The sequence below is a fragment of the Melanerpes formicivorus genome, unplaced genomic scaffold (genome assembly GCF_026170545.1).
Source record: "Melanerpes formicivorus ecotype bairdi unplaced genomic scaffold, bMelFor1.0.p_v2 SCAF_2, whole genome shotgun sequence".
In the NCBI taxonomy this organism is placed as follows: Eukaryota; Metazoa; Chordata; class Aves; order Piciformes; family Picidae; genus Melanerpes; species Melanerpes formicivorus.
The window spans coordinates 59,076,368-59,147,569 of record NW_027142354.1 but is presented as its reverse complement, the minus strand read 5'-3'; positions in this window follow the sequence as shown (position 1 = coordinate 59,147,569).

The window sequence follows — 71,202 nt, the reverse complement described above, 5'->3', positions numbered from 1 at the left end:
AATCGTGCCTCGTCCTCGGGTCACAGCTGCGCCTTGCAGGAACAGCTTTCATCACCCAGTCTCAGTGTTTCCCCAAGAGTTAAAACCATCGACCTGCTGGGACGTGTCCACAGCCTCCAGAGGTGAAGGAGAGACCAGGGCTGGGGTGGAGCCACCTGCACCCCTGCCACCACAGTGTTTCGCAGGGCATGGCACCAGCGAGGGCTGCTTGTCCCCATGCTGTTTGCTTCTGCTGCTGGAGCAGGGTGCAGAGCCTGCACCGAGTCGTTGTGAGCCTGCACGGAGTGGTTGTATCCCTGCACCCGTGCCAGCTCCTGTGGGACCTGCCCAGCCTTCCCCAGTGTCACCAGCCTCCAGCAACGAGACATTGTGATTGGTGATGGTGGTGATGATGGTCCAGAGCAGGGGGTCCTCTGCGTTCAGAGGAGGGAGTCTCTCTCCACAGCTCCTAGCCTTCAGCTAGATCTGGGGCTGGAGCTCAGTGTGCTCCTCTCCCACATGAGGGTGGCTGCCAGGCTGGTCACCACGGGGAGGATGAGTGGAGAAACCTCCTCTGCAGATGCCGACACAATTTACGTGTGAGAGAAGCCCTGAGCTGCACTGCAGAGAGAGGAGCAGGGAGTGTCTGGGAATTCTGGACGTCTGGAGATCTTTAATGTAGGAAACACAGATGTTAGAGATGCTTGCTGCAAGGGCAGGGAGGTTGGAAGATCCCAATTTTGTGCTTGGGCATCTAAGCCTTGCTGCAGATTCCTTGGCTCCACTCTTCACTTTCGCACTGGCAGAGGAATGATTTGAGTTAGAGGAGCATGGAAGCTGCTCAGATAAATGGACTTGTTACATCAGCATGGAACACAGCTCTCTGTGTCTCACTTTCCTCTTAATTAAAATGAAGATATTACTAATTACAGAGGTGTTGGGAGGATCATTAACGTGTGGCCCCAGTCTGAGACTCGGGTAGGAAGTTGCGTAGGAATTCAAAGTGCTGTGGCTGTCAGTTTCTCACTCATTACAGCAATCCAATTAATTAGTGCCATTTTTAATGCTGGCTGGCAGGTATTTTGTGCCTAGCACTAATGGAGCACATGGTGCTTCTCTTCTTGGTGCTTTCCTTGAGGGCAGCTCTCAACGTTTGGCCTCCAGGAGGGCCAATAACAGGATGGGGATGTTCCAGCAAGAGGCAAGGAGTTGTGACTTCTTTGACCTGGGGAACAAAAACAACCCCTCCAGCAGCTCCAGTGAGTACTGGGGGGGACTGGGGTGGGGACAGACATAGACTGGTTCTAAATGGGAGCTTGAGGTTGATGCTATCCTTTGCCATTTATCTACAATTTAGAATAGAATAGAATAGAATAGAATAAACCAAACCAGGTTGGAAGAGAACTTCAAGATCATCGTGTCCAACCCATCAACCAATCCAACCCACTCAAACAGCTAACCCATGGCACCAAGAACCCCATCAAGTCTCCTCCTGAACACCTCCAGTGACGGTGACTCCACCACCTCCCCAGGCAGCTCATTCCAATGGGCAATCACTCTCTCTGTGTAGAACTTCTTCCTAACATCCAACCTGAACCTCCCCTGGCACAGCCTGAGGCTGTGTGCTCTTGTTCTGCTACTGGCTGCCCGGGAGAAGAGACCATCAGATGATGGCCTGTCTACAAGCTCCCTTCAGGGAGTTGGAGAGAGCAAGAAGGTCTCCCCTGAGCCTCCTCTTCTCCAGGCTAAGCAGCCCCAGCTCCCTCAGCCTCTCCTCACAGGGCTGTGTTCCAAACCCCTCACCAACTTTGTTGCCCTTCTCTGGACTCGTTCCAGCAAGTCAACCTCCTTCCTAAACTGAGGGGCCCAGAACTGGACACAGGACTCGAGGTGCAGCCTAACCAGTGCAGTGTCCAGGGGCAGAATGACCTCCCTGCTCCTGCTGGCCACACTGTTCCAGTGCCACCCTTTGCTTGAAAGTAAGACTTAGGTAGGATACACTCAAAATACTGCCCTCTAACTAGGTAAAAAAGCTAAGCTCTACTTTCCTCCCCAGGTCCAGGGCAGCTGAGGGCAGCGGCTTCCCTAGCACAGGGTGAGAGGTGACTTACTGAGCCCCAGCACCATGGGTATTTTCTGGGGCCACAGCACATAGACTCAGCATTGATAATTCTGCCTTTGTTTTGATTGCTTCCAACTGCAGAATGAGGGAGACTTAATTGGCAGAAATGACCTCATGCCTGGCTTGATTAAGGTCTCCATATGTGTTTTACAAATGAAGCAGTCTTTTCAACTGTTTTATCACTTGGAGGTTTCAGTAGACAAAATATGGGTTATGTTGTTTGGCCATTTTCCCCCAAATGGGGACCACATCCACCCTTCCTGCAGCCCAGGGTCCTGGCACATCAGAAGCTGACAGGAGCATTGTTTGTGCCATGCTGGAGGTGGTCAGGCATCATCCACCCCCTCCCTCCTGTCTGTGCCCAGCCTGGAGCATGTCTGAGTGAAGGGTTGCCATGGGCTTTGCATATGGCAGTTGGCACAGCAGCCCCATCCTTGTGGCATGACCAAACTTGGCTGTGTGCTGCTGTCTGCAACAGGCTGCTCCATGGCACGACCAGGGCTTGCCCCGACAGCGCTCACAGGTGATGGCTGCCTTGACTGCTGGCTGAATTCCCCTGCTCCCTTTCTTACTGAGCTAGAATAAAGGAATAAAGCAAATACAGGCTTCAGATCAGGCTCTGAGGAATTACTTGGGCTCATCCTGCAGCATTGGGAAAGGCTTTTAGAGGAGAGCCCCAAGGGGCACCTCCATCCCAGTGAGCTGCTGGATCATCCCCCTCTATGCCCTAGGGGCAGTGACTGGAGATGAACCTCAGCACAGGACCTGTCAGCTGTTTAGTCCACCCAGATCCCAGGATCACAGACCTGTTTGGGTTGGGAAAGATCTCTGAGATCATCAAGCCCAACCGTCAACCTAACACCACCATGGCCATCAGACCAGGCCCCCAGCTGCCATGGCCACAGGTTTCTTGAACACCTCCAGGGATGGGGACTCCACCACCTCCCTGGGCAGCTTGTTCCGATTCCTGACCACTCTTGCAGCAAAGAAATTCTTCCTGATATCAAACCTAAACCTCTGTTGCTGGAAGTTGAGGCCATTTCCTCTCATTCTATCACATGAGACTAGGCAGAAGAGCCCAAATCCCTCCTCACTGCAGCCTCCTCTCAAGGAGCTGTAGAGAGCAATGAAGTCTCCCCTCAGCCTCCTGTTCTCCAGACTAAACATCCCCAGCTCCCTCAGCTGCACCTCACCAGCCCTGTTCTCCAGACCCTTCCCCAGCTTTATTGCCCTTCTCTGGACCTGCTCCAGCCCCTCAATATCCTTCTCTCAGTGAGAGGCCTGAAACTGGACCCAGTATTCAAAATCCACCCAGTGTGATGTCAGAGTTGGAGGTGGAAAGATGAAGAGTGGTCAGATGATGCTTTCTAGGTGCCTAGCTGTGAATCCTGGACCTGGGCTTGCAAGAGGGGTTGTGAGACAAGCAGCAATGGAGAAAAGAGGCTGAATAGAAAAGAACCCAAGTCCCTGAGTGTCAAACCCATCTCTTATTCCACCCTAAATCGCTTCAAGCCTCTTTCCTTTTAAGCAACTGTATTGCTTAATCCAAGCTTTCAGAAATCATGAGGTTGGCTTAAAGCTAGAGCTGGGAAATGTTTCCTATCAGCTTCTTCTATTCACTCTGCAGGCTGAACACTGCACTCCTGTCACTTTCAGGAGGGCTGGAAATGAGTTGGAGGGGAAAAAAAAAGAGGCAAGTTTAAATTGTTAGGTTAAAACCTGATCCGAGCTCTAAATCACCAGGAAATAAGGACAGCTCAGGATAAAACGGAGAGACTTGGAAACACCATTGGACATTCCCAGAGATAAAGAGGAGAGGTTGATTTGGGGGATTGCTGTGCCTTAGTGTTTGGTATTGGGAAGTGTCTAGAGGGAAGCACGCTGATTTCCTCGGATTACTTGAGCATGGTTCACTGAGTTCAGGCTTTCTTGCCTGCCTTATTTTGCTGCTAATTCAGGAGCAGCAAACATTCCTGTGAATGAATTCAAGCAGCTGAGCACCTTTTTTTTTGAGAGAAAGAATATCTCCTCTGACAAAGATAATTTCCTAGCCCAAGCACAGGCAAGAATAAAAAGAGAGAGAAAAGGTTGGGGTTTGTGTATTTGTTAGCTCTGAATGTTTAAAGGCCAAGCAAAAGGAGGAAGGCAGCCTGAGATAGCTGGAGGTGAAATTCCTAACGACAAAATGGGACAGTTCCTGCCCGCCTGGATGCAGCTTGATGGCAAAGTTGGTGTGGGAGGCAGTCAGGGAGGGAGGATTCAGATGGTGTTCAGGATGGGTTGATTCTCCTTTGCACCCTCAGGCTGCCCCAAATAATTCTCCTGAGCAACGAGGTCCCCAGCTTGTAATCAGGTCTGTCATGGCAGAAGCAGCTCCCACTGCACCTCAGCCCAGATTCCTTTGGGAAATGAAGGTTCCACAGAAAGGATTAGTGGCATTGTGAGGACATTTCACCCAGTTGTAACACAGGGAAGGACAGTTCAGGTGGTTTAACACCATTCCTCCTTGGGGAAACCAACTGGGGCAGGACAACCTGACAGACAGGCTCCTGCTCAGGTTCATCTGGAGAAGTGCTGAGGTGACACAGCCAAAAAGGAGACAATTACTGCAGTGCAAGGTCCATGTGGTGTTTGCCTTGATGGAAGAAAGGCAGAGGCACCACAGTCAGGTTTTCCACGTGCTCCTCGCCACAAGGCATGCAGGAGGGAGGCTGCTGACGTTGAATGAAATCCTTCCTTTGTGGCTGGCAGGGAAAGGAGCCCTGTGTTATTTCTGTGCTGACGGCATATCTCCAGGAAGGTTATTTTGGTTTTGGCTCCCCTTCCCTTAAAGGAATGGCTGTGTGTGAAAGCTCCAGGGCCATTCGTGAGCAGAAGGCTTTTGGTTAGAGATGAAATGAAGCACGCTCCTGCCCTGCTGAGGTGGGAAGAGAAAGCATCCAGAGAGACCTCTGCTTTTGCCTCTTTTGGAAGCTAACTCCGGTAGCTTCCCAGCGAGCAGGGAACGTTTCAAGGCAGCACTCGAGCTGTGTGCTCGCCCGGAGCAGAATACCAGACACCACCAGAGAGTCCCAGCCGGGTGTTTGTCTCTGCATAGCAGGAGCTGGTGCCAGGCTGAGCGAGGGAGCTCTTCTCCTGAAAACCACCAAGGACACAGCTCTTCACAGATGTTCTTTCACCAAGGGCTGACTCAGTCTGCTGCTGTTTCCAAGCAGGCTTTGCAGTGCTCTCCTGGATGCTCAGCCCAGCAAAGCACAGGTCCTCCTGGGTGAGGGCAGGAGGCTGTATGCCACACTTACTGGGGGACATATCCTTTGGGTCAGAGATGATGTGAGCAAGTGAAAAACTCCCTAACAGTGCCAGCCTTTAGCAGTGCACGGAGGTGAGGGAGACTGGCATGCACAAGCACTCATCTCTGGTTGCCCCAGGAGCTCCTGTACCCTCTGCCCCTCACCAGTCTGCCAAAACAGTGACTGTCCTCCTTCACTGGGCAAAGGTGACCTGCTGGGGAAATGTAAGGAGTATTGATTAAGGATTGCTGGACAATTCACATGCCAGTGCCATGGGGATAGGAGAAACATTCTTCCTCTCTCCTGCCCTTCGTGTCGGAGCTGCTCTTAATTCAGCCAATTTCTCAGGAGAAAACTGGGGAGAGGGAGCCTGCCTGCCAGTGATGTGAGTGGAATAACAATCCTGAAATCCCTGCTTTGCATCAACTTCTACTCCTGCTCCTGCTGTTCCATATTCTCTGTGGCAACAACATTTGAAACAGATTTTTTGGGTGCAGAAAAAAAAGAGAGAGAAACTGCAGAGCCGCAGCGATGCCAAGCGCCGGGGCCGATAGCAGCTCCGATTCCCGACACGAACACCCAGCCTCTAACCACGGCCCAGCTCCTCTGGCAGTGTTTGCATTAGGCTTCTGCTGGGCTCAGGCTTTTGGAATTACAGTTGAGCTTCCTTAGCTTTCAGCACCATTAAGCATAGTTTCAAAACACATTAAAAGGGATATGTCAGCTGGGTTCAGGCTGAAAGTTACACTGGGGAAGGAGAAGTGGCTGCAAGAAAGAACTTTATGAGACACCAATGAAGCAGGAGAGTTTGCACTGCAGGGGAAAGGAAAGGAAAGATCTTCTTCCAACAGAACTTCCTTCTCAACCTGGATTTCCCCAACCCCCACCTGGAGCTGCTGGGCAACTGAGATGCACTAACTGTGTGTTGTGAAGGAGGGAACAATAAAATGACCAGATCCCAAAGCGCTCCAGGTGATGTGAAACAAACCTCCTCCTTTCTGGGAAACAAAACAAACAGGAAGATCAAATGCAAAAATATGATAAGTATCAGCAGAAGCACCTGCAAGTTTAAACAGAAACATTTAACTTGAACACAGTTTATTTCCTTGGCAAAGAGTGTAGGAAATGTTCATTTCATCTGAGCATTTCCATCAATTAAAAGCCCCAGATGCTTCCCAAACTCCAGCCTGCAGCCTTCAGCCTCCAGGGACTGCTCCTGAGGAGCCCAACTTCTCAATCCTTGCTCTGCAGAAATGTTACTAAAACAAATCTCTGCTCCTCTTGCTGCCTGCATTGTTTAAGAGCAAAGTGGGAAAGGAGCACTGGATGGAGCACTGTACCAGTGGAGAGGGAAGCCCAGGAGCCACATGCAGGATCAGCATCCTGCACCACAGCCCTGGTTCCCATCCCCAGCTCCGGTCCAAGCCCAAGCTGGCCACCGTGACCTGGTGGAACAGCTGATGTGTTACAGCTCTGTGTGGAAATGAAGGCAGTAGATGAGGAATAGGAGATTCTGGGAGCCTCCCAGGCTGTCATCCTGGGGGGCTGTGTTTGGGGTTGTCCTCTGCCAGGTGCTGACTCACGAGTCTGACCACTGAGATCTCCCCTCTGTTGTGAAGAAGTTGTGTGTGTTTCCACAGGACCACAGACGGCACTGGGCTGGAAAGGACCTTGAAGGCCATCTTGTCCAACGCCCCTGCAGTCAGCAGGGACATCTTTAACTTGATTGTGCTGCTCAGGGGTCCATCAAGTCTGACCTTGGACATCTTCATGGCTCCTAGTCCTAATGTGTAGTCGTGACAGAAGAAGAGAGAGCATTAATGACATTCACAGGAGCACAAGGACTCCAAGAAGGCATCTAGAAGCTGCCTAATGAGCCCATGGTCTCCAGAATGCAAAGCCTCCTTGAAAAGCGTGATGCACCTTTGTGTGGCTGCCTTTACATCAGCTCCTCTTTAAACCTAGCAACAACTAACCCAGGGGTTGATAAAAGCCACGTGCAGTGCTCCCTCTTCTCCGTTTTGCTGTTGGTTCCACACCAGGCAGGCCTTCCTTCTGGGCTGCTGTAGAAAGAGGAAAGGCAAGATGCAACCATCCAGCCCTGCCACGACTTTTCATCTACCTCTGCTCTCTGCACAGGGCACAGTCAGCAGCTGCCTGTTTGCTGCCCTGGTGTGTGGCTTAATATGGAAAACACAGCAGGGTCTGCCGAGGTCGGTGTGCTACCGTGTATGGAGAACAGGAGTGACCTCCCCAAAGCAGGGGCATAAATTCTGCTCCCCACAGAGAGAAAGAAGAAAAAAGATAAGATGAAGCTCCAGCCCTCTGCTTGTTTGGCTCAGCAGAGTAGGAATGCCCAGTTACAAAGAGGAGAAAATGAGCTGGGTGGCAGATAAGGGAAGCAGCAGCTTACACTGATGGAGGGGAACAGCAGCTTTTTCCAGGCAGAAAAGCCTGCAGCTGCAAAATCACTTTGCAAGCGTTGGAAAGGCCAGGGAAAAATCAACAGCAAAGGTGGTGATCTTTTAGAAGTGCTTAAATGTGAGTTTGTCTACTCAGAGAAATGCAAGTTAAGGGCTGGGGTTGGGTTTTTTTGCATTTTATTATTGTCAATATAATGCTATTAAAAGAGAGTCAATATGTAAGGACCCAATATAACCTACCACTGCTACACTTTCTGTCAGACAGCAGCCATCAGCTCAGCAGTCTTGGGTTTTGCAGCCTGTGTGGGTGCAAAGTCTAAGGCCGGGGATGAATTCAGCCCTTTGCCCACACTGGGACAAGGAGGCTCCTTGTTTGTCTTCATGGTACCCTGGAGTGGAAGGGGATGGGCAGCACCTGAGTCACTGGGGCAGATGCTGCCTGAGCTGAGGTGACAAAGTTTGCTGAAGTGACAGCACAAACACTCTGTCACATTAAAGCATTGCACACATGGCACTAGAGAATTGTTGTGGTTAGAGGAGACCTTTAAGATCATCAGGTCCAACCATTTACACAGTGCTGCCAGGTCACCACTAAACCATCTCTATGGCTTTGAAACCCCTCCAGGGATGGGAACCCAACCACTGCCCTGGGCAGCCTGTTCCAGGGTTTGACAGCCCTTCTGGGGAAGGAAATTGCTCCTCATGTCCAACCTAAGCCTTGTGTAGTACAACCTGAGGCCATTTCTTGTTGTCTTCCTGTACCCACATGATAAAGAAGTTGTGTTGCAGCTTTGGTCCAGACTTGTTCTATGCAGCTCAAATCCAAAGCACACGGCAGGATCTCTAAGATTCTCTCTGGTATGACCTTTGCTGAGGGCACTGTTGGCCAGGCAGAAATGTGTTCAGCAAGCAAGTGGTTAAATCAAAATAACAAGGGGGATTTATCTAGGAGCTTGCCCTGGCTATACTCAGGGGGGGCACAGCTACCTATTTGTCAAGTCATTGACAACAGCCCATTTCCTCCTGCCTGCCCATATGCTTTATTAAAGAAACACTTGACCTACCTGTCATATCAAACTGCTGCCTTTATCCAAAACAGAATAATATAGACATTTCCCTGAAGGGAATCCTGATGCAAATACAGCAGGACAGGTTGCCAATTTGTTGAGCGTATTAGGGTACAGCAAAGTGTCAAGGGAAGCAGCTGTAACACAGGCTGTTCTAACAAGCTCATTTCTCTTGCTTCTCCAGTGGTACTTTTGCTCTCTCTTTAGTTTACATTATCCCATTTGTACCTTCCAGCCTTTATGGACAGCTGTCAGCTGCAGCTCGTCTCTTTCACTCGCAGTTAAGAAACAAAAGGGAAAGCTTCATATTCCCAGCAGTGCCTCTGATCCATTGTTTAGTCTTTGACAACCTCTGTCACTGTGAGGGAAGTTGTGGGATAGAGGAAGAAGAAGGCAGCAAATCTTGCAATGGAGAAGGCACCAGCTGTGATTTAAGTGGTGTGTGTTTTCACACGAAGCCACTTCCATGCGTGGTGGCATTTCCCATTCCCACCTGGCTGCTTCTGTGCTGCAGAAGGCTCCTGCTGGCTCCCCTGGAAGAAGGGTTTGGGCAATAGGGCCAGTTTGAAATGAGGCAGAAAGGTCCAAACGTGGCTCTTTGCACCAGCTTTGCTGCGGCTGAGGGACGTAAGTGGGAGCCCAGCTGCAGTTCAGGTTTCCCAGCAGCGTGCTGCTTAACCCTGAGCCGCTCAGTCCCCAGCCCTGGCCCTGGTGCACAGGTCCAAAGCATCACTGGCTTTCCAGAGAGGCATTTTGGTGATGTTGTACAGACCCTCATCAGTTGCCAACTGAAATCCATAATTTTCAGCAAGTGCAATCTCCTGAGGCCAGAAAAGATTAAGAGCCAAATCCACATAATTAGAGGTCTACCCTGCCTCGTGGACAAGGCAAAGGCTGTGCTGCAGGAACAAAGGCTAGATTAAAGATGTTAGTCCTGTTCCACCTTGGCTGAAATCAGTGGGCTTACCCCAGAGATTAATTAGTCAATTTAGGCTTGTTTGCATAAAGGATGACATGGATCATCAGCTGGATGAAGAAAAGTACAGGCAGTGCAAGCCAGGGCAAGAGGGGGGAAAATTAACCATGTCTGGCCCAAGGTCACGGCTCAGACTGTGCTGCCGGAGACTGCTCTGTGCCTTTGACCTGTGACGTGCCAGGAGAGGTGACCACGGGCTCTGCATCTTGACTGAGAGTCAGATCACCCCAGGAAAATGTCTTTAAAGGGTCATACAAACAGTGGGGTAGAGAGGTAAAGGAGCACAGGGATCACCATGTGAAAGGATGCCCAGAAATGGCCTGGTGCTCCCCCTTGGTATGAACTTCTGCCCTGCTCCTGCTTTGCACTCAGCAAGCTGGCCTCATACCCAGCCTTGGGGTCCTCTTCTCAAAGGTGTAAAAAAGTGATCCCTAGTCCTGGTTTCCAGTGAGGGAGCATCCAAAATGAAGACAAAGAGCAGTAGGTGGCATCCTGGTCCTGCTGAAGTCCTGGGGAATTTTCCCATGCCCCTTCTCAGGGCCAGGAGCTCACCTGTGTGCTAAATACTGGCACTGTGGAAGGAGGGAGCTTGGGTAGGCTGGTGTCTGTGCCATGGGCCAGGCTGGGACTGGTGTCTGTGCCATGGGCCTGGCTGGGGCTGGTGTCTGTGCCATGGGCCAGGCTGCCAGTGGCACAGGGAGTATGAAGGAAAGCAGTGAGAGAAGGCACTGTGTGACTGCAGGGCACTGCCAGGGCTGAGGAGATCCTGGGGGCATATTTGTAGCACTGACTCTGCCTTTAGAAAAGGACTTGGATAGCTGGAAGGCATTAACAGACTTTCTATAGCAGACAGGATATGAGAGAGAAAGGAGACATTACCACCAAAGTTTAATAGAGTGGAGCTGGCAAGAAACAGCTGCCTGCTCCCTTGGGACAGGGCAGAGAGCAGGGCAGAGAGGCTGTCAGGCACCACCTTTCCATTGTGGCTCTGTGAATGTGCTTCCCCAGGACATGCTCAGCAGCTGAGGAGGGTTTGCTGACAGGAGTGAAAACACCACTTTGTTTTGGTACATGTTTTGAATCTGCTGTACGTTTTCTGGGGCCAAACTGTAGCTCAGACATGGTGAGGAATGTGGATATCTCTGGGGCTGGAGCAGAGCCAAGAGCTTCTCCTCTTTTAGCCTGCCACTGACATACATGATGACACTTAATGAGCTCTTGTCTAAACAGCGATGCGCTGCAAAACAGACTCCAGTACCCAGGGGGTGACGTGGAGCAAATAATGGTCACGGTGTGTTTGGTAAATCCAACCCCCTGGGTGCAGGCTGCTGGCTGCAGGCTGGCTGCAGGATGTCCTCAACCTGCAGAACGTTTCAAAAGCTGGGGGCAGAAGGACAGGTTGGAGCAACCCTAGCGAAGGATGGGATGGGGGTGCCGCAGTGCAGCCTCCCTGGGGACCAGCACCAGCAGCAGCAGTTCAGTGTTGATCAAATATTGTCCTAGGAGCTGCTTGTCCAAGTCATACGAGACGGCGGGTGGGCCAGATCCCCTGGCACAAGCCCAGTGCGCTCCGGCGAGGCTCTGAGTCACGGGGCCCGGGGACTGGCTGCTAATTAGCATTAGACAACTGTTTCCTGGGGGAGCTTTGGAAAACAAGTATGTCTCAATCTGGCTTTTGAAAAGCCCCAGCTTGCCAGTGGAGGGGATTTGAAACACTTCTTTTTTTCACCAAGGGCTTCCAGGTACGAGTCCTGAAGTGTTCAGGCAGCACTGGTGCAAAGAGATTGATTTGGGGGTTTTGGCTTGTGGAGAGGAGGAGCTCCTGTGCTGCTGCATCCTCAGCAGAGCAGACGCTGCCTGCATCACCAAGGCTCATCTGGCTTCGATCCATCCTGTACCAGGAGGTTACAGCCTGCTTCAGCTCCTGCTTAGCTTTTAGCTGCTCTCTCTTACTTCTTCTTCTATTTTGTTTTTCTTTCCGTTCTATTTTTTTCTGGACCTTGTGGACTGCAAGGCCAAGCTAAAGTCAGACTTCATTGCAGTGATCAAATGCAAGCAGATGTGGCTCTTTCATGTGATGTTGTGCTGGGGTCTGTGGGTGTGCCTGCCACATCCAGTTCCTCACAGCTCAGCATTGCCTCTTCTGTCTGGATTCCAAAGCTGGTTGCTGTTCATCCCAGGAAGGTGATCAGAGAAACTGCTTTAAACTTCAGCACCTGGCCCTAGCATGGTGCCCACAGCTGCAGCTTGTTTGGCCTGGGGATGGAGAGTGGCAGGTGACTGATGGTTTGTGGTGGCTTATTCCTCCTTAGCATTTATTGAGACATGGAATTGTAAACTGGCTCGGGTAGGAAGGGACCTAAAAAGCCCATCCAGACCAACCCCCCTGCAGTCAGCAGGGACATCCCCAACTAGATCAGGATGCTCAGAGCCACAATCTGACCTGGAATACTTCCAGGGATGGGGCATCTCCCACCTCTCTGGGCACCCTGGGCCAGGCTCTCACTACCCTCAGTGCAAAGAGTTTCTTCCCTCTCTTTAGTCTAAATCTTCCTCATTTAGTTTCAATCTATCACCCCTTGTCCTGTCACAACAGGCCCTGCTAACAAAGTCTGTCCCCAGCTTTCTGCTTGGCCTCTTTAAGTACTGAAAGGCCACCAGAAGGTCTTCCTGCAGCCTTCTCTTCTCCAGGCTGCACACCCCCAAGTCTATCAGCCTGGCTGAGCAGAGGGCTTCCACCCTGCCAGCATTGCTGTGGCCTCCTCTGGCCCTGCTCCAGCAGGTCCCTGTCTGTGCTGTGCTGAGATGACTCCAGAGTCGGACACAAGACTCCATTTAGTCCCTGGGGACACCAGGCTCTGCTTGCTGGCAGGGAGCTACATCCTACCAAACTGTCATTTGTTTAGAGATTGCTCTGCCTTCATCACTTTCTCCAGACCCTATTAATTCACTCTCTGCATCTCCTCTATGGTTTGCAAGTGACAATCACTCAACATTGAGCAGGATGGAGTCTTCTACCTGAAATAAAATGAAATGAACTCCCTCAGGCTGCTGCTGAAGCCAATGACATGTTCCCATGGAGGTGATCACGCTGCTCATCGCTCACAACCCTTCACCTGTCCTTGCCCATGAAATGAGACATGGATTCCCAGGAGGTTAGGCACATGGCCCAGAGCATCGTGCCCAGGCACACTGGAAATGGCATCAGCCCTTTCTCCTGGGACCCCTGCCCTCCCCTCATCCCATGCCCAGGGCCTTACCCTGCATTTGAAAGCCACTGATGGATTTCACCACCCTGGTGCAGTGCTTGCTCCCCTATTTGCCTGTAGGTACAGGCATTAAATCTCACCCTGCAGAGAGAGAGCAGGAAGGGTTTGGCAGAGAGGATTCCCCTCGCTCAGCACATCCTGCACCGTGGGCTGGGGACACTTGGTGCTTTTAATTTCATTTGGAAACCTTCTTAAATTATTCTGTATGAGGCTGGCACAGAGCTGACTCTTACTGGGTCATGTTCCTGACCCCATGGTGTGCAGTGAAGCCACAGTCATCTGAAATGCTGCTGCTGGTTGCCTGGCTGAGGTTGTTCACCATCTCAGCAGAAAACTTGCACAGGGTTGCTCTCTTTTGTGGGGATGGTGAGGAATCCACTGCTGAGAACTGAGGAATTTCTTCAGAAATTTGAGGATGAGCCCTGGAAGTTTTTCCTCCCTCGGTTAGTGCACACAGGGCTCTGTGATTCTGTGATGATTCTGTTGCCTGTTTGCAGAATGGGAGCTAAAACTTCACATCAATGAAAGCTCTCCAAGTAACACAAAGCAGTGTACTCCTAGGACCCTTGCAGAAATCACTACCAGACATGATTTTCCTACCTGCTTTTTTTCCCTACAAGCTCTCACAATGGCTTGAATTGGAAGGGACCTTAAAGATCACCTAGTTGCAAGCCCCCTGCCATGGGCAGGGACCCCAGTCTTACATTCTAGGTCTGGGGTGAAACTCTTTTCTGTGTTAGCTACAAGGTAAGTCTAGTTTATCATGTCTCATTTTTCTAATTCCTAGGAAAATGCCAAACTCCCAAAGCCCTCTGCAAATTTAAAGCAATCACCAAACAGACTAAAAAGAAGGGGGATGGGAGCTGGAGTGCTCTGCCTGGGGCAGCAGGGGTGCCCGAAGCCAGCCTGCTCTCCCCGCCGCAGCGCCCTGCCCCACGTTCCTCTCCAAAGCCTTCACTTGCTGCTGGTTTGTTCCTGTTGGGATTAGCCTGACCCACTCCCTGGTCTCAGGGGAGACACTGGTGAGGTCGGAGGGATGGTTGTGTGCAGAGGGCAGGGAAGGTGGTGCCCAGGTTTGGGGAACCTGGCGGTTCTCTCGCCGGGACGCGTGGAGCTGGAGCAGCTTCCAGACATGTGTTTGCAATTTCTTGTTTGGTTCTGAGCAAAAGGGCATTTTGTGATCTGCCTGCTGAAAGGCTTTCCCACTTTTGGACCCCAGCATTTGATTAGTGTTGATGATAAACACGGTAGAGCAATGCTGACATCCCGGCTGCTTTGCAGCGTGACACTAAGCAGCCGCCCAGCGCCGAGGCTGAAGGACTTCACACATGCAGCTGATTAATTAATTGATTTCCATAAAGGTGCAAAAAAGTGCAAAATTCTTACCACCAAACCAGACAAACACCACCCCCACCACCCCCCCCAGTTAAAAAACTCACAACCAGCCAAAAGATCACCTTTCTCATCCCTGCACTCAGGGTGATGCTTGTGTGAGCCTGGTGTTTAAGGCCAGGCTGGATGAGGCTCTGGCCAGCCTGATCTAGTGTGGGGTGTCCCTGCCCATGGCAGGGGGGTTGGAACTGGATGATCCTTGTGGTCCCTTCCAACCCTGACTGATACTGTGATACTATGATCGATCCAGAGTGGAGGACCTCCAGTTCCTTCTTACTTTCCCATCCCCATACACTTGTGCTGTGCATGAGCACTGTCTGCAGCCTGTGCTCCATGAGCTGCTGCATTTGCCAAGTGTGTGTGATTTAAAAGAGAGTTACCTCACCTCAGAAGGAAAATTACTGTGAATTCTTGCCCAGAGATAACATAATATGCAGCTGACAGCAAAGAGCAGGCTAGCATTTCTATCACCCTTGCTCCCTGCCTACTAATGGTTTTGATTCTCATTATTTCTCAAATGCCAGGAGTAAAAACCCTCTGGGGGTACCAATTAGCTGTGCCCAGTCTGGGTCTGGCTGCTCTCATCCAGGACCTATTTCAAGCTGCTGAAGCTCTCTTTGGGAAAAGGCAATTTGTGTGCAGCTATGTTTGGTGGTTTTCAAGGATTCCACCTTGTCAGGAAGCAGAGATGGACTTGTACTTAATGCACTTAAACCCAAAGCTTTTTGGTAATTGACTTTAAATGAACCACTTGCCATTAATGGGAACCTGGGCTCTGTGTTTGCAGATCACATTTATCTGCCTCATTTCTATTTTATTAGGGGTTGTGCTTCCTTCAGCTAAGAAGCAGTGGCACTGTGAATGGTTATGCTTCCATCAGATACCAGCAAGTGGCACTTTGAATTTACTTTTGCATGAGCTTCTCACCTTCTCTGCTGCCTCTCCCACCTGCTTCTGCACCCCTTTGCATTTGAACAGTTGAACAACCACAGCCTTGGTGAGGGTGTGCACTTCTATTGCACATTTCTGTTGCTTAAGGATGTTTAAGGCACATTGTCTCGTTTCAGGCAGCAGATACCTGAAGGGTCAGAGTAAGACCATTCTGGCTCCCAGCTCGTGGCTGCCTCTGCTCAGGCTCGCTGCGGTCTCGGTGACTTTGTGCATGGTTAATAGATGCTGATTGAGGTGGGTTGGCAGTGCTGGGGCTCAGCCTCTCCCCTGCATTAATCACCACCAGCAGCCCTCTCCTGAGGTAGTGCTCTTCCTGCTTTGGAGATTAGGAAGCAGCTCTGCTAAGGCTGCCGCTTTACTCCCATGAATAGCTCCATTGAGCCCAACGTGCCTATTAAGTGAGTTAAGTTCAATAATATAGTAAATCTTTGCAGGGCCTAAGGCAACGTGGAGGAGTTGGTTAAGAACTCTGCCCTAACCTTTTGCTGGAGTCACAAAACCATCCTTGTCAGAGCCCTCAGCTTTCCCACCCTGCATTGCAGGGACTGTCCAGCATTTTGCCCCATTCCTCCTGCAGATGCAGCTTCCCTTGCTTGCCATAATGCAGCCTCCCTGCCACAGCTCTTTGCTCCCCCCAATCCACCTGCCTTCCCCTGAATTTTATATTCCAGGACTTTAGTAGGAGCAAACAAATAGAAACCCAGAGGAGCAGCATCCACTGCACCTCCACAGCCAAAAGAGCTCCAGCTGTATAGTTCTGCAACATTGGCAAAAGCATCAGAGGGAGCTGCTGCTGCTGGCTGGGCTCTAGCAAAGCTCTGTGGGCTGTGCTCCTCTCATCCCTGGCAGCCATCTACCCCACAGCTCTGTCCTCTAGGATTCCTTGAGTTGGAGGGAAGGGAAGGGGAGGGGAAGGCAGGGGAGAGAAGGGGAGGGGAAGGCAGGGGAGAGGAGGGGAGGGGAAGGCAGGGGAGAGGAGGGGAGGGGAAGGCAGGGGAGAGGAGGGGAGGGGAGGGGAGGGGAGGGGAGGGGAGGGGAGGGGAGGGGAGGGAAGGGAAGGGAAGGGAAGGGAAGGGAAGGGAAGGGAAGGGAAGGGAAGGGAAGGGAAGGGAAGGGAAGGGAAGGGAAGGGAAGGGAAGGGAAGGGAAGGGAAGGGAAGGGAAGGGAAGGGAAGGGAAGGGAAGGGAAGGGAAGGGAAGGGAAGGGAAGGGAAGGGAAGGGAAGGGAAGGGAAGGGAAGGGAAGGGGGCAAAAAGCAGCAGTCTCAATAAGATTTTGTTGGATCAATATTTAAAGGGTTGGAAAATTAAGAGAGAAAGATATTTGTAAAGTCCCAAAATATTTCCTTAGCCTTAGTGTAAATATTTGTAGAGAAAGCAATTATTGTGAGCAAGAATCCTCTGTTGTGCCTGTGCTGCTTCTTCCAGCGAAGTGATTGCTTTTTTGGCCTGCCCCTCAGTAACTAAGTAGAGGTGATTAAAAACCTTCAAGCCCTTCAAATTGATTGTAATGTAACTATTTTTGAAAGCAGATTTAATATCAGCAGCCTATTTATATTGCCCAAGAGCCAACATTGCAGAGGCTGTGCCGATCCATCAATGCCTGAGGCAGAGCAGCTTGTGCTGGAGATGTGCAAATGTATACAGGAAGAAAACTGCTTATATTTAATACAGAACTGAGACAGAAATGTATTTTAATACAATGGCAGAAATGGTTTGGAAATCGCTGGGCTCCTACTGGATTACTCCATCGACCTCCCTGATGATTCTCTCCTGCACTGCAGCTGCAGCGTGGAGGATGCTGACCCCAAGCTCAGTGGCACCTAATTGGGGTGGGCAACGGCAGGGCTGATGTTTCCCTGAGCTGTCAGTTCAGTTTCTTCTGAGCACATCAGGCTTATTTTTATCCCCAAATGCATTTTCACTCTCACACTCTTTCTGCCCAGCCCAGGGCTGCCCACTGTCCACACTTCCCTCACTCTGGTCACCCCCTCCCTGTCCTGGGGTTTCTCAAGGTGGATCCCATAAGCTCCCAGAAATGCTCTCCTTGTCCACAGACACCTGCCAGGTCACTTGCTGGAGCATCAGTTGTGGATGAAGGTCTGGCCACCCTGTGCAGTGCCAGGCTCTGGCAGTGGGATGGGAAGGGGTGGCCGTGGGCAGTCCTGGTCCCAGCACCTAAAAGCTGCTCTGAGGCTGAAGGTAAGAGCAAAGACACGGCAGAAAAGCAGAGGGGTCAGTTCAGGCTGCTGTCAGCTGGCCAGCACTGGGGGGTTCCTACCTCCAGGCTCATTTCTGCTCTCTGAAGGGACTGGATACCTCTATGGTAGAGAACAGAAAGTGTTCTCTTTCTATACAAGTATCTAATTCCCCAGGCAGCTGTGGCTGTGGCAGTTTAAAGCAAACAGGTCCAGCCTGCTCCTGCTCTTCATGGATGCCACTGGTGCTGCTGTGCACCCCTGTGCCACAGGAGAAGGCTGGCACCAGGCTAAAACCTCCCTGCTGCTCTTCTGTCTGTTTTGCCTCCCGCTGCTGCATTCCTGCTGCCTCTCTGCTGTGGTTTCATCTCCTACCCGAGACAACCAAAGATGCAGAAACCTCCTGCTCTGCTTGCTAAAACCTTCCACACTCAGCTGAGGGCCAGAGGCTGCAGAGATGAGCCCAGCTGAGCTTAACTGAACCAAGCCAGGGCTGGGCAGCACAGCAGCTGGCTGCAGCTGGCTTCCCATTCTGCAGTCCCCATGGCTGAGCTTGGGACATGGATGTTTTCACAGGCTCCTCACCCCTCTTTCCAGGGAAGTCCTCCCACTCATCCCCTCTCTGCTTCATCTGCTTTTTGCTACCAGCAGCCTCCTGCTCTTCCCAGGAACCTTCTCCCCTCTGTCAGCTGTCCCCTCTAGCTGTGTTTACCCACGTTAGTGTCCTGTGGCTCCAGGAAGATTTCACAATTCTCTTCTGGCCACCGACACCCTGCTTGTGTCACTTCCCTCCTCATTTCTCACACCACTCCATCTCTGTGTGGCCAAGCAGTAAATCACCTGTTGCTGCTCCCCATCCCTGTACCCCATCAGTGTCCCCATCTCTGCATCCCATCACTGACCCCTGTTTCTCCATGCCCTCTTCCAAGGGTGACCTGTCACAAGCATCCCGTCCTTGCCTCCAACACCCTGAACAGCAGTGAAGACCTTCATGTCCCCCACCCAAGCAAACCTCTTCTACAAGCACTGCTCAGCCAGCACCTGGAAGGCACAGGTAGGAATGTCCCAGACCCACCTGACTTGTGTCACTTCTCCCAGAACAGGGGGTTTTCACCCAGGGAATGGAGTGAGTGCTGGTGGGGCCCTCCATCCTCCCCCATCTCCTGCAGCAGGGATGTTATGGAGGGTGTCAGTATTCCAGTCGGCTTCCAGCAGGGATTCTCTTCGCGCCACCTGGTGGCCAAAGGAGGCATTGCCCTCTCTTTATTTCGCAGCAGATGAAGGAGCACCTGGGAAAGTTCAATTTCGGAGGGGAATCTGGCCGAGCGTCACTCGAGCTAAATCCCATAGGACAAGAAATGTGATCCCGAGATATACCACACCCCGGGGTGAGCCCAAACCCATTGAGCATTGAGCAAATATCTGTTTATTACCCACTGCTGATATTTATGCCTAATAATGCTTGGTGATCTGAAGTAAAAGCTGCTTATGAACACTCAGTTCCTACAGGCATCTGAACAACGCAATCACGTTTGTATTTGTGCACAGAGAAATGCTTCCATTCAGCTGCTCTCTGCTGTTCTGTTTCGGTTTTTGTTTTTCAAAGCACTCTGCAGTTTGAATCCCTCCTGTGGCCAGGCACAGGCAGGCTGCGAGGGATGGAAAGGCTGCTAAAAACTCTGTAGAAATAGGGGGGGAAAAATGAAGTAAACCATCGAAGATGTCCCTGGCATCGTGGGGTGCTGGCTTTCTGGGTTTGCTTCCAGTTTCTGCAGACAAACGCTGCAGGAGAAACTCGGTTCCGAGAGCTATCTTCGTCCCAGGATTAGAAGCAAATCCCTGAATTGAGGTGCTTGATGAAATGAACCAAAATGGCTTTTGCTCTCAAATCCCTGCCAGAAGAAGTTGCCCAAAGTGAGCTGTGAAATAACTTGGAGTCACGAATCAGCAGCCAGGGAGCTGCAGCGGGCTGGGAGCACAGCTCAGAGCGGCACAAGACGTTCAGAGCCCGTCAGCAAATCCATCCTCAGGAGTTTTTCTCCCACTGCGAATAGTTTCACATCCCTCTGCTTTAATCCTCTGGGAGAAATCCTGCCTTTAGTGAAGTCCGTGGAACTTTTAGCAGTGATTTGGCTTAGGTCAGGGTTTTGCCCCAAATCTTTGCATAAACTCAACGAAATATCTGCCCGAGGATGTGTATCAGGGCTAACAATCAGGGAGGGCAGCTGTCAGGAGCCAGCGCCGGGGATAACACCACGGAAAATGAAGCACTTCTTTGTGCAGGGAGCCTGGAATCCCTGCGGGCAGAACCAAGCTGAAATTCAGCTACAAGCCCCTAACTGCTGCCCCGGCTGCTGCAAAAAGGCTGCCACAAAATCCCTCTGCCTCCACTGAGCCTGCCCGGTGATTCTCGCTCTCCCTCGGAAGGCTCCAGCGTGAGTGCCCAGCGTGAGCCTCGGGCACTCACACTGCTTCCCCAAAGCTCCGGCTCTGCTTTCTAAAAAGAAGGGGGGGAAGGAGCACAAATGAGAAATGTTTGGCCTTCAGAAGGAGGAAAATCAGAGGTTTGATCTGGAAAAGAAACCAATTGCTTTTATTTCCTCCCTTCGAGTGACAAAGCCGATGGAGCTGAGACTGCCCAGAGGAGGAAAGCTTTCAATTCTCTAAGGCAGCAACTGCCTTCCCTCTCAGAGATTCGCTTTTCACTGGCTCAGAATAACTTGCCCTGCCTGAGGTTAAATGAAATGTTTTTGTTCATCTCAGACTTTTTAAAGCCAGCTTCAGTCACTGCTTGGTTTTGCTTTGTTTTGTTTGAAACTGGCTAACAGAAATAGCAAGAGAATGAGGCACAACCAATTTTCACCTAAAAAAACGCAGGAGGGAAGCCTGCAGCTTTGCCTCATCCTCGTTCATTTATTTCCCCCTCCTTGCAATTCTGGGGCTTTGTTTCACAAAATATCCACACACACAATTCCAGAGGGCTTAGCTGCAGGACAAGAACTGATCTGTGGGGAAGCAGCCTGGCTGCAGAGGTGACTGCACTCACTCTGGGGACAGGGGACACCTTCATCCTCGGACCTCAACAGCTTGGTGTGCCCAGCCAGGAGCACTGGTGTCAGGGGAGCCAGGATGGAGGGGATACAGGCAGTGAGCTGGGATGGGATGTGGGAGGCAGTGGAGGGAGGGGGTGGAGAATGGCAGAGGGGACATTTTTGGGGTGGGAGAGCAGAAGTGGCTTAAGCCAGCTTTATCAGTGTGCTGTAAAACAGCAATCAGCAGGGCTGGGGTTTGGCAATTGGTCAATACCAGCTCAAAAACAACCTGGAGACATGAACCTGGGACCCGCTTCAGGTGACCTTTGGAAGGAAGAAAAACAAGTTTAAAAGAAAACAAACGCTCTGCAGTGGGGTTTCAAACATCTCCCTTTTACCAAGGGTGTGTGAGGACGTTTTGCCTCTGTGTATGGGAACTCTTTTGTGTGCCTGCAGCTCTGTGGTGACACGACACGTGGGTGCCCCACCAGCTCCTGGAAGCTCCCCAGTGCCTCCAGTCCAGCCCAGTAAAATCAGGCAAAGCTTCTTCCCCCTTCCCTGGGACAATCCAGGCCATGTGCTAAGCAGGAGATGAGGGGCACTCTCCCTTCTTTGATTCTCGTCCCAGACCAAAGCAGCAGTTCCAGGTAGCCCATAGCTCAGGCTGACATTCAGAGGTGGTTGGAATCCCAGCCAGGCTTAGTCCCAGGCTGGCATTCCAGTTGGAGTTTGCCTTGGTGTCTCCTGGGAGCGTGGCAATCACAGGAGGCCATTGCACAAGGCCGCTCAGAGGAGTGGCTGATTTTCACCCCAGGACCAGATTCCCCACCAAACCCCAGTCCCCCCTGGCTCTTAGCCAGCTGATGCTTGTTCCATTCCCCCAAACTGGCCTTCTAGCAACAATTCAACAGTCTGAAGCTAACTGCCCTTCAAACACCGGATATGAAGCCCTGCGTCTGCCCAGACTCTCCCTAAGAACCCAAGGAGGAAGATGTGAAGTGTTTGAAGGAGCTGCCATGGCGTGGAGCAGCCCCTCTGAGAGGTCTGGTTTCTGTTACATGTTTCTTTTCCTTGCATTATCTGTCTTAGAACTTATAAAATGGGTGATTTGTATCAGCTGGCCTGCTTTGTTGTCATTGCCATGTTCTGCTAAAATGATAATGAGCTGCTTGCCCCAAATCTTCCTCTCCCACAAAACATCCCAGCTATGTGGAAGGAAAGATGCCAGTTCATTACAGGGCTGAGCAAAACACTGCAAGAGGCAGAAGGGAGGGACCCAGAGGGGCATGGACTCAGGCAAAGGAGGAAAGGTTGCTGGAGATGATGGTCACAGGGAAGGCAAAAAGCAAAGGAGTTTGGGGTGCATGAAGAGGAGTGTCACCAGAAGGTCAAGGTGGGGTTCTCCTCCCCCTCTACTCTGCCCCAGTGAGGGCACATCTGAAGTACTGGTTCATGTCTAGTCTGCCCAGTTCAGGAGAGACAGGGAAGTACTGGAGAGGGCCATTGGAGGCTGTAAAGATGCTCAGGGGACTGGAGCATCTCCATGAGGGGGAAAGGCTAAGAGACCAAGACACCTGTTCATCCTAGAGGAGAGCAGCCTCAGAGGGGACCTGATCAATGCTCAGCAAGAGCTAAAGGGTGGGGTGCAAGAGGATGGGGCCAGACTCTTGTCAGTGGTGCCCGGATACAGGACAAGAGGCAATGACAAACTGGAACCCAGGAGGCTCCATCTGAAGGTGAGGGGAACCCATGCCCATGAGAACATTTATGTATCTTCCTCACTGTATTTCTTCTTTCTACCATTTGTGTGGTGCCATTGGTGCAAGCAAATATCACCTGGCTTTCACAGACTCCGGAAAAGGAGGCAGAGCTGAAGTGATTTGCTGTCAAAGGAACTGGGCTCAGACCTAGCCCTGCAGCCCTGGAGCTGGGAATACTTCTCCTTTGCCCAAACCACGCAGCCAGGCCCTTCTCAGCTCTGGGAGTCTCACTTTTGGAAAGCACTTATCTGAGGAGCTGCAAATGCTGTGACATTTCAGATGAAATCTCGTTGAGAAAGTTTGCTTTGCAGAGGAAATATTAAGGAACTTAACAACTTAGCACTTCAACAGTGATAAAAACATACTTGCCTTTTCTACAGGGAAGGCTGAGAGCCAATTCTGTAATTGAGAATACTGCCTTAAAAATCCAGTGCCGAATGAGCAGCAAGAGGGACAGCTCATATGTTCATGGGTGAAAAGAACAATGACCTGGAGATAATAAGAGGAAGGATTTGTCATCAGAAAAAGCGTGGGGGTCAGAACTTTCATTAGCACGTTAGCCAGGCTGCACCACATGGCATCAGTGGGAGAGAAGGGCTCAGCCTGAGTGGTTCTAAGCGGTTAGGCTGAAGAGCATCCCCTGGCCTGGCTCTGCAGGGGGTTATTAATTATCATTTACATGCCCAGGAAAGCTTTTGTTTCTCCACCTCTCTGCTCCCAGCAGAAAGGGACCTTACTAGGGAGCTGTTGAGGCCCTTCTGCAAACAGAAGGCAGCGAGTGTCCTGCTTGAAGCAGACATTTCCCTGTGCATCTGACTTTAAAGGATTAAAACTCCAAATTCTCATCCAGCAAGGACTTTTTCTTTTCTTTTGAATGATTAGAATGAGAACAAAAACTTTCTCTTTTGCCCCCCTCTGTCCCCATGTCTGTGTATTTTACCAAAGCCTTGCTTTGCAGATAATTTGGCAGGGCTTGCCGTGGGCTCATTAGCAGAGGCAAGTGCTAAATGTCCCAACAGAATAAAGCCCTAATAAAAGACATGTTTGGAACTATTAATTTTTGCAGCTGTTGGATAAAACCCATCCATCTGTTTGTGATGGCTCTTTCTTCGCTGATGACACCCATTTATCCCCTTGCCCCTAAAGCCAACGCTCCTGAGCACTGGTGTGCTCCTCCCAGGAAAGTGAAGACCAAAAGCTTCCATTGAAGAAAGTTAGGGATGGTTCCTTTGCAGCCCATCCAAAGCACCCCTGGTTTTCCTTGCTAGGCAGGGGAGCAGTGCAAGGAGTTGGTGCAATTTGAAGCGAAAACTGCTTGTAGGTCAGCTGGGAATTGCTCTGCAAATCTGTCTTCAGTTGTTGACAGACTCCCTGGAATACAAAGAGAGAGGCAGAGTGGAGAAACCCTGCTTAATCCCAAACACAGAGCACTGGTGGAAACTATCCAATAAAAGAGGCTTCTGGGGGGGGGGGCAGTGCTGGAAAATGTTGTTTCATCAAATGGCAATTGTTTTTGCATGAACATCTTCATTAAAAACCCCCAAATCAACAGCCTCTGCTAGGAAGTTTTACTTCCCCCCCCCAGACCAGGATGTAGGATCCTGCCAAGCAGAAAAAAGTGAGGACTGTCATTCTTCCTGTGCATCCAAACCACTGAGCAATGGACTATCCCAAAGACAAAGGGACTTGGGTTCCAGGCTTTTCCTCTACCCCTGTTTTACCCTTGAAGAGTACCAATCAAACTTGGCATCGCTTTGGGCCAAGGTCAAGCCCCAGGTCCCATCAAGCAAACAGGATCTTTGCAGCCAGCTCGATTTGGAGTAGGGCATTGAGCAACAGAGATTCAGCTTCCATGCCAGATCACATGCTTCAAAACAAAGGAGGTTCAGCTATTTCCCTTTGCTCTTCCCAGCAAGAATGCCTCCCAGCAAAGTGCCCTGCCTTGGAATTTTAGATCAAGGCAGTTGCTGTGCATCCGAAGCCTGCCTGCAGAGTGAAGGCTCAACCATGCTTGCAGAGAGGAAGCCAAAGGAGAAAAGTCCTTTAGATACAAGTCAGAGTGAAGAGGGAGCAGAATAAAAGCTACTGCTTGAAGATCCATTCCAGAGGATGAGATCTGACATCCCACAGCTGCTTGGCAGACTGCATGTGTGGCAGTGGGAGTTGTCTCCCAGGCTGTGCCACTGGCAGGGCAGAGCTCTCTGCAAAGAGGCCTCTGCAGTGACTTGTTCTCCAGTGGCTCCATTGCTTCCAAGCATGACAGCTGCTGCCTTGCAGAGAAGCTGCCCTGGAACTGAGAACCTGGTCAGCCCTTTAAACCACCCAGGATCTGTGCTTGAAAGCCTCTATCTGCAGGAAAAAGTGTGGGAAAGGCAGTTTTGGGGAGCAGCAGAAATGAGCTGCATGTTTCGAGGCAATGACAAGGAGGGGGAGAAGCAGCTGCTGCAGCTGAGGCTGGGCTGACCCTTCCTGGTCAGGCACTGATGGGGAAATAGCAGCATGAGGGAATTTATTTGGTCTTCTAAGTGACAACAGCAAAAGCAGTGGTGTTGCCCTGCATGTGGGCAGAGGTGGCTGCTCCTGAACTTGCTGGGTTTAATCACAGTCCAGATCTTCTTCCTGGACCCCCTCAAGCTGTCTTGTTCCTCTTTCTGCCTCCTCACAGAGGTTTCCTTCAGGTGCCACTCACTGTAAGCCTTTCCCTCACAAAGGCAGCATGGGTGATGGGCTAGATGATCTCCAGAGGTCCCTTCCAACCCCTACTATTCTGTGATATTTCAACTGGGTAATGAGCTGGGGAACAGTGTTTTCAGAAGGGACTTTTCCTTCTGGTGATTAAAGGGAGCCAAATGATCAGATGAAATTGTACCACTGTGTGAGAACTTTCCTCCGTGCTCAGAGCTGCTGCTGAACCCTTTGCTGTTGCTGTTCCCACATCCATGCCTCCCTCCTGAGGTGTGTGGGATTTCTAGACCTGCTAGAGGATGAAAGCAGAGCAAAAGCCAACTTGCTGTTGTGATGAGAATATCCTGCCAAAGAGTATCTGGTACCCAGATATTTGTAGAGGGAGTTGAACATTTCGTGGTGCCTTGAGCTTTATTCCAGGTTACAAACTGGTAGATGAAGATCTACCAATTTCCAAGCCCTTGGCTGCATGGCAAATCTCCACTTAGGGGCACAGGAGATCAAGCAGTAACTAGGAAACTGCAGGTACAATGTGCCCAGAGACACCTGGCTAACACTTGTCCCCAGCACCCAAACTTCTCAACAAGGTGCTGGCATCCAGTTGTCAGTCCTTGACCACTCTCAGCAGCCTTGTACTCTGTAATCCCCTCTGACCTCTTCTTCCTTGATTTCTCTAAAAAGCAGCATTTTCTGTGCTACCATTGCCACAGGGCATTGGTTTTCTCCTGACTTCTTTGGCTGCCTGCATTTTGTCCATCAAGCCTGCTGAGAGAAGCTTTACCCTGGCTCAGACGCAATGGCAGATGCAGCTTCTCTGCCCTCCAAAGCTCGCTGCAGCTTCCTGGATAGCAAACATACCTGACTTTGATTAGAACAGAAACAAAAAAAAGCCAACAAAATCCTTTGGGCTGCTGGGTGAGGAAAGGAGAGGTCACAACAGTGTTCAGAGTCCTGCTGGGAGGAGCATTAACCGCAGCCTACTGAGATCTCAAACCTGCGCTGAAATGCTGCCAGTCACCCTGCAGCTTCTCCTTGTCCGGGCAGCAGCATTATGGCCACATCCACTTTCCCTGCACCGTTTCCATTTCCCATCCCCTGCAGGCGAGCACCAAACCTTCTCAAAACAAAAAATCCCCCAGCACTTACCAAGGAAAAGATGTTTAACCAAGATTTGGTTCCAAGGAAGTGGGGACAGCAGCAGCACAGGCATGTCCCAGCCCAACCAGCCTCTCCAGGAATGCAGATTTCCTGCAGAGCTGCCCTGCCTGCCTCAGGGCAACACCCCCAGCACCTCTCCTGCCCTGTGTGCACAGATGAATGGCACAGCCCCGTGCACTGGGATGTTATTGCTGGATAAAGCTAATATAACATTTGACTCACCGCGAGGAAGCTTTCCCATCCCAAGGCTCCTCGGGGCTCCCCACGTTTGCCTCCTCACCTTTGCATTGTGCGATGTTATTCTAACCTCTTTCATCTTTGGCTTTTGGCAGCCTCTGCTGCTGTAAGTCTGTAGTTATCTTAAGTTGAGCAAGATGTTTCAGGCTACAATAACTGCCTGATGTTTTAAATGGAAATCTCCTAATATGCATTCAATTTACATGCACTGAGGCTTCATTCAATCCCAAATACCAAACAAGGATACAATAATAGTGACACTTGACATTTGTGCAGAGATTTGCAACTTCAAAGGGCTCTGCAAGACAAACAAACTCTCTCTGTACGTATGAGATGGGTAAGCAAACACTATTAAGATGGAAAATGGACGAGGAGTGACTGCAGAGCTTGCCCAAGGCCAGACAAGGAGTCGGTGTCAGGGCTCCTGGCTCGCTCTCATCTACCCAGCCCACAGCTGTTACCTTTAAAAGCTGCATAACCAACACCAACAAGTCATGCAGGTCTGCATCCCAAGCAGATGGAGGAGAAATTGAGGCACTGGAACTGAATGTTGACATCCAACCAAACACACCCAGGCTGTGCCTAGCCCTGGGAACTCCTGGGCGTTGTGGGTGCTGTGGTTCCTTGCTCCTGAGGTGCTTCTGCACAGGCGATGTGGCTTTGGCAGCCAGATTGGGGATGGGTGGGATGATGACCTTGGGGCACATCCTGCCTCTGGCTCAGTCATGATCCTACCTTGCAGACAAATGATAAAACTGGCTGGAAGTCCTATGAACCAATTGTCTTTAGTGACAACCTGTGCAGGAGTCAGCATCCCTGGAGGTGTTGAAGAAACCTGTGACCATGACGCTTCAGGGTATGGTTTAGCAGACTTGGTGGTGTTGGGTTGATGGTTGGGCTTGGTGACCTTAGAGGTCTTTCCCAACCCAAACAATTCCATGATTCTATGAACTGTCTGAGAGTGGCCTGAGCCTATTTTCTCATTTGCAGACGTGGGGTGGGTCCCTCTCTTGCAACACTCTTTTGTTTGGAGGGGAGGAGAAGGCTTTTGGGCAGCGCCTGCTCCAGTAGCCTGCATCAGAAGCCTGCAGGCTGGGCGATGGATGCTGCTGCTGTGCAGGCCAGCGAGCGGGTGGCTGCTTCATTAATCACAGCCCAGAAAGCATTTTGACTAACCAGGGAGATATTTCCCCTTTCTCATTTGTGTGATGCTGCCTCTGAGCCTCTCAGCCCATTTGTGCAGGCGAGAGAACGAGCTGCTGCCCGTTACACAGCACGGCCTGCCCGGCCCTCTCTCTGTCAACATCAGCAGCTCCAGCCCACGATGTGTTTTGATGAGCTGCCAAGAGCCAGCTAATGCACTGTTTGCTGTCAAGCACTTGTAATTAATCCCAAAGCACTGAGCTTGTGGGTTGGGAGGGCTGCTGGGTGGTTGGGTTTTAATTTAAAAAAAGAAATTATTTTTTTAAGAGAACTACAAAGCCCTAAACTAAACCAGGGTGTGGAGTCCCCGAGTGTGGCGACCCTTCCTCCCCTGATGCAGCTGCAGGTATGCAGCTCCTCCAATTCCAGGGAATTATTCAGGTCACTCTGCTCCTTTACCACCTTCATCTTCCAGCAGAAATCACAAAAGCTTAGCTAGGATTCCTCTTCTGATGACCATTTTGACTAACAAGTCAGAATGTTAAGCCAGAAGCAGGGACATGAGCCTGTGTAAGGATTTCCTTCTGTGTCTTGCTGCTCTGCGTGACTCCCTGCGGCCTGTTGGTGACAGTGTGGCAGCAGCTGCTCATCACCCCTTGGGAATCCCCAAACTCGATGTCCTTGGGACCCACCAGGAGTGTTGCACATCACCTGGAGAGTTTCTTTGGAGTATTTTTGACAGGACCCCACCTTTCAGCCTCTGTGAGCCTTTGGGGTGTGCTCAGGTCTCCAGCGTAGAGCCTGGGATGTTTTGCTGCCTGGATCATAGAATCATTGACTGGCTTGAGTAGAAAGGGACCTTAAAGATCACCTAGCTCCAACCCCCCTGCCATGGGCAAGAACACCTCCCAGTAGCCCAGATTCCTCAAAGCCCCATCCAGCCTGCTCTTAAATACTTCCAGGGATGAGGCATCCACAGCTTCTCTGGACAACCCCTTCCAGTGTCTCATCACCCTCACAGTAAAGAACTTGCTGATGTCTGGTTGAAATCTGCCCTGCTCCAGTCCTGTCACCACTGGCCTTGATGAACAGTGCCTCTCCAGCTTTCCTGTAGCCCCCCTTCAGTTACTGGAAGAATCCTTTGGCAGGGTGCAGCCTGTTAACCCCTCGCAGAAGGGACCTGCAGCACTGATCACGGCTGGGACCATCCAGAAATAGCTTATGGAGGGAAGTGTTTGGAAGGGCACAGGGGGAAGATGCTTTGACAGCATTCCCAAGCCAAGCATGCTGGAGGTGAGCAGCTCCACAACAGCCCATGCAGCACGGCAGGCTGCACCAACAGGTTTGTGCAAGGGGACCCCCCACAACGTGGGGCAGAAAGTGCCCCGAGGGCAGATCAGTTTGAAGCTGGATGTAAAAAGATGACAACTCCGTATGAGCTGAAAACACAGAGGCTTTCATTTCCATGTGCAGGGTCCCATTTGCCTTCCAAACTCAGCTGACAGCTTTTGAGGCAGTCCTTTCAGGTGACAAATGGTAATAAAGCTCCTATTTACCCTGGCTGTTGACTCATCTCAGGCGGAATTATGTACCCAAATCAGTAAATAGCTTCCTATTCAAGGTGATCCCCCGCAGCTCTGGGCCGCAGCACAATGCCAAGCTCCTGTAGAGACAAGACTCTGGTTTGTTGTGTGCTTTGCTAGGTCACTTAGCACTGTGCTTCATAAACCTGCTTTTGAGGAGCCAGGCTGCTGCTGCAAATGAGCTTTCCCTTGTAGGGAGCAATTCACCCTGAAAAGCTAGCAGAGCTATGATTGCTTTTTAATGTGCATTGTAAACACATTAAAGATGAGCTGAGCAAACCAGGACAGCTTGGGATGCCTTTCAACATACCTGCCTAGGAGGGCTTGTGTGGGCTATTTTGTTGCTCTCTCCATTTACCTCATGAGTTTTGGGAACCTTAGGAAAAAAAATAGCTCTTGGGAGAAGGTTCTCGAGGTAATTGGATTTCAGGTGGTGCAACTGTTGGAGCTTATGTGTGCACGCCACAGGTCCATTTGCTGCATCCATAGAAAAGCTTCTGCCTCTTAGGCCAGGATAGTTTACAACAAGCAACCACACCTACAAGTGTAAAAAGCACTGAGACAGGGCCCTTTTCCTGAGCACTCCCAGGGATGTCCAAGCAGTATGGTCCTTTGGGCTTGGGAGAGTGGCCACCATGGTGCTAGGCTGATGGTTGGACTCATCTTGCACTACTGGCATTCACGTGGAAGCCTTCAGGCTCTTCTTCAGAGCAATCCCAGTGGAGAAGCAGCTAATAATGAAACCCAATGTGACTTTCACTTCCCTCTCCACTGATTCCTTCCTCTGGTCCTTCTCTAGTTGATGCTGAAATGGCTGCTGTGCAAAATCCACTATGCAAGAAACCAGACAACTTCAGAGGTTGCTTGAGGGCCCTGAAGTGCCACTGCCAGCACATAGCTGAGCCTATATTTGAAGCAGAAGAGTCAAGGTCTTCCAGCACTGTTGCAGGAAAGTGTCCCACCATCACTGCTAGAAGGAATCACTCCCACCCCAGAAATGTCTGCTCCTCTGCAGGGAAGGTCACACCTACAAGTCTGACAGACCCCTGGATGCACACACACCCCTACTGGGAGACAGCCTGCATGGTCACCTGCTGCTGGTGAGCAGAAGAGAAGCAGGGAAAGGTATTGTGGTCCTCCAGAGTGCAAAGTGACCTGCAGTGCCTCAGTGGGAGGCATGAAGTTATGTAGCCCATTAAGCCTTAAAAAAGCAAAGGGAGAAGCTGCTTCCAATTATCAGGATGAAAATGAATGAAATCAAAACTACAGACAGGCTGCAGAGCTGTGCAGTAAGAAGGGCTTTGCTGGCATTAAGCAGGCACTGTGTAATACTTGTGTGGTTCTAGCTCAGCCTTGGCTGGAACTCGTGGTGGTTCTGCACATGAAATGTATCCAAATGAATGAATTAAACCCCCTTGATAATCCCACAGGATTTTCTGCTTGTGGTTCAGTGTGATTAGCTGGGAAGTCTCCTCAGGAAGGATCTGTCATCTGTGAAAAGAACCTCTGTGTTGGGATGGTTGGCTGGGCTCACGGCAAAGCCCAACTGCTGTCCCCTTCTTGTAGGGATGGGAGGTCGAGTGCAGCAGCAGCTGCACATAACATGGTCCAGACAAGAGCTGCCACTGAGGGAGATGGGACTGAAGCAAGGGCAGTTTGGCAGTGAATACACATGAGAAAAGGTGCCTTGGAGTTCAGGAATGGTCTTATCGAAAGGCTTCACATCAACCCTCAAAGAGCATCTTCTGCTGTGTTAGCTCAGCTTTGGGATCCAAAGAGAGTTGCTGTGTTAGAATCACAGAATGGTGGGGTTGGGAGGGACCTCCCTGCACCAGGGGAAGTTCAGGCTGGAGGTGAGGAGAAAGTTCTTCACCAAGAGAGTCATTGGTCACTGGGATGTGCTGCCCAGGGAGGTGGTGGAGTCACCATCCCTGGAGGTGTTCAAGAGGGGATTGGATGTGGCACTTGGTGCCATGGTCTGGTCATGCAGTCTGTGGTGACAGGTTGGATTCGATGATCTTTGAGGTCTCTTCCAACCTTGGTGATACTGTGATACCATGATACCCTCTGGCCCAACCCCCCTGCTAAAGCAGGGCACCCATAGCAGCTTGCCCAGAATCTCAGTGTCCTGGCAGGTTTGAAAACTCTCCAGAGAAGGAGATTCCAAAAGCTCTCTGGGCAGCCTGCTCCAGGGCTCTGAGGACCTCAGAGAAAAGAAGTTTTTCCTGGTGCTGTGCTGCAGCTTCCTGTGCTCCAGTTTTACCCACAGCATTGTACACATCCTATCACAGGGCACCACTGGAAAGAGCCTGGCCCCTTCTTGATACCCACCCTTCAGATATTGATAAATATTGGTAAGATCTGCTCTCAGGCTGCTCTTCTCCAGGTTAAACAACCACAGGTCTCTCAGTCTTTCCTCCTCAGATAGTGTTCCAGTCCCTTAGTCATCCTCATAGCCTCTGCTGGCTCTCTCTCTCTTATTTCCCTGTCTCTCTAGAACTGGGGAGCCCTGGAGTGCCCACAGTACTCCAGACATGGTCTCTGTAGGGCAGAGCAGAGAGGGAGGAGAACCTGCCTCACCCACACCCAACATTATTGTAGAATCCTATGAAGATCAAATGAAGTTAGTGCACTCTGCTCCAACCAGAGGTCACAGCCTTCAGGAGCTTACCTGCAAGATTCAACAGGCTGCAGGAGCTTGGTGCAGGGAATATTGCTTTTTCCTATAGAAGCCCAGGCCACCCAGGGATTTTTGCTTTCCTTCTCCCAGCTTCTATGAAAGGGCACAATTGTCCTCCCAGGCAGCTGAGGGAAGAAGTGTTCCCTTCCTTTGCAGCCTCCATAAATGTGCCCTTTGTTTCTGTTGTGGGGATATTTGCCTGGCATGGGATGTATGCATGGCCCAGAAAGTGCTCACCGAGGACTGAAGAACCCTCTGGCCTGGCGAGCAAGGCACAGTGGAAGCAGTATGCATGGAAACGTGTCAGTGAGGCTGCTGTGCCCCTGAGTGTAGCTACAGAACCTCCAGAGAGAGGGGAATGCTGCAAGCTAAACATTTATATTACCAAAAGAAGTGGGGAATCATTGGCTGGGACTTGGCCCCTGCAGAGCAGCTTTCTTGCGGCGTGCAGGGTGCTGACGGGAGGAGAAGGCTCCACCTTCCCAGGGCACATTTTTTTGCACCAAGATGTTTGACATATCAATAGAACTTGGGTGAAATTGTCAAGCCCGTGTTATTTAGCACTTACCTGGGGCTTTGGAAGGAATGTAAGGAGGAGTGGGGGTGTGAATCGGTGCTTCAGTTCCGTCCGGAGCACGCCGAGGTCTGACGTCAGCTCTACGCACGGGAGCGCTGCCGGGCTGCCGGCCGCGGGTGGGGAGAGGTGAGAGCTGAGGTCTGAAAGGCTCACAACAAGTGATGCTTGTGGAGAGCAGCTCTTCCTCTCTCCTTCCTTCATGCAAAGCCCTTTCTATGCCTGGCTCTGGAGATAAGGGAGATGACAGGAGCACAGCCTCGGAAACCTTGTTTCTCCTTCACCCCTCTCTACCCCAAAGTCCACGCTCCACATGCTGCTTAACCATTGGGTTTGAGGGGATTCATTACTGTCAGGGTGAGGAGACATTGCAACAGGGTGCCCAGAGAAGATGAGGATGCCTGATCCCTGGACGTGTTTAAGACTAGGCTGGATGAGGCTTTGAGCAACCTGGTCTAGTGGACCCAGGCAGGTGGGTTGGAACTAGGTGAACTTTGAGGTCCCTTTGAGGTCCCTTCCAACTCAAGGCATTTTGTGGTTCTAGGATTCTTGGTATAAGAATCAAATCTATGCTCCCTGAAAGAGTCAGAAAGAGAATCCAAGAATGGCAGGAAAGACCTTCAAGATCATTGAGTCAAACCATTAACCGAACACTGACAAGTCCTCAACTAAATCACACCCCTGAGCACTATGTCTACAGAAGCAGCAGCTACAGTTCAGAGGCGATAGTCCAGTCCCTGGCTCTGTGGTGGTGTCAAAGAGAGTCAGCAGCAAGTGATGCCCAGAGGGCAAACACCACTTCCTACCTCACACGGCAATGAGCAGTGAGTTTAACATCTTCTGTAGAATACCCGTGTGGATTTAAACTCACGAGCTGGCTATTCAGCTGAGGATGTTGCTAGCCTCCCCTCCACACCCGCCAGGAACAACACTTTTCTTCTTAATCTATGCTTGAAAGGTGACAACAGCCAGCCCCAAATTCTTCCTCCTGGTGTCAGCTGGTGGAATGCACCTGAACAGAAGTTGATGGGGAAAAGAGAAAGGAAGAAAGAAACTTTGCCATTCTGATTGTCCATTCAGTGAGAAGTTATACATGTAACAGAACATCGAGGATTTGAACTCAGATTTGAACAACTCAGACTTCAGCACACACTTTGCCACACTGGGGTTTTGTAGACCTTGTTTGGGTAAATGCAGCGAAGGAGCTCTGGATTTATGGGCTCAGGAGGGTTTTCACACCAAGCACATCTGCAGAGAGAGATGCTAAGTGCTGGCATCAGAGATATTTTGGCTGGGACCAGTGACTGAATATTTCAGGTCAGAAACCACATTTGCAAAGTCTGAGTTTATTTTTCCATTGCTAAGAACTCGACAGAGGTTTGAGAGACAGCTCTGGGAGAAGCTGGGCAGCCTGCTCCAGTGCTCTGTCGCCTTCAAAGGAAGGAAGGTCCTCCTCAGGTTTGGATGGAAGTTCTGAGGTTCCAGCTTGTGCCCCTTGCCCTTTGTCCTGCCGCTGGTCACCGCTGCACAGAGCCTGGAGCCACCTTTCAGTTAAGGAGTGGCTACAGACAGAAAAAGAAAGGAATGTTTGATTCAAGAGCAATAATGTCAGCAACACAGCACTGGCAGGGAAAGGGTAGTGTTCAGTTCTGACGTCTAGAAATCAGGGGAGGGAGGAGCAGAATATCCTCTTGGCTGGCTTGATAGATTAATTTTTAGTATTTGAGGGCAGAGCAAGGAATATTGAAGTCTGCCCCTGAATTTGTTGTGGTTCTCCCCCAAGAGAAGGTCATGTTTAAAGAGTGTAAATGCCTCATCCTTGCAGGGAGAGCTGTCCTCACCTCATCCATAACCTGCTCGCACTTCTGATCTTGCCGAGGGACTGCACAGACTTTTTAATTCATTTTTTTCTGTGGAAGTAATAAATCCACTGAGTAAATTCGGCAAAAAAATAGCAGCCCAGGCCAAATTTGCAAGATCTTGGGGGGAGTCCTGAGAGCCATCAAGCTCGGCATTCCAGAGTTTACAAAGCTGGGCGTTGTTTGCCCCGGCTGCCGCTCCAATAATTTATACATTTCATTTAACATTGCTTCTGCTCAATCAGTGCATGATTCACACGGGGCAGGAATCAAACTGTCCAACACTTGGTCTCAATTTTGCAGTTCCTATTAGGGGATTTTAGTGCTCTCCTATTATTGCTGCAGAGGGTTTGTGTTTTTTCTCGGTCCGTGTCGCCTGGCTGCCGGTTGGCTTGAAGGAGGAGCCCCACGGCACGGGCTGAAGCTTCGCGCTAATGCCACCAAATGAATCGATTCCTACTTTCTGCCTCCTGAACCCACCCGTAGGTGAAGGAAACTCGATCCTCTGCGGATCATCTCGCAATTAAAACACTTCTCTATGAATCAGCATGACAATGCAGGTGCTAAGCAAGCAGCTGTTCAATTAGGTTGGTTTAGCAGTTTTGGGGCCGCTCTATTTTGCCTTTTTTCCCCCCTAATTCTTCTCCCCCCCCATCATTAAGCTTAGGCTTAATGCTCCCAGCAAACAATAGCTCATTAGTGGATTAGGGGTAATTACCAACAGCAGTCATTATTCCTGAGGCTTAATGGGCCAATTTGCTGCTGTAATAGTACCCCGGTATTGTGGTGCTCCCGGAGCACAAAAGCTGGGAGTGCTGGAATGAGACATTGCCTTGAAGCCCCTGGAAATGGCTGAGCAAACCCAGGACACCCCACCATGGGGTGGGTGAGGCCTTGCTGGGGGGTCTCATCAGCTCCCAAGCTTGCATTTTGGGAGCGGGGTTCAAGCTGAAGGGCACCCGCTCGGGGACAGCTGCCTGCTGCAGAGAGCTGCTGTGTGGACACTTGGCAGGTAGGAAATCTTGTGAGAAGCTCTGCAAGGTGCCAGCTTAGCTAAAGAGCTGACGGGCAGGAGAAGTTCCTAAGGAACAAAATGCTAAGGGCTATTTAAGGAGCAAGTGGCTGAGGCAGGCAGAGCAGCACATGCCTGAAGCCCTGAGGTAAGGAGTTAGAGCTGCTTACCATGGCACCACCTGCCAGCTGCATTCAGTGACCATAATGAAGAACAACAAAGTGCTCCTGAGCTACAAGTCTGGTGCTGGAGGAAGAAGAATGGATGACTCGGCTCCATCTGCGGATTTCCCTAGCTGCCTGCAGGTCTCAGCATCTCCATTCTCCATAGGCAGAGAAGCAGGGACCTGAGAGCAGAGGAGTGAAGGATCGTCAGTAAAGGCCAAGCCTGCAGAGCTGTGGTCCTGTTTGCAAGCAGAGCGAAAGGCTATCAAGGAGAGTGGTTTTGTTTTAAGCACTGCATTTTCAGTCCCTCCTTCCCGCCCAGAGTGCCGTATCGTTTTTCTGCTTTTAGGAAAGGGATTAAGAAAGTAAAAGAAAAGAGCTAATGCTGGAGTGGAGTTAAGTGCCACTTCTTCAGGCTGCTGTCAAATCTTGTACGTGCAATAATTACCAGCGTCAGGCTGGGGGAAGGGGGCTGATGTAAATTGCCTGGATCTGCACTCAGCCCGGCAGAGAGGCAGCCCAGCGTGCAGGAGGAGGTGGGGGACTGAGGAGGCATCACCAGGAAACTCACTCTTTATGCAGCCTGACTTTAATATACCTGAGCCTATTTTATATCCATTTTTTCCTTCATGTCACTCAGATCTGGGCAAATCCTGCTCATGCTGAGGCCAGTGGTGATTTCTCATTTATTTTAATGGCCCAGCATATAGACTCCTGCTTAGCAGGAGGTCTCATGGGTTGCTGAGCATTGCATTCATTACTGTATAACATCCTTTGAGAGGCAGGAAAGACCTAACCAGTATTATTTGTAGCCCTGTGCAGGGGAGACACCAACCATCTTCTGCAAGCACCCTCCAAAGAGGTCTGGGGGAACCCATCTGGGTTAGGTCCAGCATTGGTGTCCTGAGAAGTCTTGGCAGTGCTGTCTGTGTTTCCTGGGTACTACCAGTGACAATGACAGCAATGCTGTGAGGGGAAATGCCCACTCAGTCTGAGGCCTCTCCAAGAGGAGATGCCCAGGCTGGAAAGGGGCCAGCTGGCTTTGGGCTGCTGTCACGTCCCATCCAGTTGCTTTCTGGCATCTGCAACTCATCTGAAATGTTAATTTAGGGTCTACTTTATTTATTTGTTTATTTATGTATTTAATTTATTGTGATGAGGAAAAATATCCTTCTCAGAAGCATTTGTGTACTCTTAGTGATCAGAATCCAAAGCCCACCCCCCGCTAAGCACTTGAAAACAATTAACCCCCTCTTTTGGAGCACATTTCAGACAGCAGAGCATGTTGTGTGCACAAAGGCCAGAGTCTCTTTCCCCCCTCTCTCCAATCTCTTTTGAATGAGGGCAGCAGTTTCTGTCCATGTACTGAAATAAATCACCACCCCAGAGATCACAGTGCACTGCCTCCTCCTCTTGTTGGGAAATGGCCTCTTCACAGCTCTGAATAGACAGCTCTGATCTTCTGTTCAGTGCTACACAATTGCTCAGTCAAAGAGCATGAAGGAAGTGAAATGTCTCAGTTACTCTATCATCTTCTCCTAAAATGGGAAGGAGGTTGTAGGAGATCTGGTTGGATTCATTGTTTGAAAATGCTGGCTGGTACTGCTGGATTGCCAGGTGCTAACCACCAGCAGCATACACAAAGCAAGATTAAATCAATAGAGAAGATAATACCGAGCTCAGATTAGGAGATCTGTACAGAAGTGACTTCAATCAAGCCTCAAGTTCTGACTGCGGGTGCTGATCTAGGTCAGGATGCTGAGCTAGCTGAGGGTGCTGTATTCCCACCTCTCTGTCCTGTGCCATCTCTTCCTCTAAGTGTGTCTTATGGTTTACCAAATAATCACAGAATGGTTTCGGTTGGAAGAGATCTTCAAAGCTGTTCTAGTCCAAGCCCCCTGCAGTGAGCAGGGACCCCTTCAACTGGATCAAGTTGCTCAGAGCCCCATCAAACCTGCCCTTCGCACCATGCACCCTGCCCCAGTTTTGTGTTGGAGAGCTCGGATTTGCAAATCAGTGTCTTGAAATCATTTGGTGTGCACGAGGGCTGCTCAGCTCAGAACTCCCTTGTTGCAGCTTGTCTTAGGCAGCAGATCACAACACATGGCTAAAGCACAAAGGCAGCCAAAACAACCTTCACCTGCATCAAAAGTGAGTGGTGAGAACAGGAACCCTGCCAAGCACCAGCCGGGAGCTGCCCATCCTGAAGCTGCGAGTGGATAGCTAAGGAGCTCGGCAGTGGCTAATCCTCTTGTCATCTAAATTAACTTTCAAACAGGTGGGAAAAAACCCAGCAGGTGCACGATGAGAGGCTGGAGGTGCGGAGCAGTGCGTGTATCCTGTGCAGCTCTGCTGAGCAGGAGCCCTGTGCATGGCCCCTGTGTGCTCCTGGGTGAAACAGGTCATGCTCTTCAGCTTGCTCCAGCCCCGGGCTGGGTGTGTGAGCTGCGAGTCTGTGCTGACAATTAAGGGTCCCAGAGAACACTGGCCAGTACTAGATACCTCAAGGAGTGTTTTTCACGGCATCACAGGATCCCAGCATGGGGGGTGTTGGAAGGGACCCCTGGTGATCATGCAGTCCAAGCCCCTGCTAAAGCAGGGCACCCAGGGCCGGCTGCCAGGATTGCAGCCTCCAGGAAGGTTTGGAGTCTGTCCAGAGAAGGAGACTCCACAACCTCTCTGGGCAGCCTGCTCCAGGGCTCCAGCCAGTGTGGGAAGTTCTCCCTTTTCAGTCTGTGCAATGAGTATTTCAGGAAAAAGGGAAGTCCTTGAGCAGGGCCTTAGGTTCCAGGTCTAATCCTGTAAATTCAAGCACGTTGCTTCCATTTGTGTCAATTCAGGGGTCGGCTTCTTTCTCCTGTGTAACAAGGATGAGAGGAAATGGCCTCGGGTTGCACCAGGGGAGGGTCAGGTTGGATATTAGACAAAATCTCTTCACTGAAAACGTGGTCAGGCATTGGCACAGGATAAATGTCTTTCCCCCAAAGGCTTGTCAAGCTGCCTGGGGCAGTGCTGGAGTCTCTATCCCTGGCGGTGTTAAAGATGTGTAGATGTGGCCCTGAAGGACATGGTTTAGCGGTGACCTGGCAGTGCTGGGCTAATGGTTGGACTCGATGATCTTGCAGGACTTTTCCAGCCAAAATGATTCTCTCTGTACATTTCAGATGGGATCAAGTCCTACCCCTCCTGAGGGCTCCTCTCCTCTGCAGTGGCTTTGCTGCCCCCTTAGCCGTGTGCTGAGGAGCCAGTGGCAGGGCTTGGGGAGGGGAGGTGGAGCTTTGCCCTGGCTGAGCTGATGGTCGTTTCATGATAAAGTGATAATGCCAACAATCCCCCAGCCCTCTGCTGGCTTTTTTTTCCCCCTTCTCTGCCTTTGAACTGAACACTTTGCCTGTCTCAACCGTGGCTGCCTTTTTGAACTGTCAGTTTGGGGGGATTAGATGCATGTTTAGGCTGGGTGAACTCATGAATGAAAATATTTTCCTTGGCAGCTTTAAAAATGCTTCCCCCACTTTAAGAGCTGAACCCTTTGGCAACAACCTGGGTTTTTTGCCCAGATTACCACTGTCATTTTGGGAGGTCTTTCCCCCCCCCAGAACAAACAATGGAATTTTAATAACACAGTGAAATAGACTCAGAGCCACTTTATTTATATGCTCTTTATTTATGCTTGAACACTTAGTGTGCAGCTCCAGCAAGGACACATCTAAGCTTTGTATTACTTCAAAATGATGAATTAAGCTCTGGGAGATTTACTTCCCCAGAGAAGGATATTTTGATTCATTGCTTTGAACATATCTCAGAAGAACAATAAATATCACAGAAATTAAACATAAAATCGTGGTGGAAAAACAGGACCCTCAGTAAGAACTGCAGATGCAGAGGAGAGCAGCCCCAGCGCTGCCAGCATCTGCCCAGCAGCTCCTTGCTGTAGAGGAGGTTTGGCTCAACAGCTCAGTGATCAAATGCAGCAATCACCATCACAGTGAGGCTGAATTCGTTCTGAGCACTTATTTGATGTTAAGTTCTACCTGGATCTGTGTGCAGAAGTGCTCAAACCAGCACAAGCTTTTGCTACCTGGGCACACAGGCACTCATTGAGCTCCCAGCGCCATCTCCTCCAGGACTCTGCTTGCAGAGCATCTTTCAGTACTTTAATCCTGGGTTCAGTTTTGAGTCCCTCACTCCCAGAAGGACATTGAGGTGCTGGAGCAGGCCCAGAGAAGGGCAACAAAGCTGGGGAAGGGTCTGGAGAAGAGGGCTGGTGCGGAGCAGCTGAGGGACCTGGGGTTGTTCAGCCAGGAGAAGAGGAGGCTGAGGGAGACCTCATTGCTCTCTGCTGCTCCCTGCAAGGAGGCTGGAGCCAGGTGGGAGTTGGGCTCTGCTCCCGATGAACAAATGGAAAAACAAGAGGAAATGGCCTCAGGTTGTCCCAGGAGAGGTTTAGGTTGAATATTAGGAAAAATTTCTTCACTGAAAGAGTTGTCAAACCCTGGCCCAGGCTGCACAGGGCAATGGTGGGGTCCCCATCTCTGGAGGGATCGAGAAGCCCTGGAGATGTGGTGCTGAGGGGCATGGCTTAGTGGTGACCTGGCAGGGCTGGGTTAAGGGTTGGACTGGGTGATCTACAAGGTCTTTTCAGCCTAAACTCTTCTGTGAGTCTATGATTCTGTGTGTCCAAATTACCCACATTCAGACAGGGGTGAAGGAATCACACAGACATGCAGAGCAAATTGGGAATCAGCTTGGTGGTGATACTGTGATACTGTGATACTGTGAAGTGAAACACAAAACATCTCTGAAGGCTTTCAGCCGAGTCTAGCTAAACCACACTGCAATCAAGTGGCTCGTGTCTTGTACAAGCTCATCTCAGAAACTCTCACAGGTTTGAACATCAGCTTTTTGCATGGCCAGGGTTGCCCTGATTGCAGTGGGAAATGCTATTCTACCTGATGATAAATCCCTTGAGGCTGCTTACAGAGGAGTTTTTGCTTCCCTCGAGAGGATTCTCTGCTATTTTCTTTTCCCTGCACCCTCCCTTCACTCCTTATGCACCATCCTCCCAGCTTCCCAAGCCTGAGCAAGGAGCCAAGGGATGGAGATATTGACAGATCACATCCAACAAATCTGTTCCAGGGCTTGCAGTGTTAAAGAGCTTTGTCAGATAAGGCAGTGATTCGCTGCTGTATTCAATTAAGATCAATGGCATATGGGAGAGGTGGAGAGCAGCCAAAGGCACCAGAGCTTTGAGTCTGGAGATGGACCAGATTGAGAGTGCCAGGAGGGTCAGACCATGGGAGCTGCAGGGAAGGGAAGGAATTAAGGTACTTTGAAGGATGCAGTGGGTATTACCTGTGCTTTATTGCTCTGGTTTTAGCACTGCTGAATATATTTTGCTTCACCCAAACCACTTCAAGTCATTTCAGTGCATCCTGAGCATGGCAGGAACGCATTGTTGCAGCCCAACAGGAATCATGGAATCACAAAGTTGTTTCAGTTGGAGAAGACCTCTAAGACCATTGAGTCTAAGCATTAACCTACGACCACCACAGCCATTAAACTATGTGTCCAAGTGCCATGGCCACACATTTCTTGACCCCTTCCAGGGATGGTGACTCCACCACCTCCCTGGGCAGCCTGCTCCAGCCCCTGACCACTCTTTCAGTAAAGACATTTTCCCTTATATCCAACCTGACCCTCCCCTGACACAACTTCAGGCCAAGTCTGAAAGTGCTGGTGAGCAGCCCTGGGGCAAAGCAGGTCATTGGCAGGCCCTTTGCTAACACAGCTGTGATTCCTCAGCTCAGCCCTTGCCAGCCCTTGGTGGCACTCAGTACAAATGGGAGGGCTGTAGGCACCGGCTTGCCCATGGTGTGCAACCTGATGTTTGCTCCACTGGCTGGCCAAAGGATTTTGGAAAGCCTCAGGTGTACTTCTGTGGTCCTGCAGCCGCTCAGCTGACCTTGTGCCACGGGAGACACCGGCCAGACCCTGCGAGAACTTCCTTGGGCTGCTGCCAGAGCCAAAGCAAAGGGGTTCAGCCATCTCACCACGGAGACACCAGAATTACTGAGCTACTGTAAGCCAGCATCTGCCAAAGATATCACAGCTGCTTTTCCATTTCCCTCTGCTTGTAAAAGGAAGGGTGAAGAAGCTGCAGGGACATGGCTTGTGTCCAGGAATGTGATAGAGACGCAAAGGAAAGCAACGACTCCTGGAGGAGTTAACCTCCCTGGCCACTTGCAGCTCTGCTTGCCTGCATCAAAGAGCTGCTGCACCTGCACCTGCACCACACAGTTGTAGAAGATGCTCTTCCCCACGGCCTGGATCAATGGGAGGTGGTTATTGCTTATCCAAGACACTCTGTTTAAAATAGAGCAGTGGTCTGTCAGTAAGAAAATGTGCTGCTGCTGACTGGAGAACTTTGCTTAAGAGTTTAACACCTTCCCCAGGCTAAGCAATTTGTCTTGCAACTGGAGCTGGTGGTGGGGCTTGCAGGAAGGAGGGGAACTTGTCTGTTCTCCCAAAAGGCTGCTCCATTCCTGCCTTGACAGCAAACAGTGGTTTAGGGCAGAATGTGGAAATGCAGCACTCTGCACTCTCAGACTTGGGAGCAGGCACAGAGAAGAGAAGGGCTCTGAAAGCCAGGTCTGCTTCTCTCCCAGGACCCAAGCATTGCTCTTCCTTTGCAGCCAACAAGAAGCAATGGAATTGGCAAAACATTCACCAGCCCAGTGCTGCAGCTGGGTGGTGAGTGGCTTCAGGAGTAAAATGCACAAGAAAGCAGAAACTAGAGCCTTGAGGCACCAAGCCCTGTGGCACACCAGCCTCAGATGATTCCAGACCCACCTTACTCAGTGGGGGAGGTGTTTAAACTTCTCCTGGAGCAGTGGCACCAACAGCTTGTATCCTCCTGTGTCCCAGGAACATCTGGGATGGGGATGGGCCAGACAGCAGCCTGAGGCAGCAAAAAGCCCTTGAATTTTGGTGCCTAAAAGCTGGCACTGAGCACTCTGTGCTCTCCCTGGCAAAGGTGGTGACTGACTGTGGGGGCTGCTGAAAGTTGTGGGATGAAATGGGATGGAGCACACTCCAGAAGAGCACAGGACTGAGATGTGAACAGACAAATGCAATACCTGTGTGGTGCTGAAGCTGTAGGCTGCATCTTCTAAGCTGATGAGAGCACCTCTGTGGTGTCAGTGCTGTGTGGGGCTTTCCAGGGACCCCAGCCATGGTCTGAACCGAGCTGCCCAAAATGTAACCAGAGAACCAGGGCAAAGGAGCCTGCGGAGCTATCCTGTGCCCTGCATTCTGGCAAAGGCTTCCTTACCACAGCTACCACCCACTTCTGTTCAGGTGGATCTCTCAGTAGTCACTGCTGCTCATGTAGAACAAGGGCAAACCCTCCTTTAAAAGGCTTCTGTTATCAGCACAGCATCCAAAAGTGCTGAACACAAGCCAGAACTTCTATGTTTTGGAAGCAGGCAGAGATGGACAATTGTGCAACATTTGCACTTAGTGGTTTTCCATATTCGCAGACTCAGAATGGTTTGGTTGGGAAGGGACCCTAAAAGCCCATTTAGACCAACCCACCTGCAGTCAGCAGGGACATCTGCAACTAGAGGAGGTTGCTCAGAGCCCCAGACACCTGATCTGGGATGGCTCCAGGCATGGGACATCTCCTACCTCCGTGAGCAAAGTGAAATGGGGTCACAAGTGCCTCACAGTCAGCAAAAAGTGCCAGACCAAAGGAGAAGGGGCAGGAGATGTGAAGTGAAGTGTCTGAAGAATAAACTGTGAAGTCCTGAGTGGGAGGAACAGCACTTCATGAATCATTCACAGGAGCCAAGATGGTCAGGTTAAAAGCTCTACTCATGCTGTAGGTCCTGGTCCTGTAAACCCTTAAACAAACAACCTCATGGTCATACAAACAGTTCCTGCTGGAGTCAATGAGCTCTGCCTGTGAGAGCAGAGTTAATAAAGTGCTGATAGCTGCAGATCCATTGGCTTCCACAGAGCAGGAATTGCACCCCCTAGAAGTCTCCACTTCAGGAACAAGCTCCTAAAGGTACGAAAAAATATTGGCAAAGTCAGCAGCGTGCCTCCTCGCTGCTAGGGAAGGGCAGGAGGGAAGGGCAGGAGGGAAGGGCAGGGTGTGCTGCCACTGCCAAACCCCTTCCTTGGCTAACTGCCACTTCTTCCATCAAAAAAACCTCTTGCAGGGATGAGAACTGGACAGGAAAAGGAGAGAGAAGCACCACCCCCCTGAAGCACAGATGGAGGCAGGGGCACAGCTCCACAGGCATGTCCATGCTTCACCTTGTGTAGGGCAATCCTCAAACCACTGGGCAGCTTTGGGAGAAGCCAAGGACTTCTAAATGAAACACAAAGTGCAGTTCTGAGTTGCCTGAAGCATCCACTGGGTAATTGTAATTAGTTGAGCCAAGAGCTTTGATTTGGGTAATGGTTTGATTTTTTTTGGTTTCTGGTCAGTGAAAACACTTCATTTTTTAGCTAATGCAAAAAGTGAAGTCAGTGCTTTGTTATCCTTCCAGCAGGCTGTACCTGCCTTCCACAGTCTCAGACATCAGAGTCTGAGCAGGATTAAATCATCCCCATAGGTTAAGTGTTTGCTTATGTACTTTGAATTGGTGCTTGCATCCAGAAGAGCGGTGATGCTCCTGATCTGCTCTCTCTGGGCTCCCCCATCCCCTAATTATGTCATTTAGAGAAGGACATTTCCTGGCAGCCATTCCTCAGCTCACTGCAACAGCCACTATTGGACTGTGGACAAAGCAAGGCTGTAATAGCTCACACATGTGAGCCACGGCTGCAGGAACAATGAACCTTGGTTTAGGAGTAAGCACAAATCCTCTTTGCTTACCCTCTCCCAGGGATGGCACCTTACAGTGAGCAGAGGCCACACTGCATGCCAGGCTCCAGCATCTACCTGGCCAGTGTTCCACTCAGGTGTATCATTACCTTATGGCACAGGCAACCAGCAGCTCTAGTAAAGAGCTCCTCTGTAGCTCTCCAGACATGCTGGATGTGGCCCAGGATCCCAGGGGATCCTCCATGTGCATGAAATTGTGCAACAGCAAATAGTTTCTCCACTGGCATGAGCTTAAGGCAGGCACCCACAGTAGCAGCAAGCTGTGGGTGAGAGCAGTGTGATTAACGTGTCCAAAGGCACAAAAAAGGAGCGAGAGTTTTGGCTGCTGCATTGAGCTCGATCAGCTGCTCCTCTTCTCCTCTGTCGACTCAGCTTGGCAAAGCAGAGGCAGCTCCGTGGAGATGTGCAGCCCCTCTGAGGAGCTTTGCTTGGTGCTCTGAGGCATAAAATACACCCACCAGTTACCAAGTGTGTGAGGCTGTAATTTCAATCAGCAGCTGCCCTAGAGTCAATACCAAAGTGTGGCTGCTCGCTGTTTACTGAATGCATCACCTTATTAGTAAGGGCTGTAAAAGCCTGATAAGGCTTAACGAAAGATCAGAGGTAAAGTTTGATGGTAAATGCAGCAGAGGCAAGGAGGAATGGAGTGGGGAGAGTTTGTGCACTGATGGAAAAAGAAAGAAATCTTCATCTGTTCCACATTCACATATGGAGAACATTCCCAGGGGAGAGCAAGCAGCATATTTCTAGGACACTATTTCATCTTAGCAAATCAATGCACAGGCTATTAAACCTCCATTTTTCCTCCAATGATAAGCATAATTACATCTCCCTTGCAATAAAAAAGTGGTGCTTATTAAATGTAAATATTTAACAATGATTAAAATGCATTTGAAGGGAACTTTATAGCTCTATTTTATACGTCCCCCATCTGGGTTGCCTTTCCCAAAGCACTGGAGGTTGGGGGAGAGTTATTAAATGATTATTTTGAGAAGGACTAGCGCTGGGCACGGCCCTCGCCTCGGGTTTAATTTCATGCACTTGCAGAGTTTATTGAAGGCTGCCCTGTTTATGAGTCAATCCTTGCACTGCTCTATTTGCAGAGCTGCATCCAGGGGAAAGTGGCTTGGGGAGGTAGGAAACGCCACACTGATGTGTCCCTTGTGCGGCCAGATAGAGTTTCCTGACTTCCCGTGCCCCAGCTCTCGTTTGTTTCCAAGGGAAGCAAGCTGGTGCCTTAACTGTGGGTTTTTCAGCTTCATGTATGACCCTTCTGGGGCTGTTCCAAAAGTAAACTTCAATAAAAGGTCCAATCTGCTATACTGCAGGTATGTGTTAGGAGTGTTATGGGTGCAAGCTGCTGACCCTGGCCACAGCCTGGGGCTCTAGGTGCAGGACCTGGCCCTCCTCAAGAATAACGTGATAGGAGTACTCCAGTCAGGAATCCCTGGGTAGCGAAAAGCTTGTCAGATCCAAACCAACGAACCCCATCTCCAGCAAAAATCTTTCCTATGGAAAATGCTTTCACATTCCCAGGGAAACATCCTGACAGATTTTGAGACAGTTGAAATCAATTTGCTGGAAGATTCTGCAGCTGATTAAGAAACTGCATCGTGGGGATGCGAACCACGGCGCTGCCGCGGAGCTGCTTAAGCGCTTCCAGAAAGGTCTCCGCTCCCTGTCACAGTTTGATGGCTTCTCGATACAATTCCTGCTCAGATGTGCTGCTCTCACCCCACTCACTTTCACACTCCTCCAGGAATCCCAAATTCTCTCTTATTTGCCCATTTTTAAAGGAAAGCTGTGCACAGTTCAGCTTTCTGCTGCAGACCATTCCAAAAGGCTGAAGCTCATTTTAAATCGGAGCAGGAATCCTGGCCATGGGAGCAGCAGCACTGAAGTCAGCTACTTACTTGAGAGAGTTTTAACAGGATCAGGCTGCTGAGAGCTCATTAAAACTCCTGGTCCTGCAAAGGAGCAGCAGCTCAAAGCCCTGCAAAGGTTTTTTGGAGCCACCACACGCAAAAAGAGTTTACTGCAAAGATCACAACGACAATGGCAGAGCTTCTGTAACTTGATTACAGCTTCTGTCACCAAACAAACAAACAAAGCAAGCAAAACTCCAGACCACGGCAGAAAAACAACAGCAATGCGGAGAAATCCACCAAAACCTCCAAACCAAACAGCAAAACAACAGCAAAAGGACAAAAAGCCCAAACAGGGCTCCCAAAGAAACGAAAGGCAAACTCCCAAACTCAGGATCTGTGTCCAGCCTGGTTGAAAACAACAATTAACTGCCTCAGGAGGCAGCCAGCCAGGGACAAACCTGTCCGGGGAGAGCAGTTAAAGCATCTTTATTTTTTCACAGCCTCCTCCTTGCAGATTACTAAACTCCTTTAGGAGTTTAATAAACTCTGAGATGTTGCAATAGACAAAGCCTCCACATGTGAGACTTTCCAAACCCTTTTCTCCGAGGAGGAAATTTCTCTTTAAATAAACCTCCTTCCCTTACTGAAAGTAGTGCTTACCCCCCCCCCCCCCCCCCCCAAGTTCTTAACCCCCCAAGCCCCCCCAGCAAGAAGCCATTTGTTTCCGAGGCAGCAGGCAGGACATCGCTGCACAGCAGCATGTTCAGTGGTGTGAGTTACTTCTGAAGAAAGGAAAATTAATTCAAAGCAGTGATTTTCCACCAGATAAACCTTGGGAGAAGAAAGTTTTCTCTAAGAGAAAAATGAAGAGTAACACAAAAAGGGCTTGGCAGCAGCGGCACCTTTAATTGCTTACCTAAACCTCGCAACAAAGTGCTCATGTATTTACCTCTTCTGTATGTTTGGTGCTGAGAAATCCTGGGTGAAGTTAGAACCTGGCTTCCTAAGCTTTCATTAGGGATTTCTTTTTCCCCCCTTTTCTCCCAGCAGAGCAAACAGCAGCTCTTGCCTGCAGACAGAACATCCCAGGCAGCTTCTCCTGCTGACTTCTGCAGGCTGGAACCCAGAGAAATATTATTTACATGTAATTTATTAACAGAAAAGATATAAATTATCAGAGAAATGATAACATCAATAGCCACATCAATATATTAACATCAATACAGTAACAGCAATATATGAATAGCAATGCAGAAATGTCAATAGAGTAATGGCAATATATTTATATCAATATATTAATATCAATGTGTTAATGTTAATATATGAATACCAAAATGTGGGCATAAATATGTTAATATAAATATACCAAGATGAATGTATCAACATTGCTATATTAATACCAAAACATTAACATAAATATATCAATATCAATATATTGATTATTGTGTTTCCACATCATATCTACCTATGTATTCATCTACTAGAACACATCCCGGAGGCTGTGCTTGTTGCCACCGCAGTCCGTGGGGCAGGAGCCCGGCTGGCAGCCACAGCAAGCACCTTCTAAGCAATCACTGTAAGCAATAAAATGACCTGTCAGGATGAATGAACCCAACAGGACAAGAGAATCGAAAGCTATTTGTTCCCCAGCATTTCTGAGCTGCTCTCAGACGGCGCTGGAGCACAACCCAAGCTCAGACACCCACAGGTGTGCGCACACGAGCTTGAAGTTAGAACCCACTCGGTACCTTCCAGTTTCTCCCGTAACACCAGGTGCTGGTGGCAAACTGTGTGCCCTGAAAATCAGCCCTCTCTGGGGGCTTTGCCTAGGCAAAGGGATTGCCTTGGAGTCATTGTGCCTGCTTGCCAGGGGGAGTTAAACAATCTATCAGTGTCTTCAGCTCGGATAGCCGGGGCTGCATCGGCTCTAACTTCAGCGCAGAGGTTTCCAAGGCACTGCCTGCTGGCAAATCCACTTTGCCTTTAGAAAAACAACCTTGCCCGTCCCGTCCCCCCCGTCCCGTCCCCCCTTTTTTTTTTTTTTCTTTTTAATTATTATTTTTTTTCTGGTAAAAGAAATTTTTGTTCTATATTTTCAGATCTCTGCCATCCCATAAACCAACCTCCTGGAGGTGCTTTAAATTTTAAGCACAAAATAAAGCCGTGCATACACTCTGCAGGCATACGCTGGGAATCAAAGAGCAGGAGGCTGTTTTCACAAGCATTAAAGAGGGGAAATCGTTGCCTTCCCTTCTCTCCTTTGTTCCCACAGCAGTTTCTTGGACCGAAAATTACAGTGCAGGGTTCTGGCTTTAAGCTGGGCGCTGAGCTGGGGCTGAAGTCGCTTTTGTGCTTCTTGACAAAAATTAAAGGTGATCCTGCCAGCGTCACCAGGTACTGCTGGCAAGGCTGGAAATTGCCCTTCCTATACTTCTAGAGATGGCAGATTGAGTGCTGAATAATTATCCATATAGAATGTGCCTACAGGGAAATAAAACGAAAGTCCTGATCCAAGCCTTCTAAAATGGTGGCCATTTTTTCCCCCTCTCTTTTATTTTTCTTCCTTTCTTTTTCCCCCTTTCCCCCCCCCCCTTTTTTTTTGTTTCTTTCTTATTTTTTCTTTCTTTTTTTTTTCTTATTTTTTCTTTTTTTTTCTTTCTTATTTTTTCCTTTTTTATTCTTTCTTCTTTTTTCCTTTATTTTTCTTTCTTTATTTCCTTTCCCCCCCTGAATCCTGCTTTGTTAAACAAACAATTGTGGAGCTGATCTGAAGCACAGCAGTGACAGGCTTCTGCACCTGGGAAGACGGACACTGTGCTCCCAGGTGTAAGGGCTGCAAGCCTCCCTCCCTCCCTTTCCCCAGCACATCCAGGCGAGGTGAGATGTGTCTGATTTGGGTGGAAAACCTGCTGAAGCAAAGGGCTGCCCCGTGGTGCCTGCTCTGCTCTCCGTGTGCAGGGTGAACTCGCCATGGCAAATGCAGGCTTCGGGAGAGAATTTGCAACCAAACCATTCCCATCTCCGTGGGGCTTGCCCTGGGTGACAGCAAAGCTGAGGCCACTAAACCAGAGCTACCAACAAACTGGGACGTTCCACAGGGCTCATAAACTCCCTCTCTTTCTAAGGAATTATTTCATCACGTCGCTGTCTAAAGCTTTCTCATTGAACTTCACAGTGACCAAGAGATTTACTCCCTGCTTTCCTCCAGAGGAGACCTTGATGTTTAGGCTTTTCTGTAGCACCTTTATATCATTCCTTTCACTCTGCAGAAGCCCTAGTGTGCAATAGCTGCACTTGGGCTCAGGGCTGGGGATGGAGCCTGAGCCTCAGGTTGTGAACCCCGGGTCTGGAACACCAGTCCCTTGCCTTCTTACTGAGGGTTTTCAGCTTCTAGCTCAGCAGCTGCCAGTCTGGTGTAGCACTTTTGGGAGCATATCAGGGGAAATGTGGTGAACACTGACATCAAATCAGTCTCCTGACTCAGTGAGTTATTGAAAAACAGGGAATGCCTTTAAATGCATTGAGATCTCTGCCTTCTTGACGGGAAAACGTTGAAAGCCCAATGCTTTAATCTTGCTGCATAGCCCCAAGTTCAGGGCTTAAAGCTGAAAGCTTGCAGTTCCAGCTCCTGCTCTTCTTGCAAAGATTTCTGACAGGACATAATGTAGCTCACAGCAGCATTAATCCCCTCTGCAGCCTCTCTAATAGTGACACCTCCCCATACCACCCAGGCTCCATCGTCCCCAGGCTTGTGGCGGGAGGAGATAAAGCAGCTCCCTTGCTCCTCCAAGCAATCACAGCCCCTAATTGCTCTCATTTATTGCCTTTAGGAAATTTGGGAAAGGGCCTAGCCCAGGTCTTTCCTGTGCTTTCCCGTGCTGCAAGACAAGGCCCACCAAGTTCAGTGGCCACAAGATGAGTCCCGAATTTCCCCATCAAATCCGAAGGAGCCGCACACCTGGGGAGGGAGATTTAGGAATCCACATTTATACTGCTGCAATTAACTGCAAAATTTGGCCCTAAAAATCCCACTGATGTAAACAGCAGGGCTGCAGGTCAGCACCGAGCACGCAGCCCGGGATTAATGGCAGCTCACTACTGGAGCAATTATCTCCTGGCAAAGCCAAAACCCCTCCCTTCCTAAGCAACCGGGGGGCTCTTAGGACTCTCCCTTACACCTGCAAAATGCCAGCTGAGGCCACCAAACCGAGGGCCTGTGGGTTTGGGGTTGTTTTTTTGCTAGAGTTTCAGCTTAGTGAGCAGTGTATTCAGAGTGTGATGGGGAAAATAAATCTCAGCAGCCTCTGTGGAAGAGTTGAGGCCGAGCGGAGTGGCTGTCCCCGATGTTTACCGGGAGAGTTAACAAGCCTGGCAATAAACCCTGGGTAATGATGGCTCTGAAGAGTCGCGTTTGCTTTGGAATTTACTTTTATAAAAGCATGAAATTTTATGTAGAAACAAGATCTATAACCACCTATATAAAAGTTGGGGGGGTGGGGTGGAAACGTTTTAGTACCTCTCAGGATGATGGACTAGATCCTGTGCTGCTGCTGCAGGGCAGCTCTCATCTGGGATCGGAGCTCGGTGTGTAATTCAATATTGGTTCTTCCATAAGCTTTGTCTCTGGCAAGCAGAAAATATGATTTTCTTGAATCAATTTATTATATGACTTGATTTTTTTATATCAGTCCCCCCCTGACAGACTCACTCGGAGCATTTACTGTCAGGGATTTAAGCTGGTTTGGTTTCTTTGTGCAAATATGATTTGAGAAATTATTTTCTTTGCCTTTTGTTTTGTTTGTGCCTTTGTGTGTGTGTGTTTGCACACAATTCCTTGTTTCCAGTCAGCAAGGGAACTAAGGTGCAGGAGAGCTAAATTCACAGATTAGCTTCTTGTGAGCTTGCAATGGAGATGAAGGAGGAATGTTTTGGTGGAGTTTGCCCAACTTTACAACAAACTCCCGGCTTAATCCTCAGGGTCTCCACAGAGCACTGAGGCATTTTCCTCAAACACCTCCTCCCCGCTTCTCATTCAGCTTCGGGCCACAATTTAACAAAAGCTGTGATTTTCCCACCGTACCCAGGCAAAATTCCCTGTGGCAGAGACACAAGATTTATCGCAAACACGGAGGACAGCAGCTCTCGGCTTCAAACCCAGGACGAAAAGAGCAATTAATGACGCCGAGTAAAAGTCCAAATGAATGTGAATCGGGGCAGGACTGGGAGGGAATGGGGGATTTCGCTGCTCTCCTTCGGCCAAAGCCCGGCTTGCCTGAAAAGAGCAGACACGGGAAATAATGGGATCGATTTTACTTTTTCAGCCCCCTCCCATCTCGCTGGGATTTCCAGCTCCGGTGGCAGAGCGGAGCGCGGGGAGCGGCGGCTACCTTCGGCAGCCGCTCCGGCGGAGGCCGGCCGGGCGCCGGCAATGCATCGCGCGAGTCCCCGCAGCCGAGTCCGGTCCGGTCCCGCTGCTCTGCCGCCTGCCGGCAGCGGAGCGGCCCCGGGACCCGCAGGAGAGAGGTTGCTTTCCATCCCGACAGCCCGCAGCTTTGCAACCCGTGCACCTTTTCTCCCCCTTTTTCCCCCCACCCCACCATGCTTTTTGTCCTGGCATGGGGTGCTGTGAGACGTCTGCCTCAAGCAGCCCCATCCTTCCTTGCAAACCAGGGCAGAGGGCTGTGCAGCTGTGCTGCAGAAGTCAGCAAGGTGAGGGTAGAACATGGATCAGTGCGTTCACATGAGCCCCACCATTGCCATGTTCTTGTTACTATAGGAGCAAAATACAAGTAAATGTTTAGGTGGATTCCTGCCAAGTGCAAAGGGCAGCTTGGAAAACACTTGGTGCCCTGATCCAGGACATGCTTGAACATACGTGGAAACCTCAGGCAGGTGAGCATCCCCCATGGATTTCAGATGGGCCAGGCAGAAGCCAGGATGTGCGCTGCTAACTGCATACCACAGTGTGGTGGGACTGAGGTCTGACTGCTCAGGGCAGTAATCCCACCAAAGCCCCGTAATAAATGTTTGCAGGATCAGGCCTGGAATGATTCAGGAGAAAGTTTCCCTGGTTTCTTTTGTTTCTTTTCAGTCTCCCAAGTGGCAGATGACGTTTAAGAGTCAGTCCCTGAAGATCTCATGCGTTACAGACAGACAACAGCCATAAAATCGTCCTCTGCCTGCAGGTCTCTGAGCTTTGCTCTTTCTGCAGGGTCTGGCTTCATGTTTATGGTGGTTGGAGAGAAGCTGTAAGGGGGGTGAGAGAGCCCTTCCCTTAAATTTACTGTGCAAAAAATTAAGGTTTTAGAACAACTGCTTAACTCTTAAACTATTATTAGGCAGAGGAGGACATTTTAGGACAGGAAAACTAGAACGAGACAAAAAGCACTGCATCGTAAAGGAAACCTACAACACCTATGGAAAAGGGCTGGGTTTACCTCCCTGCTCCCATGGATGATGATGATAAAATGTCTTCTGAGGCATTTTAAGCACAATCTCAATGGCTCTTTCTTGCCTGTCTCTGTTTTTCAGCTGGAGACAAATTGGTTTAAGCCACTTAGAGCACAGGGCTTCTTGCCTGACATTAGCACACGGAGCGGCCAGTGAGCTCTGTGCTGCAGTTTACTCATTGTTCTGGAGAGAAGTAACAAATATTGGCTACCCACCAAGAATTGTTTGAGAAAACCAGATATGTGCTGCAGATTTTGGCTATGTCACTAGTCCTTATATAAGCAAAATGGGCTGTTTCTAAAACACTCTGCTCCCCTGCACCAAGCACACAGATGGTATTTGTACTAACCCAGCAAATTCTGCCCTCTGCGACATCTGCCCAAAGGCCACTGCCAAGTTTGCAGCCAAACACTGCAAATCTATCCCCCTTGGGAAGTGTCCTGGAGGGGGAAGCCTTGGAGAGGCTACAACACTGTGGGTAGGGGTCCTGATTTTTGTCCCCCAAAACTTAGCATTAAGGAAAGGTAACCCCATAAACCTCCCAGTGGCACACACCTTCAGCTCCAAACCCCTTCAGGAATCCTTCCAGCCCATCTCGCTGAGCCATGCCAGACACTTCCCCGTCTGTGGTCCCACTTTTTGATGGCAAGGGGATTCCACGTGGCAAGAGGAGAAGGAAGCTGGCATGAAGATTGTAGTTAGAGAAATGTATGAATTTCAAATAAAACAAAGAGAAGAAGGAAGGTGTCAACGAAGGCAGCCAGCAGAGGTGGGATATTAACGGTACCAAACCATGCTTTATTCTCCTCGGTGCTTGTGCAGGATTCAAGACATTCTGCCCCTCAAAAGCAAATGCACAGACAGCACCAAAGTCTTATTGATTCAATAGGAAATGGTTGTGGATCAAACAGAAAAGTTATCAGGGTCTCCTGTGGGCATACATACAGTATCCTGCACCCACAGCAAGCACTGCGACCAGCAGTCCAAACTTGCCCACAGCCAGCTTCAGAGAAAAACCCAACAATAGAGAGCTGTGTTTAGCACCGTGGGCTGTGGGAAATGAAGAGAAGACAAACGGACTTTCTTTTACAACAGAAAGAATGTTACACCCTTTGGTAATACGTAACTAATAACTTAAACCCATTAAAAACCTCCCTTCTCTTCTGTACTGCTGACGAACGGAGCCAAAGCTGTAAAAATTCGTGAAGGAGGCAGTAGCAGGCTGGCTGGGGTTACAAAACCTACAAAAACCTGCTAGAAGTCACAGTTTTCTGCATGGAAGTCGTGGCCATAACAAATATACCACACAGCTCGCTCCCTAAGCCATTCCCAGGAAGCTGCATTGTGTGAGGCTGAGGGGATCTTAACATCCAGCACGGTCGGGAGGCAGCGAGGGGCAGGCGGGAGGGTGTGTGGGGACTGGGCAGATGTGAGGTCCCACTGGGTGTGGGCTTTTGGGGCAGGAGGAGACCCCAAAATGTCCCTGACACTCTAGACCTGGGTTTGGTCCATGCTGGGTGACACAGAGCTGGTAGTTGACTGATCACACTGGAAAACAAAAGCTGTGCCTGGAAGAAAAGGGCTCCTTTTCATTCCTGCTGCCTGTGTCAGGCAAAAATTGATGACTAAATGCACCTTTCTCTGATGCTGCCCATCATGCAAATAGTGGTGGGCAGGAGTCAATATGAACTTTAAACACACCTGACACAGGTGGCTCTTGCCTTTCAATGCTAAATGGCCACTGGCCAACAATTCAGGGTGCTGCATAAAGGAATCCTTGTGGCGAGCAGCCTTCCCTCTGCTGATATTTGTTATTCCAGAATGAAGCTATTCATCGGGGCTGAGGTGAAACTGCCCAGGTGAACAGCTTCCTGAAAGCCAGAGCTCCTGCACGAGCACCACCAGAATCAGCTGCAAAGTGAAGGTGGTGTGAGTTCGGATGCCGAGGAGAAAGAGCAGGAATCAGACTGTGGAGGGCAGGATGCAGCCTGCAGGCAATGCCCTATTGTCCAGGACCCTGCTGCCACAACATCCTCAGCAGAGTGACTCTCCCAGCCACTGGGCAGGGTGAATTACTGCCCTGGGAGTTTTCATCCAGCCAGTGGATCTTCTCCTTGTCCTCTGGACCATGTCCTTCTGCTGATGGGCCAACACTGACACAATAAAGATGGAAACAAAGCAGTGGGTGGCACTGGATGTCTGTCAATCTGTGGATGTTTCCAAACCTGCAAGTTAAAATAAAAGCCAGGCTATTGTCAGGAAGGATTTGATGGCAAAAGGCTTTTTCCTATGAAGCAGTTGTGGTTCAGCTCCAGGAAAACACACAACCACCCCCAAGTTTCTGCTTCACACTGCTGCAATTTCCCTGCAAGCCTGTGTGTCATTCCTTTTCTGTTGGATGAAAGCACTTCCCATTCTAATATCATTTCATCAAACTGCAAAATAGATTCCACTGTATCCAAAAAAGATACATAGACTAAATATTTTGGTCTGCAGTCACCAAAATAACCTCGGAGGGGATTTTGTAAGCAGTTTGGGAAGTTTTCTTACGGCTTACGCACAAAGAAATCTCTACATACTATCAGAGTTGGGATTAATTTATCACCAAGCCCAGGAACTGTTCCCAATTGGAATTAGCTACACTAATGTCTGGAGCTGACAAGCACAGCTGCAGCAAGCTCGCTCATGTTTATGGTTGCAGTTTCTCTTGTCTCGTAACAGTTTGTACACTAATGGAAGAGCAGGGGCTAAAGCGGCTCTGCTCTGCTACTGCGAGGAGGCCATTAAGACAATAAAGCACCTTCAGGGCTGGTTTTTAAGCTTCTGATGGGATCAGCAGTAGGTGCAGAAAATAGCTGCACACTGCTAAGCCTTTTCTGGCTGTTCTTTTAGAAAAGCTCTGAAAGTCAAGGGGGGAAGATTGCATTCAGCTCATCTTTCTGCGTGGCTTGACTTGAAAGCCCGCTTAGGAAAATAGGGCTGGAGATCCAAGCCTTTGCTGAATGGGGAAGACAAAAGCAGTGAGAAGGCAAAAAGAAAAATGCAGGAAAGTTGAATTTATCTGGCATGTACAGATCTCAAATATGGTGAGTGGCAGAAGGAAGGAATCAACCCAGGCAGCTGGCAGAGATGGGAAATTACAGCACCAAAGCATCTTTGATTTCTCTTAGTGCTTGTGCAGGATCCAAGTCATCCTGCCTCTGAAAAGGAAATGTCCCAACAGCATGGAAATGTTATTTATTCAATAAGAAGTTGTCACAGATCAAGCTGAGAGGTTGTCAGCCACTCTGCAGTAAAACTTCCATGCAATTTGTGTGCTATAATCTAGACCTCGGGAGTTACACTGGGTCTCCACTTTGGCTACGGGCAAGTCTCTGCACTGGGACCTCTGGGCACATTAGCTCTTTAGGGCTTTGCTATGGCTTTGGGGCTGCACCTCCACTTTTCTTTTCCTCCCCATGGAAACACGGGAGCAGGGCAAGAAAGCTGCTCTGACATCTGTCTCACCTGCCACGGGAGTTGGGAGACAGCCAGGACAGGCATCTGCACTAGGAACTTGGCAGCCATTCCAGGTCCTGAATTTTAGGCATCATAATAGGTCAGTAATGTATTTGGAGCATCACATGCACACTAATTCAGCTGGAATACATCCAGGTGATCCATCCATCCATTTATACACGGAAACAGCCGGAGGCACAGCAGCCGAAGAGCACAGTGCTGGTGACTGCCAGATGTCACCTACCTAGCAAGATCCTGATTTGGCTCAGAGCCCTCATCCTGCCTGGCTGGACCAGGCACCTCTGCCAGAGACAAGCCACAGCACCTGCCTGCTGGGCAGCAGGATGGGACCTCCCTCTGTGTCGCATTTTCCTTCCTGATCCTGTCCTCTGCAGGATTTCAGGGAGTTGTGGAAGAGCAGAAGCCGTGGGGGAGAAGAGGGGAACGGCTTTCAGAGGGATAGTTGAAGGTGAAGATTAACGAGGGTTTCTCTGGTTACTTGCATCCTCTGGGTGCTCATCATAGCCCCGAGGGTTTTTACCCTGTCCTGCCTGCCCGCTGTCCCCGGAGGAAAGACGTGCGCCGGGACCGCCTGGCTCCCAGCCTCTGTGGCTCCCCCAGGTGGGAAAAGCCAGAACTGACCCGGGAGAGCGGCAGGGCTGCGGCGCTTGCCCGGCGAGCCGAGAGCTGAGCGCTCGCTTCCCCATCTGGTCCTTCCGATAAGGCTGGGGCGTTGTGTGTCTGTGAACTGCTGAATCGGATCTATGCTGAATTCACTCACCGTTTGCCATCAGGTGTCCCACGGGGACCAGGATTCTTCAAGGCTGGTGCTAATGAGCTTACGGACCCCTTTATCTGAGCTGGGGCATACCTGCAGTGGCTGACCTGAATGCCCAGGAGCAGATGCCATTGTGTCAGGTAGAGCAAAGTCCAGCTGCTGTGTTTCTGCACAGACAGCTGAGGAAGGCTTCTGCTTTCCCTTTGCCTCCATCACTGTGCTGCTTTCCTGTAGTTATTTTCATTTCAGCTGTATGCCAAGTTTAAGGCTTCAAGGGTTTTTCTGCAGTGACCTCTAAATCCCTTCCCTGGTCAGTATGATGCACCACCATTCAGTATAATATCCTCCTGTCTGGTTTGCCAGCCTCAGACTTATTATTTTATGTTTCTGTACATTAAACTGCATTTTCCATTCACTGGCCCAGGCAGCCAGTGGATTCAAATCCCTTGTTCCTCGTTATTTGTTCCCTCTCCAATTTCGAGCCCTCCACAAAACTTTGGTAGCTTGTGGAGGCATTTCCATTCAGGTCATTTGCAGGTATTATAAATGAGGGAAGTCCCTTGGTGTTCTCATTTGTGGAGCCTTGGCAGAGCAGGATTACCTTCGCAAAGGAGGACGTCGGGCTTTAGCAGCATGACGAGTGGCTATTAATAGATACCTCTTGGTACAGATCCTCTGACAGGCACTGGCAGGGCTGCTTTCTTCCCTTTGCACAGATGAAGGCTGTAAATCAGAGCAAGGGCTCATGCCTTTTGCTGAAATTGCTCTGGAGTGTAAAGTCTGCTTAAAAATGAAGGAAAAGGGCAAGAGTCAGGCTTTAGGAAAAGCAGCTGATTAGGGAGTGAGAGCTGTCATGGGAAAAGAGGAATCTGAGGCACCTGAAGTAGTGCTGTGAGGTGTAAAGGGGAATTTGGATGTGAAATGTGGACAAGACTGGAAAGGAGATGTTTTCCCTCTCTTGATATGTTTATTTGTCCCTGTTGTGTGCACCACCGTCAGCTTCCAGCCCTGCTACCTGTCCTTGCCCCGCTGGCAGGGACGTCCTCGTGTTGGAGTTGAAATAAAGGAATTGCAAACCCCAAGGCTGCAAAACTGAACAGAACCCTGAGCCCTGTGTCCTGAGCCCAGGCAGCGCCACCGCGGGGGCACAGCCTGCCACCCTGCCTGCCACAACAACAGCACAAAGTAGCCCAGATTGCTTGTGGATACCCCCTGGGCACCACAAAAGGAAGGAAGATGTCTGCCTATCAGAGTGCAGGTTTCCTTAAACATGTGTTTTGGTCTGAAGCCAGAGCGGGCTCGCTTCTTTTATCACTGTTTATTCCTGTCCTTCACAGCCTTTATCAGCTATCCACATCAGACCTGTTAGCACTGCGAGGGCTGAGTCACACAAATAGGACTTTTATCTGCAGTCCAATCTATAATCAGGCAACAAACTCCCCTCATCTCCCTTCTATTTAGAGTCCCAGCTCAGGCTCTTAAAGAAAGGACTTCACAAAGGAATTTCAGTAATTACCCACTCCCCTCCATCCCCCAGATGTTGTTTGGTACGATGGAGGTACCTGTGGATACTTGAACAGAGCCCTTGGAGCTGCCTTCTCTTTCATGGAAGACTTTTAGGAAAGTGAACTTTAACTTTTAAACTCCCCTATGAAAAACAGATCCATGTTGAGTTTGATACCATTTGCCTCAGGATGATCTCAGCTCTTAAAATATGATGGGTTTAGTTGGATTAAGAGCCTATATTGTTGCTGAAGAGAAAGAAGGGTGCCTCTTTAATTGCAGCTCAAATCTACCTAACAATTGCCACATGTTGAACAAGATTTAAGAGTTATTAAATATGAAAGCCACTATTGCTCCTCCGCCACGAGCAGCCTTTCTGTTTTGAAACCTGGAAAGCAGTAAGGAAGAGGGGGAGGAAAATGTGAAAAACAAAGCAGAAAAAGCCCTGCTGCAAACCTGCATCTGCAGAGATGTGTTTGCTGCCTGTCTGATTGTGGGGGCTGAGGGCACCGAGATGCATTTCTGCCTGCGGCGTCTGCAGCATTAACTGGATGCAGCTCCGGGGGGCCTGGCAGTCTGAGTGCTAGGAAAGCTCAGTACAAGTTCACAACAGTTGTTGGTTTGCTGATGTCTGTTATCTGAGGTTGTTTACAAGCCATGGGTTGATAGCTTGACCAGAGCAGTGGTAAAACAAAGCATCCTCTGAGTCTGGTGTTGGGTGGAGCAGCCGAGGCTCATGGCCTGCCATGCTTGGCTTGGCTCACAGCAGAGGGGCTCCCCTCACAGCTGGCACAGCCCAGCAAAGACACCAAGGACCATTGTGCACTTCTTTAACCTCCTCCTGCTCTTTGGCCTCTCAGAAATACGAAAGTCCCACATTAATCTTCCTCCCCCCTGTATTTCCATGATGAAGCAGCAGCCTACAGTCTGAATCATCACTGCTGTGGCATTTTGACTTTCCACTGCAACTCTGTGTGGCTGCATAGATCTGAAACATCTTAACCCCAGCAACAGTGCTGACAGCCTGGAGCTTGGCAGCACTAAGACACAGGAACAGGGGTGCCACTTGCACTTGGGTAGCATTTGCCATGTTGCTGTTTTATTCACTCAGTTCCTTTTATGTCCATGTTGGCCATATCTTGACCACCCCCTTGGCACCCTGGAGAAAGCCAAGCAGCAAAACCCTGGCAGGGGGGTTAGATTAACCCACCGTTGATGTCATTGGTTTGATGATTTGGCTTTGCAAAGCTGAGCCCAGCCCTAAGTCCAGGTACCAACCCCAGGGTAGGTAGAAGCTGGCAGGCAGTGCAGACCCTGCACACTCTCAGCTGCTGGGGAGGAGTTTTAAGCAGTGGGCTGCTCAGGGTCCCCACTCTGCCTGAGATCTTCTGCAGGAATGAGTTTGTTTTGGAGAGCTCTCTGCTAACTTTGCACCTCTCTGTGCTCTGAGTTGCTCTTGGCTGGTTAGGATGCTGATCCCTGTGGTCACTCAGCTGCCTGGGTGCCAGAGCCCTGACATTAGTCTGGAAACACCTTCAAAACGGAGCATTCTCTCCTTCCCCAGCTGTGCCTGGAACAGCCTGGGCCATCCAAGGGACTTCTACCCATTGCTCATCAGTGTGAATTTTCCACTGAGCCATTTCTCTTTAGGGATAGCCCTCCTGTGGACAGAAGCTCTGCTGTGCTACGGTGCCCCTCTGAGAATGACCTTCATAACTTGAGCTATCAACTTCAGTCCCAAAGCAAGAAGCCAGCGCTCAACTAACTGAGACCACAGGATACAGCTGGGTAGGAGGCGAGAGCTGACATCAAATAGGTCAAGGCAATAAGGGTTGGTTTTACAAATCATCTGTTGTAATTGGTAGGAAAGGAATGCTGGGTCAGAGGGGGAGGTACAGCTACTGGGGAGGCAAAAAAGGATCGAAAATGTAAAAGCAAAAGCTAACCTGGGAGGTTCAGAGGTCCGTTTCTTTTCAGATGTTAGCCCTCTGCTCCCTCTCCACTGTGCTTGATGGTATTTGAGGGAGATCTTCAGCATCCAGCAGCAGGATTTGAAAGCTATGGTAAAACAGTTTTCATACAATAAATTATTCATTTTGCTAGGTCTCCCTCTCACAATGCTGGCAGCTAAGGAGGATGGTAGAGTGTAGGGCAGGGGCCACTGCAGATCTTTGCAGTCTGGCAGGAGAACTCAGCTCTAAGCCTCTCAGGTTACAAAGGAAAAGCAATTTTCATTTTCCCTCCTGCTCAGCAAAGTGAAACCCAGCTCCTAATTTTCAGCAAGGAGATCACAATAGTTGGATGTTTGGTGTCTGGTCTCAGACACACCCCTGTAAATCTGGAGTTGCTTACGGAGCTGGGAACCCAGTTGCCTCTTTGGCAAGGTGTAGGAAAAGGGAAAGCAATTGGCTTTCTACCATGGTTTTAAGCTTCCCTTTCTAGAGGGCCAAGAGAAGTCATTCATTCCTTCCAAGCATCTCCTCCTGGCTCAGCATGGCTCCCTGAGGGCTCTGCTGGGGACCTCTCCTGCAGCACGTTCTCCAGCCACTTTCCAACCAGTCCCTGCCATGGCCTGACATCAGCCTCTTCCTCACTTGCTCTGTTGCAGCCCTGCCTCCCCACTTCTGCCAAACTTCTGACCACAGAGCTACATCCTGCCTGAGAAGGAGGACATTTCAGTGAGGTAAGCTGAGATGAAGATTTTTCCTCAGCCTAAAATCTCCCCAACAAATACAATCTGTTCTTCCAAGGCAAAACTAAAGGCAGTAGGTGGAAGCACTGTTTAGAGTGTGGGAGTAGGGCTCCCAGGGTCTGCCTTTACCCTTTCTGCTGTCCTTCCTTGGACTGCCCTTTCCAGGACATGCTCATGATGTTGATCACCCAGTGACAGGGCACAAACTGGAACACAGGAAGTTCATAGTATCATAGTATCATAGTTCCATTTGAACATGAGGAAAACTTCCATAGATTCATAGATTCACGTCCTGTGAAGGTTCTGGAGCCCTGGAGCAGGCTGCCCAGAGAGGCTGTGGAGTCTCCTTCTCTGGAGAGATTCCAAACACACCTGGACATCGTGATCCTGAGCAAGCTGCTGCAGGTCACCCTGCTTTAGCAGGGGGTTGGACTGGATGATCTTCAGGGGCCCCTTTCAACCTCTACTTTGCTGGGATTCTAAGAGGTTTCTCTAACCAACAGGACCAACTTTCAGAAGCATCCCAAACCTGTGTGGAAAGTTGGAAGAAAGGTTTCTGAGCTAATCAGGATGGGAAGGGGAACAATTGGGACATGCAGGGAATAAACCATCTTTCCTGAGCTCTCATTCTTGGGTGCCACCCTTTCCCCCAACAATAAAAGAGGTCTTCAGTCGGGCTCACAACTGTGTGGGCAGGGAGTTGGCCTTACTTCTTCTTCCCTTTTCCTCCTCTTCACTCTCATTTTTAACTTTTAAACTTCTCTTTATTATAGCATTCCAACATCCAGCTGACCCTTGAATAATTGGTTTTGTTGCAAGGGTTATTTGAGGTCTAAATGAGCCCAATGACATCTGTTTAATTTTAGATGCCTTGGAGAATGTTCTGAAATGAATGAGCTCCAAAGGCAGGACCAGCCAACAGAGCAATTTCATTTATTAGAAAGCCAGTTAAAAATAATTCTAAAGACTTCAGGAAAACAAGAGAGGTGAATGGGATTTGGCCTTGTTTAAGTTGTGCTTAGTATATTGCATTTCAGTGCAAGGCCCTCTCGACCTTCCACAGCTTGCTCGATTTCCTCGTCAGGCTCCTTCCAGCTAATTTGCTTTGACATAAACAAAAAGGGAAAGAGCTCAGGAATCAAATGCAGTCATCCAATATTTGGGGTCTCGCTGCTGATTGTAGCCAGATACAAGGAAGAATGAGTGGAACTTGCTAAAAGCAGGACCATGTTATTAATTCTTCATGAGTATTTGGATGGTCATGGGAAACGCATGAAGCCACACAAACCTCAGCAGCGTCACCAAACGCAGCCTGAGGGCTCCTTCCTTGCACAAATGTGGAGCTGCAATGCCCAATTTGCTCTTGCCCTCCTTAGGAAGGTTTAGTCCACCCCACTGGACTGCAGGAACGTGAGGTGGCTTACATGAACCATCACAAGTCATGAGGGAGGAGAGGTGATTTGTGCATTGCATGCACTTGGTGTGCTGCACGTATCGGTCTGAGAGGAATGCTCAGCCAGAGGAACGGCGCAGAGCATCCAGGAGGCAATGCCTGCCAACCTTTGTGATATTCTCAGTGCATTTGGTGCTGGGCTTTGCTTTGACTACAGCCCCTTGTGTGGCTCAAGCCCCTCCAAAACAAGCACAAATGACCTTTTGTGGGAATAGATATACACATGCATCACCTGTGTGATGGTGGTGGAGTCACTGCCTCGTGGAGTCACTGCCTCGTAGAGGCACTCAAAAAACCTATGGCTGTGGCCCTGTGGGACATGGTGTAGCAGGCATGGTGGTGTTGGGTTGATGGTTGGACTGGGGATCTCAGAGGGCTTTTCCCACCAAAGTAATTCTGTGCTTCTGTGAAACAAAGCAGGCCAAGCTGAGCTTTTATGGTGCTTTTGTACAGTGTAGTATTGCAGAGCGGCATGAGTGATTGTGCTGGCAAACATGATCCTGTCAATGACCCAAGAGATTGTCCTTATACACTGCCACCTTTAAAAGGGGAATGAGAGTCAATACTGCAGATAGAGCCCCTCTCAGACTCACAGAGTATCTCAGCCCTATTAAAAATGGATCATTTAGGAAGGATTCTACCACCTAGAAACAGGATGTCCCCAGGAGAGGTGATGTGTTTGTGTTTCATTTACAGCTGCACCAGAGATTACCACGAGCCAGGTACGGCACCTGTGCAGTACAGTGCAGAGCACCCGAGGGCAATGAACTCTTCAAGCTCTTTCCCTTTCTGAGAGACCACCTGGACTTCTAGATCACTTCTGAGGTTGAATTTCATCTCTGCTTTTGGAATACAGAGGTTTGAAAAGCTGTCTAACCTGTTCCCAAACTCTCTGAATTCTGTTGTCAGCTCCTTTGTTACCTTCTCAGATAGCTGTGGCTGCTTGGAGAGACCACCTCAGCTTGCAGAGAAATGCAGGCAATGCCAAGATTTCTGTGAGGGCAGGCAGGATCCACTCTGGTGCCTACAAAATCCCTTGAGAAGAGGTTCTTGAGAATCAGTGATTGGCTGTAGCAGTAAATTAGGCTAAAGCTGACAAATACATGAAAGATTGGTGGAACCAGAGCGATCAGCATGGTTCTGGAAGCTGGTTGTGTTTGCTGTGCTTCCATCTGATAGCAGAGTAAAACTCTTTAACCACAGTTTATTGGACATTTCTCTGTAGTACAGGTGCTGAGCTCCAGATAACTGCCTTATGTGGCTCAGTGCTTAGCCTTATCATTGGGTCATTTTCAGCTCAGTTGACAGAAGGATCACTGGTGGAGCTGTAATTGGAGTTTACAATGTTTGCAAGTATTAGGTGACTTGTAGCTTAATGCCATAACTATAGGGACAATAAATTACATGGTCATTAGAGGGCTTTAGCCATTCATATAGCATTAAGCATGAGGAGGACAGTAACATTTCTCTAATAACACATAAAATGCATATTCCAATTAAACCCATAATAGGCTAGAGCTGGCATTACATTACAGCCTCTTGTGAATTGCACTGCTCAGGAATTATTGCCCTTAAAATCTGGGATTCAAAGACTTGCACACAGGGATAATAAATTCTCACAAGCAGGTTTAGGCAGAAGCATTGTGCTGCCATGGAGGAAGACTGCTTCCAAGCTGTGGAAGCCCAGCTAGTGCGAGCAAAGGTTTGGAGGGGCTGGGTTCCGTACTTTCCTTTCTGCTCCCCACATTTGTTTGGCTTCCTCAGCCAAGTGAAGCTTAATTAAAAGCAGTTGAGCAAACAAAAAGCTGTCAAGAATGGTATTTAGAGGCATTTATCCTCCAGAAGCACTTCTGCCCCTGTGTGTGTTTTGCTGTGTGCTTGGGAGGCTTAGTTGAAGGGATGTTCAAACCATCTTAGTTTTAAACGCCAGCCTCTTTCTGTCGTTGATGTGTGCAGGACTTCTCTTACCAAAGGGCAGCCCCTCAGAGGGTAGTCAGAGGTAGCCTTTGTCTGAGGGCCAGGTTAATGCAACATATTCTGCAGTTTTCAAGCACAACATTTGTCCTTCTCTTTCCCCTCACCACTGCAGTCCCCAAGGACAGCACACAGCTGCTGTGTGTGCCCTCAGGCCTTGGTGTGTTCATCATCCCAAGGCTACATGTCATTTATGTTTGAAGGTGTTGAGCACTATGAAACTCAAGCATCTGGCTCATGCTTATGTGACCTTCCAGAAGAAGGCTGCTGGTCAGGCTGGGACCCCTTTGCTTTATTTGAGATGAGGCCTCCCTGTTTGTTCACCAGCCACTTCATCCTTGTAAAGCTGGGAGAGATATGGAGCTGTTTGGAAGACAAACTGAACTGTGCTTCCTTGGTCAGTTCTTCACCTCTCTCTCCCTGCCCATCCTGCAATAACCTCCTAAGTCTTGGTTGTTAAAATGGTTATAAACTCGCTTTGGGAGCCTATGGGTTTGCATCACAGTTACACAAAGGTTATTTGAAGTGTGGTTAACTTGGGCTAGGAGTTATCTCCCAAAGCTCTTTCACAGTAAGCAGAACTACTAAAGACCTCATTCCAGATTGTTAGGAGATTAGCAAGGAAAGTTAAATGGGTCCCCAGGGGGGAAGAATTAAGCACCTCTTAGAAGCAAGGAATGTTTCTTGAAGCTGTTGCAGGAGTGAGTAAGAGAGAAACTGACTGGTTTTCCTCAGGAATCTTCAGCACCAGACAGAAAACAGCAACAAGTGAGCAAGGTTTAAGTCACTACCAAGTACCACTGCAGTATCAGATGTGTTGGACTGGAAACTGCTCCTTTGCCCAGAGTTGTGGCAGGCCACAGAAGTAGATGATAAAAAAGGCCAAGTTGTCTGGGGCAGCAATGAGAGTCACCCTGAAGCTCCTTTCCCAGTGCTCCTGTATTGCCACTCTTTGTCACAATAAACCATCTGGTGGGTTTGGTGCATCCCTCCTTCATCCATCGTCTTCTGGGGGAACCCCCAACAGCAAACCCAGCTCCTGGGAGCCAGGGACACGACACCACCCTCAGTTTCTGGTCTTCTTAGCCTGGACCGCATATCACCACACTCCTGAGCTCTTATGTGTAGGGAGGAAGGAGGCTTTGTTCTCCCTGCACTCAGAGGATTCATATGCAAGCAGCTCTGGCTTTGATGCCCAGCTTGTGAACGTTCAGAGCACATCTCCTTCCTTTGAGAATGGAGACACAGGGGCAACAGCGCCTCAAATCTCTGCAAGCACCAGCCTGTGCTGCACAAATCATCCTTCCTGCCCATGAAGAACTGGGACTGGATAACAGCCATCAGCTGTGAGTCACATCCCTCTGACATCCCTCCATAACGAACAACTCCTTGTGCTTCAGGGGTTGAGGTGCCATCTGCCCTGCTCTTCTGTGCAAAGGTTTCTGATGTGCTATAAAAGTAGGCAAGGAATAGTCCTCCGTGCAGAGGCCAAAGATCTTATAGTTGCTGTAGGAAACATACACAAGTGTCCTCCAATGGAAACAGCATGATGTCTCCTTGCATGGCCAGAAGCTTTTCATTCTGTCATAACACTGCCATCTCTCCACTCCTCTTCATAAGCCCTTCATCCCTCTTTGCTAATGGTTTACAGTTCAGAACCATTTAACTGTGCATGTTGATGTAAATCATGTCACCTTCCCTGTGAGTGATATAGCATATATAAAATAATTCACACTGAAGAACTCATGGAAGGGTTTTAAAGGCTTTAATTTATCTTCTCTTTTCCATTACTCCATGCAGGAATAAAAGCCAGATACAAATTCAGCTCTCTCCTTTGGAAAGGAAAAAATGTACTTAGTTAATATCTGCAGCTCGGGGTCCCTCCATATTCATCCATTGGACTGGAGAAGCTCTGAGGAAGGCTCGCTGGTCCAGACTCTCTCCACTGAGATCAGTGGAACTGCAGAGAGCAGGGTTTGCACTTGTCCAGTCCCAGCTAGGCAATGATACTGAAAGAATTACAGCTAAACCCAGCTTCTTGTTTTTGTTGTTTCCTTTCCAGCCAGAAAATAATTTTCATGCCACACCTAACTGCTGGTGCCTGCACACTAGGCAATCACTGCTGGGTGGTTGGATGGAGAGCTGCTGCTTGTCCCATCCATCTGTGGATTCAAGCAGACATCAGTGAGGTTGCACCAGGCTACATCCCATTCCTCACCCCAGGAATGTTGGACATCCAAGACTCCAACTTGTCACTGTGCAGCTCCGCTGCCCTGGGAGCAGCCATGCAGAATGGCATCCCTTTCCTTTCCAAAGTGCTGTAAGAGACACCCATGAATTCTTCAAGAGAAAGGAGGAGATAGAGACTGTACAGGCTGCACTACCCTGAGCACGGGGAGCCTCGTCCTCTGCTCACTCCCTGCTCACTGGATCCGAAGGGTTTGGGTTGGTATCACGGCCTGGCAACCGCTTCCCTCAACCAACCACCATGGCTATAGCCACAAATGGCCTTGGGAAGCAGCAGCTTTGTGATCTTTATACCATTGGAGTTATTTCAAAAGCTTCCAGAGTTCTTTTAAAGGAGTCATATTTTATTGGACTTAGCCTTTCCCAACCCCTGCTTGCCACCAGTAGCCCCCAGGGCTGGTGGTTAGCATGTAAGATCTGGTACTGAGATACAGGCTCTGAGGGAGCACTGGGCATGTAAGCGGTCCCATTCCAGCCTAGGAAAGGAGACTTTTAGACATGTTTTGCTTAACCTCACTACCCAGAAGTGAGATTTAGACATCCATTGAGGTGGCCACATCTGAGAAACTGGCATTCAAAGCGTATCCAAGCTCACTGGCTATGCAATTGTGGTCATCTCGTTGTGGCATTCCACACAGGGGCAATTGCTTGTGTTTCACATAGGGAAAAATGAGCCTGTGTCCCCAGTGGCACAGGAGAACATCCCAACTGTGTGCAGCTGCACTTGGATGCATGGAAAACCCTTGGAGTGGGGCATCTGTGTTAAAGCAGAGGAGGAGAGCCCCAGAAACTCAGGTATTAGGAGTTCACATTAGCACAGCTTTTGAAATCCCTCCTTGTACTGTCACTTTAAATGCTTTATTGATTAAGGCCTGGATTACTTAACCTAAAGCCCTGTATTTATATTTAGCCAAGGTAAGTTATGAGTCACAAGTAATCCTTTTGATCCAGAGGTTGCCATGGGTCAGCAGAGAAATGAGTTGAGTTATAATATCCTAGCAAACTAGCTGTGTGTACAGAAGAATATATTAAATAAACTCTCCTTTCCAGAGGCTCAGTGGTGCCCTGCTCTGTTTCTCTTTAACCAGAAAATGGTATGTTTGTTTTCTTTTCTTCCCCCATCCAAACCCCAAATATATTTGTGATGACAGATGTGAATATAGTCACTGATGTTTGTAGCCAGCTGAATTGTCTTTCCTCTAAGGGTGTCAGCACTTCAGTCCTGAGCCTGGGCTGCTCCAGCTGGGGACTGAAGCCTTTAAAAACACACATGAATAAAACTGACTGAGGTGACTTTTCACAAGTAGAGAAGGGCTGGTGGGAGATGTGGTGGCCAGGGGCTGCCTGGGGACCAGTGACCACGAGATGATGAGTGTTCAACATGCAGTCAAGCTAAGAGGGGCAGCAACAAAACCTCCACTCTGGACTTCAGGTTACTCAAAGAACTAACTCAGAAGGTACCTTGGGAAACAGCCCTTAAAAACAAAGAGGTCCAGGAGGTCTGGGCCTGCTTCAAGAAAGAACTCTTCAAGGTGCAGGAGCAGGCTGTGTCCATGTGCCAGAAGGCCAGCCCTGGGGCAGATGGCCTGGATGGGCAATGAGCTTCTGAGTGAATTAAGGGGCAAAAAGAGGGGATATCATCTTTGGAAGGAAGCAGAGCTAACCCAGGAAATGCTTAAGGATGCTGCTAGGTTGTGTAGGAAAAAAAAATGAGAAAGGCAAAAATCCATTTAGAGCTTAGCCACTGCTGTGAAGGACAACAAAAAATCCTTTAACAAGTACATTAATGGCAAGGAGGGGCAAGGACAACCTCCACCCTTGGTGGAGATGGAGAGGAATATAGGAACTAAAGAAGAGGAAAAGGCAGAGGTGCTTAACACCTTCTTTGCCTCAATTCTCAACAGTAGGACAGGTTGTCCTCCAGAGAAGTGGCCTCCTGAGCTGGCAGATGGTGCTGGGTGGGAGGTTGGACTCGGTGATCTCCAAGGTCTCTTCCAACCTGGTTCATTCTGTGTTTCTGTATTGAGGATGGGGATTCACTCTCAGTGTCCCTGTCTCAGGGATTCTTTCTCTACAGAAGTGTGACTGTGATTTCCAAGTCAGCTTGAACTCCCCCACCTTCCCCCAGCATTTACCACCATGAAACATAACCCCCATGGAGGAGATGCAGGCTTGTCCTGTCTGTTCTTTATAACATTTGCCTTGGGATTCACAAGAAGGGATTCTCCCTTCCACCCTGCCCCTCTTCCTGAGGGCTTCCTCTTCAGAGCTGATTGAGAAGTGAAGGCCTTCTCCAGATCTGCTTCACTGCTTCTGTCCTCCTTTCCTTCCTTGCTTCTGAAGAGCAGCAGAGAGGGGGAGGCAAAGGTCTGTGAGTGAGGCACAACAGCAGAGACTCATGGAATGAGGAGAGCAGACTCCAGGAGCCTCCAGGGCCAAGCAGTGCAATTGGCATCACATCCTCTGCCCAAACAGCTCCTGCTCCACCACCACCACTCCTGCACCCAGCCCAGAGCTGGGGGCAAGACCCTCACCAGCCAAGACACCACCCAGAGGAGCTCAGCCCCATGAGCAGCCCCAGGCAGCACCCGTGGAGGGGATTGGAGGAGTCAGCAATGTTGGCCCTAACAACCGGGGGGCCAGCAGGCCCCCCGGCCTTTTGTCACCACCACCATCACCCAGTGCACACCATGGGGAGGCCATGGGCACTCACCAGAGATGAGAGGAGGATCCTCAGCCCAGACGGGCTCAGCTTGGGGCTGCTGCCCTTCCTGGGGGGGATTAAATAGGGGAGAGGGTGGGGAGGGCCAAGTGGCCACACCTGGGGTGGGAGGAGACTCCAGCAGAGCCCAGGTGCTGTGGGTTTGAGGGGAAAAAGGGGGAAAATGGGGCAGGTGAGAGACTTTTAGAGTGTCAGGAAATGATAGGACCAGGAGGAATGGAAAGAACCTAAAAATGGGTAGATTCAGATTGGATGTTGGGAAGAAATTCTTCCCCATGAGGGTGGTGAGAGCCTGGCACAGGCTGCCATGTGAAAGGCAAGTCTGTGTCTAAGTATCCTCCTGTGTCTGCAGTCCAAGGGTAGCTGCAGGGCAGTAAGTTATTTCAGTTCTCAGGCAGGCTGAACCTGCAGACCCTGATGAGAAGAGGAATTTGGGTTTTTTGCTTTTTACAGTTTTAGAGCCTGTCAAAGGCAGTGCTGAGTACCTACAGCTCCCTTTCACAGGATCACAGAGCCATAGTATCACAGAGTCATAGAAGAGTTTGGGTTGGAAGAGACCTTAAAGGTCATCTAGTTCCAACTTCCCGGTCATGGGCAGGGCCACCTCTTACTAGGGCAGGATGCTCTAAGCCCCTCCCAGCCTGGCTTTGAACGCTTCAGGGTTGGAGCCTGCAGGCTTTTGCATTAACATCTCTGTCTCCCAGGAACAGTTGCCCTTCTCAGCCAAGGATGCAGAGCATCCTCAAGGACTGTGCTGAGTCTGTGGAGCAACTGTACACCCAGCACGTGTGCCCACAGCTGGAGCATGCACACCCAGGAGTGAGAGGGCTGAGGTTTCTGCCTGCTCTGGGGAAGGATGCAGAGTTGCTCCATAGCCCTGCACCAAGCTGTGCTTGGATATTCTCTGGACTTGCAACAAATTTTGTCTGGCCCTGGGCTGCTGGCAGGCCTCGAGATGCAGTGCAGGCAGAGCCCCAGCCATAGCTCTGAATTCACTTGGAACTGCCACTGATACTCTTCAGCAGCAAAGCCTTCTGCTGGATTTGCTTTCTGTGGTGTGGCTGGTTTTTGTTTTTAATGCATGCATGTTTGCAAGAAGCATCTTGAAGATGTATTTTTATCATGGAAATGGAATGCTTCCTGGCTTTTTTGAGTCTCTTGGTGTAAGCTCATGCCCTGGATCAAATGAGTGTACTACAACTGTGCAGGAGAAGGTGAGGGAGATGTGACTGCCCATCCACATTAGGTAGACACTACCAGTACAAAGCAGAGGCTCAGTAGGCTGTCCACAGACACACTCTAGTAACCTACTGGGTGACACACTGAGATTTGCTGAGCTTGCTTGTACTAAAAGACACCTCACAGTCATCAGAGAGCAGCTGATGAGTCCCAGCTGTTCAACACTCCTGGATTGCTGAGGAAAGCAAAGAGAGGGAGCAACCTTTAGGGACCTAAACAAAAAATGCCTGGTCTGGTTTAGCTTCCTAACTTGCAAAGTGGACAAGTGTCTGCTCAAGCCCAAATAAGTGTGGGAGCCCTGGGGCTGTAAAACAATGACTTTTAAAACTCTCT